Source organism: Rhinatrema bivittatum, chromosome 8 (genome assembly GCF_901001135.1).
Source record: "Rhinatrema bivittatum chromosome 8, aRhiBiv1.1, whole genome shotgun sequence".
In the NCBI taxonomy this organism is placed as follows: domain Eukaryota; kingdom Metazoa; phylum Chordata; class Amphibia; order Gymnophiona; family Rhinatrematidae; genus Rhinatrema; species Rhinatrema bivittatum.
Window position 1 is genome coordinate 240,639,242 of NC_042622.1, and position 70,609 is coordinate 240,709,850.

The 70,609-nt window shown below is 46.0% G+C and overlaps 1 protein-coding gene across 1 annotated transcript; it reads right to left on the reverse strand.

Annotated features, from left to right (window-relative positions):
- Positions 1-2,121: 2,121 nt before the first annotated feature.
- TJP3 (tight junction protein 3) lies at positions 2,122-52,629 on the reverse strand. The gene is given in 23 exon segments (XM_029614318.1): positions 2,122-2,930; positions 4,368-4,417; positions 5,508-5,636; positions 5,638-5,757; positions 13,747-13,782; positions 13,784-13,848; positions 17,482-17,692; positions 18,537-18,607; positions 19,975-20,070; positions 20,927-21,120; positions 21,660-21,879; positions 22,691-22,799; positions 25,431-25,587; positions 27,479-27,563; positions 43,991-44,055; positions 44,652-44,763; positions 45,277-45,442; positions 46,870-46,973; positions 47,388-47,922; positions 48,092-48,194; positions 48,446-48,570; positions 48,930-48,986; positions 52,476-52,629. Coding segments are annotated over 23 exon segments (2,940 nt in total). The 5' UTR covers positions 52,494-52,629; the 3' UTR covers positions 2,122-2,818.
- Between the last annotated feature and the right edge of the window lie 17,980 nt (positions 52,630-70,609).

Genomic DNA, 70,609 nt, shown 5'->3' on the forward strand with positions numbered 1-70,609 from the left:
CACTCCAAATCACATCCAATCTCCACTTATATCTACTGTGCATGTAAGCTGCCCCCCAAACCCTAGGCCACCACCAAAACCTCACCTCGTTACTAGTTGTCCCTTGTACAGTGGTATAAAAATTGACGTGTATCTCTGCAAAGGCTTGCTTGTGCTCTCTCCCCCCTTACCTGAAACTGGATTTGTGATTTTTATTGCAAACCCTATCACACACAATGTTAAATACCCCTCATTTCATAAACTGTCCAAATGCCTCCCTTTATCCTAAATTTTTAAAGTTTGCATATGCATCTTGCACTGTTATTACACACGTTAGGCCCTAATGTGATTTGATGAATGACCCTGTTAGCTAAATAGCGCTGATATTTGGCCTTATCTGGTTAAGCTAGACCTGCTGGTTCGTAGATCTGAAGGTAGCTGAATAAAATTATATGGCTAACTTTTGGATTTCCATGTCTGTTCAGCAGTGTGCCTGCACTGCTGAAAATCTCAGCCAAGTTAGTTGGATGCTTGTCCTGTCTTGCTGAGCTGAATATGGATCTGTTTCTGTTGCCTAGGTCATTCCTAGAACCTACATTTATGTTCCTTGTTTCCTGACTCTACTCTTTACTCTTCACACATCCCCTACTCCCATACCTCTGTTTTATTCTCCATCCCTTCCTTCCCCCTTCATGTCATTCCCTCTTCCATTCATTGCTTTCTCCCTCCACTTTTCCATCCCTCTCTCTCCTTTCCCTCCATGTGCACCTATGCCTATAGCCAGCAGCATATACCAGGGGCTCTCACAGCATTGGTTTTGTGTTGTGTTGCCAGTCCCCATAGCCCCTTCCCCTCCTTTTACATACAAGCTGGAAGGCAAGGGTTGCAGAAGGACAGGCAGCAGTGGACTAACTCTTGAGGGCCCACAGCCTGTACTACTTTGGCTACTCAGGCAGTCCATACTCCCTACTGACAGGGCCGCCATCAGGGCAGTATTCTTGGGCCTGCAGTATGGGGCCCCAGGATCTACTGCCACATATGGGGGCCCGCCGCAGCCGCCAGGTGCGCTTGGGGGATGTATTAGTTCATGGCAAAGAGGCCCACTGAGGCTCTCGCCGACAGTCTGTCGCCAGGGGCCTACTGAACCTGGAGCTGGCCCTGGGTGCGGGCCCCCAGAGAAGGGAGAGAATCAATGCTATGGCGTGTCTTTTAGACACGCATAGCATTGATTTACAGAGCACCGCAGACAGAGACTCGTCCGCGCGCTCTGTCCTGCCAGCGTTCACTGTCTGACGCGGCTGTGACGTCACCGCCGCGTCAGACAGTATGCGCCAGCAAAGCGCGCGGGCCGTCGCTGTCTGCTTGCTGTATGGGGCCTCAAAATTCCTGATGGCGGCCCTGCCTACTGAGCACTAAAACTCCTACTTGGCTGCTGCTGCTTATTGGTCCCATGCTCACTACAGGGTCCTGGGGAAGGTGCAGGAGCTGCTGTCTCTTCCTGCCCATCTGATGGACCCATATGTGCTACTTCAAGCACCCCCTGCTGCCAGCAAGGAGAACAGGTGCTATGGGCAGCACTGAACAGGACCATAACTTTCCTGTGGGTGACAGGTCATTCTTATTAAGCACTGTTCTCGTTAGGGAGAAGAAGAAAAGGGTATAAGTAGGGCTCTGTGTGTATTGGCACCTCTTACTACTGGAGGGCAGCAGTAGCAAAGAGGAGATGTCACAATCCACAGCTAGTCACATGGCCCCAGCTGGCCTCACTGTGCAGTGCTGCCACCCCCCATAGTTGCTGCCCTGTGCTAGTGTACAATTTGCATAGGGGGTTTGACAGGCAGGCTCAGTTTTTCCAATGTCCTCTGGAAAGGGTAGAGTTCAGCTTCTTCCATCCAGGACAGGCACTGCACCAAAAGCTTGCTTATATGACAGTATAGCAGGCAGCAAGAGTCATGGGACAATAGGAGATTATGGCCTGGCAAATACAAATAAGACCCACTACCGCTCTTCACCTGCCTTCTCTACAGCATAGGGTTCTAAAGCAAAGTCCCCTTTCAGTTTGGGGAGCAGGTACCTCAGATTTCCTGTGGTATGCACAAAGACTGCAAACATCAAAAGCAAGAATTAAATTTGAGCAGCAACAACCTGTGAAAATACAATTCATTTATTACAAAGAAAGCACATTTCATTGAGTTTATATACAGTGTCAGCGCCTCATTTCCTAGGAAGGAGGCAAGATCTCCCTGCTGGATGCTGGGGGAAGCAGGCAGCTCTGGGGTTGTGATAAGGCTTCAGCCCAGAGACAGGAACATCCTCGAGGGGGGGGGGGGGGAAATTTCCCTTTCCCCATTGTCTGGATCTTGCCTTCTTGCTGCAAACCAAATTGCTGAGAATAAAATGTTGTGGAGTCTGTTCATGTCTAGACCCCATTCAGTTGCACCCTGGTATATATTATTCTTAAGAGTTATCAAAATATTTAGCATAAAAACAGATATTAAAGCCCACATTCAGCTCCTCAGTCCATATACAAAAGGTTCAGGTTGTGTCTTTGAGGTTAATATGAAATTACAAGATGGGCATGAAGGCACACTGGTACCAAAATTTGGCATAGGCTAGGGGGCAGGGCTGTGGAAACCAGTATTGCAGTCCAAGGAGGTGGGAGCACGGCAAAGTGATCACACTGTCGCCACAATTTCAGCCAAGATCTGGGCCCGAAATCCCACCCATTCTATGTAGGGCCGTAGGCCAGTCAGTCCAAGCAGAGCAGCAGTGCCAGCCTGCCATGTACTCCCAGAGGGGAGGAAGGCTGGGGCCGGGAGGCATCTTCTTGCTGTCACTCTCAGAGATCTGTTGCAGGGCCCCCCCAGTACTGATCCTCCTCCTCCTCCTGCTCGGAGCTGTAACTTCGGGCCCGGGTGAACTTCTTTCTTAAGGCATCAGCTTCGTAAGCCCTGCAGGGAGAAGAGGGGAGGTGAGGGCTGAGTAAGAGAAGGGGGGGGGGGGGGGGGGGGGGAGGTGAAGAGGTCATGGGAGTAGGAACCTTCCACCCCGAAGACCTGAGAAATCCACACAGATCATTCTTGCCACCTCGCCACCCTCACTTAGCACAGAGGCAGTTACGGGGGTTGCTGCAAAGCGTTCAGTGTTTGAGATCTGCAGCACCCTGAAGACTGCACTTTGTGGTGGCCCCCTCCCCCCCCAAAAAGGGGGAGATGTCAGACTAGCACACAGAAACCCCCAGCATTGTAGTTAATTTTTTTTGGGGGGGCGGGGGGGACCAACAATTGGATTTGGCCCTAGAACTCCAGCTCAGCTCATTGGCCCCTGAAGCTGATGGAAAGGATGGAGTTGGAGGAGAAAAGCTTAGGTAAGTACAACTGCCCCCCCCCCCCAGCTTGAGAATTATTCAGAAGCAAGCGAGGCACTGGGAAAAAAAAATGTGAAGACGACTCTTTTGGCTAGGGCTCGGGTAAAAAGCTGTGGCACTCCCAAGCCACCTTGTGGACTCTGGGCAGGTTTTGCGCAGCTGCCCCCACGTTCGAGAAGCAGCACAGAAAAGATGCAGAGGGGCAGGGCAGGGGACAGGAGAGCAGAACGGACTGCCAAAGACTGAAAAAGCTGGCTGAGGCATTTTTTTTTTCTGCCCAGCTGCTGACAGACCACTTGCCTATTAAAATTCCCCCCACTTGGTTTGTAAAAAGCACACCAAACCTGTTGGGATGAGTTTTCCCCTCCCCCGGCTGAAACCCACTGGCAGGTTTCGGCTGAATTTACATGGCTGAGGTAGGACAGCGGTACGACAGCACAGGGGCAGCGAAGCATCAGCTCCTCCGGGGCCAGGCCCAACCCCACAGTGCACCCCTCACTAAATGGCAAGTTAACATGATATTTTTTGGGGGGGGGCCAAGAAAGGAGAGGGCGAGGCCTAGTGATTGCGTAATGGGTTCAAATCCCACTTCTCACCTTGTGAACTTGGGCAAAGTCACTACCTCTTGCCTCAGGTACCCAGCTAGATTATAAGCCCTTTAGGGCAGGGACTTATCTAAATACTTTTTGGGGTTGTTCATCCATTGGGGCTCTAAAAATAAGTTATAGTGAATGTTCCAGTTAAGGGCAGTGTGCTCCCTGCTCCTGTCAGTTCACCTAACTTTGAAGGGTTTTTTACGGATATCCAAAAATGAAACGGAGGGACATTGTAATCCAGTGAATAGTGGTACATAAAGACCTCAGGGTTCACCCCATTTCCCTCTGCCTCCTTGATGTGCTTCGTCTCCCTCCCTTGTTAAAAAAAAAAAAAAAACCAGCCAGCTCAAGCCTTGCGAGCTGCAGGGCTGAGGATAGGATGCTTCTCTCACGCTCTCCCCTGTCGCTCACGGCTGTGTATTTACCTGGTCTCGTGATCCCTCGTCCACTGGCCTTGGGGCTGGCTGTCTTCATCCTGTGGGGGAAGCCATGAGAGGCAGCAACAATTAGAGATCAGAGGGGGGGGGGGGGGGGAAGAGAGAGAGAGTGCAATGACCCAGCTCCAGCATGGACCTGCACACAGCTCCTTCCTATTCATCAAGAGACTCCTCACCAGCTCTGCTTGGGCAGATGTTTATTTTTGTTTCAGTTTTTACCCTGTTCGATGTAAACCGATCTGATATGGTTATTACCATGAAGGTCGATATAGAAAAGTTAAATAATAAATGTTCTGTCTTTGCAAAAAAAAAATGTTCAAAAAGAAAAAGCTTTATAGATTAGGACTTCTGGGGAGCCTTGTACTACTTGAAAGAAAGAAAGAAAGAAACTTACCCTGGCCTGAGAGAATGCTATCTCTCTCTCTATGACTTTCATACATCAATCAGCCCAGTCTGTTTCCCCAATTCTTCCCCCTCTCAGCTATTGCAGCAACAACTTGGCTGCAGAAGATCAAATTGCTTTCTGGTCCTGCTTATACATTTGGAAAAGGCTAGGGATATGCAGTAGTTTAATTAAACCCCCCCCCCCCCCCCCAAAAAACCTCCACCCACCATGAATATCAACAATATTTCCTGGTTTATTTTGTCATCTCTGCATAAAAAAAAAAAAAAAAAAAAGTTTTTTTCTGTATATATCCCTTTAAAAAAAAAGCCTGCCTCATTATTGCATGTTTTTTCATCTTATTAAAAAAAGTGAGAACACATGTAGACAAAAAAAAACTATGTTCTGTGATCAAATTATTTTTTTAAATGCTGAATAGTGACAAGTAAGTTTGCATTTCAGCAGCAGTTGCACAAGAGGTGAAAGTCTGTAGAAAAAGGCGGCTTTCCAGAGAAGTCAAGGGACTGCTTTTATACAGGGCCACTGGGGTTCATCAGCTTTCGCCCTCTGGCAGATCCGCTTTGGGAAATGTTTTATAAGAAAAAACTTCAGTCCTTTGTGAAATGGAGCAGACCGGGTGAGGCCTGTTTCACCGATGTTGGCTATAAGCAGATGCCAATTAATGCAGCATGCAGAGCTCCTTGCATCTACGAACGTGACCGCGCACACGTCCAACTCTTGCTCACCTCTGCCGAGCGGTAGGCTAGCCCTGCCGGCTGGCTCAGGTAGTAAGGCTCCGCCTCCACAGGCTCAGAGGACCTGGCCAGAGCTGGCTGCTCGAAGACCTCTTCCATCTCTGTGTCCGTGTAGGCCCCCGCCCTCCCCATCCGTGTCCTCGTAGTCACTGTTGGCCCGGCTGTCGCAGCTCAGGTAGTCTGTACCGCTGGGACTCTGCTGGTTCAGCATGTCCAGATTCTGCTCAGTCGTGCACTCCGCCTGGGGGTAGGGAGGGAAATAAAGAGGCAGATTTTCAAAATTGGTTCGACTACGCACAGTGCAGACTCCCTACACAGGTTTTCTTTATGGAGAAAACTTCTTAAAATGTAAAGTTATTATGGCCCTGAGTTCCTTTTTTTTTTTTTTTTTTTTTTTTTTTTAAGTTATCTTTGTGCCTCTGCTGCCAAATTCCTATGCAAAGGGCAACAACCCAGTGGCTAAGGCAGAGGTGACCAATTCCAGTCCTCAAGAGCCTCAAACAGGTTTGGTTTTCAGCATTTCCACAAAGAATATTCATTAAAAAAGATTTCCAGGTACTGCCCTCCGTTGTATGCAAATATCTCTCATGCATATCATGGTGGATATCCTGAAAAAAAAATCAGGCCTGTTTGTGGCTGTGGAGGCCCTGAATTGGCCACCCCTGGTCGAAAGGATGGACGACTGCAATCCTGGAGTGGCTTAAACAGGACATCCACCATGAATATGCCTGAGAGATAGCGGCATACAATGGAGGTACTGTAGAATCGCTCATGCATATTCTTAGCGGATGTCCTGAAACCAGACTTGTCTGCAGCTTTTCCAGGACTGGAGTTGCCTCCCTCCTGGCCTCTAACAATTACTAAACAAGCTCATGAAATGGTGCAGAGCTCTTGTAGCTGGAACCGTACACTCAGAGGGAGGAGCCCAGAGCCAAGCAGAACTCTCCAAGCCCGGCCTCCACCTGATGAGTCGGAGGGTGCCAGTGATGTGCCCACACAGTAGCACCTGCAGGGTGACAGAGGTCATCTTGAGGGTTCCTGGGACACCCCCCCCCCCCTTTCAAGTCATAAGCAGCCATTGTTCACCCCTCTTCAATAAGAAGTGGGATAAGAAAAAAAGTACAATATTCTTAATATAAGGCATGGGGATAACCTGCATGGAGCGGCAGTTATTTTATGTATTTAGATGTTTATATTCCGCTTTTTGCACTTTTTTTCAGCGCTTCAAAGGGGATTGCAATCAGGTACTGTAGGTATTTCCCTATCCCCAGAGGGCTTACAATCTAAGTTTGTACCTGAGGCAATGGAGGGTAAAGTGACTTGCCCAAGGTCACGAGGAGAGACAGTGGGACTTGAACCCTGGTCTCCTGGTTCATAGCCCACTGCTCTAACCATTAAGTTACTGCTCTAGGCGAAACTTGGGGGTAACCTGCGCGGAGCAACAGTTTACTGCCATGGGAAGCTTGCTAGGCAGACTAGATGGACCTTTTGGTCTCTGTCAACAATACTATGTTACGGGGAAAAAAAACCCAAACCCAAAACACAAAGTACCGTCTCCCTCTGCCACAGATACAATATAATATCCTCCTGATGGTTGCTTCTTTAGTAAACAATCGCGAGCCACACTGGGGCACTTACAGACCATGGAAAGCACCTCCAAGAGGTTCAGCTACATGAGTCTAGAGTACATCATTGAAACACCCAGGTTCACAGCTGGCCAGGATTTAGGTGTGGGCAACACTGGCACCCTAGGCCACTACCTTCATCTGGAGTCACCAGCAGGCCAGAGTAAAACTTAGTCAACTCTGGTGAACCAATACCAAGGTGTTGCACTAATTTGTGCACTTATTCTTGGGCGGCCCAGCTAGTCTGCAGGCATGGCTCAACAGTGACGTCTCTCGGGTGGCTTTGGAAAAAGAACAAGATAAAATGGTTAACTTGGCAGTGCTTCCCTTTTTGCCTCGTGGCTCTCTGCACGGTCACAGGATAGGCAGGACTAGTCCTATATTAGCGCTTACTCTTCAGATTTGGAGACGGGTCAGAGAGAAGGCGGCTTGATCTCCCACTGCTCTGATCTACAAGCATCCTGTTTTATCTGGCCGTACTTTCTCCCCCACATTTCGGGAATGGTGGGATAAAAGGTCCTGTCTTTATTGCCCAGCTCTGGGAAGAGACTGGGTACTTGGCTTTCTACACGCTCACTCGGGATTACAGTTTAAATCCCGGTTCGTGCGCACACTATTTAAAGCAAGCCTTAGGAAGTCATTTTGGCTCAGCTAAGCCCTTAAGACCCTTACACGGCATGAAGGATTTTTTTTTTTTTTTTAAAGTAATCCTGATGCTTCAGTTAAGAGTATTGACAACTACGAAAATAAAGATCCTGAGACAAAGTAATGAGTGAATCAGCTCATAGAGACCTCATAGGGTCTAGCACAAAATCAGGACATTATCATAAAACCCGCAGACAAGGGTGGTGCCGTGGTTGGTTATGGATCACATCGCATATCAACAGGAAATTCATAGACAACTTGAGGATCATAAATTCTATCGCAAAACTGCCATCAGATCCCACTGGGGATCTCCACAGGCAAATTCAAGAGTTATTACAAATAGCCTCCCAGGCTGGTTTTCTCACTTCAAAGAATTAAGATATTTGAATGTAGAATCTCCCAGAACGCCGGTAATATATGGGGTACCCAAGGTACATAAAACTTGGGTTAACCCACCCTGTCGTCCCATTGTATCTGCCAACGGTTCAATTCTGGAACCCTTAGCTAAATTTTTGGACCACTTTCTCCAACCCGCTGTGTGTACTTCAAAATCTTATATTCAAGACACTTCACATATGTTACGACAACTTAAAGATATACCAATCCTTTCTGAAGAAGAGTTGTTAGTAAGCCTCGACGTGGAATCACTTTACACCAACGTACCACAAGAGGAGGCGTTAATGCTGGGGAAGGATGTCATGAGTAATCGTACACATCCTCAACGGATTCCTACAGAATTTCTAGTGTCCTTATTGGAATTAGTTCTTTTTTAATAATTATTTTTCTTATCAACGAGAATACTATCTCAGATCCACGGTGTGGCGATGGGGTCTCCAGTAGCCCCCGACACCGCAAATTGGTATGTCGCCAAATTTGAAGAAACAACGATATACACTTCCCCTTTCTTTAAATTTATCACTCAGTGGTCTAGATACATAGACGACATATTTTTCATATGGCATGGTTCTGCACAACAACTCTTTGAATTTCATACATGGTTGAATTCATCTAATCCTCACCTTAAATTTTCCATGACATTGGATAAGGAACATTAATCATTTCTAGATATTCTGATTACTAAGAGTTCAGGTACCATTCGAACATCCTTGTTCAGGAAATCTACGGACAGAAATAAATTTTTAAAATTTGAAAGGCACCACCCTCGCAGATTCAAGAAGGTTTACCTGTGGGGGCAGTTCTTCCGTATCCGAAGGATATGCTCGGACCCCCAAGATTTTCTGCAACAAAGCGCAGTTTTGAGTGACAGATTCCATGAGAGAGGTTATCCCATTTCAACTATCAGAGAGCCTTTAAAAGGGCCAAATTTTCTCCACGTGAATCACTTCTACAATATAGGAGCAAGAAACAAGCTTCAGCTCTCACCTGTGTTGTTAGAACACACTAATCTCACTCAACATATTAGGCAATCCATTCAACGTAACTGCACGTTCTCAGCCCCCACCAGGTTTTTGATTCACCACCGATGTTTGCATACAGCAGGGGCACTAAACATCAGCAACAGGTGGTACGTGCCACCCAAGAGTGTGACTCCACCTTGGGACCCCCGGGACAAACATCATGCGGTCATCGCAGCTTCTGTGCTCAAGCCATTACAGGGATCGAGTGGCAAGATCCTAATACCCAGACGCGAATCACAACGCAGACATTCAGTTCATTGTAATTCTGATTTCGTCCATGCCAAAAAGTTTACGTGGGCAGGACCAAACGGAAAATTAGAACACGTCTCATTGAACATCGGAGCCGTATGAAAATCAGGATCTTAAAGCACCTATTGTACAACATTGTGCCACACATCATCATACCTTTGAGCAAACTTCAGTGGCTCATTATAGAACAAGTTACCCCATCATGGAGAGGCGGGGACAGGATTTCTGTTTTAAATTACAAGGAACATCAATGGATCCATCGTCTTAAATCAGTGGAACCCAATGGTCTAAATGAGAAAATTGAGTGGTACACTCTCATTTAGCCTTATGCCCCGCTGAAGCGTTTCTTGTTTATAGCCCTGGGTATGCTATCCTGCAATCCACTGTTCACTTTTCAAGATGGCGACGTCAGTGACGTAGATGTCCTTTTTTGGTGAGTCTGGGGGCAGCCCTTCATAGAAACATAGAAACATAGAAATGACGGCAGAAGAAGACCAAACGGCCCATCCAGTCTGCCCAGCAAGCTTCACACATTTTTCTCTCATACTTATCTGTTTCTTTTAGCTCTTGGTTCTAGTTTCCCTTCCTCCCCCACCATTAATGTAGAGAGCAGTGATGGAGCTGCATCCAGTGAAATATCTAGCTTGATTAGTTAGGGGGTAGTAGGGGTAGTAACCGCCGCAATAAGCAAGCTACACCCATGCTTATTTGTTTTAACCCAGACTATGTTATACAGCCCTTATTGGTTGTTTTTCTTCTCCCCTGCCGTTGAAACAGAGAGCTATGCTGGATATGCATCGAAAGTGAAGTATCAGGCAAATTTGGTTTGGGGTAGTAACCGCCGTAACAAGCCAGCTACTCCCCGCTTTGTGAGTGTGAATCCTTTTTTCTTCTCCCCTGCCGTTGAAGCTATGCTGGGTATGCGTGAAGTATCAGTTTTTCTTTTCCCCTGCCGTTGAAGCAGAGAGCTATGCTGGATATGCGTGAAGTATCAGTTTTCTTCTCCCCTGCCGTTGGAGCAGAGAGCTATGCTGGATGTGCATCGAAAGTGAAGTATCAGGCACATTTGGTTTGGGGTAGTAACCGCCGTAACAAGCCAGCTACTCCCGGCTTTGTGAGTGCAAATCCTTTTTTCCACATTTCCTCTTGCTGTTGAAGCTTAGAGTGATGTTGGAGTCACAGTAACCATGTGTATGTTTATTGAACAAGGGATTGTGTCCAGGCAGTAGCCATCATTCTGGCGAGTCACCCACTCTTCATTGGGCGGCCTCTTGACTTTATGGATCCACAGTGTTTATCCCACGCCCCTTTGAAGTCCTTCACAGTTCTGGTCTTCACCACTTCCTCCGGAGGGCATTCCAGGCATCCACCACCCTCTCCGTGAAGAAATACTTCCTGACATTGGTTCTGAATCTTCCTCCCTGGAGCTTCAAATCGTGACCCCTGGTTCTGCTGATTTTTTTCTTATGGTAAAGGTTTGTCGTTGCCTTTGGATCATTAAAACCTTTCAAGTATCTGAAAGTCTGTATCATATCACCTCTGCTCCTCCTTTCCTCCAGGGTGTACATATTTAGATTCTTCAATCTCTCCTCGTACGTCATGCGATGAAGATCCTCCACCTTCCTGGTCGCCCTTCTCTGTACCGCTTCCATCTTGTCTTTGTCTTTTTGTAGATACGGTCTCCAGAACTGAACACAGTACTCCAGGTGAGGCCTCACCAAGGACCTGTACAAGGGAATAATCACTTCCCTTTTCTTACTCGATATTCCTCTCTCTATGCAGCCCAGCATTCTTCTGGCTTTTGCTATCGCCTTGTCGCATTGTTTCGCAGAACTTCATATCATTAGACACTATCACACCCCAAGGTCCCTCTCCTGCTCCGTGCACATCAGCCTTTCCCCCCCCCATCGAATACAGTTCATTCGGATTTCCACTCCCCATATGCATGACTTTGCACTTCTTGGCATTGAATCTCAGCTGCCATATCTTCGACCACTCTTCCAGTTTCCTTAGATCCCGTCTCATTCTCTCCACTCCTTCCGGCGTGTCCACTCTGTTGCAGATCTTAGTGTCATCCGCAAAAAGACAAACCTTACCTTCTATCCCGTCCGCAATGTCGCTCACAAGATATTGAACAGGACCGGTCCCAACACCGATCCTTGCGGTACACCACCGATCCTTGCGGTACAACAACCGATCCTTGCGGTACACCACTTAAAACCGCTCTCTCTTCAGAGAAGGTTCCATTTACCATCACACATTGTCTTCTGTCCGTCAACCAATTTGCAATCCAGCAGAGAGAGATTCATCATGGGCGTCTGACGACGTCACTCTCCTTTTTGGATACACGTTCTGTCCAAGATGGCGTCCCATATGACGTATATACCCTATATGGACACATACATCGAATTGGTGCCTTTCTACCTCTTTAAAGGTCAGCGTTTCTTTTTCTTGCCGCCGCCGATAGATGTGTCACGGCCGAGCGTATTGTCTCCAGTCCAGCATCGTTCAAGTTAGTACTGTGTGAAATACAGGTACCTACTTACAGCATAAGTCTTTGGCTCACAGCTCCAATTTTACAAACTGTTTTTTGTTGCATTTACAGAGCTAAATTGAAATGCTATTGATGCTGCTGCATGTACAAACATTCCTGTATCAGTAAGTGTTCTCCCATGACTTGGCGCCATTTTTTAAAATAATTGAGTGATTTTTCATGCACATTGGTTCTTGCTTTTATTTCATCCTTAGTATGCTTAAGGTCCTCCGGATATCAACAGAGCCGCTGTCAGTGGTACCCGGCCCCCTGAAGAAGGAGGTCCACTCCGAAACACTCAGTGTGGGGGCAACGTCGGAGTTGACCACTTTTTCAACATCAGGCTCATTGACGGACAAAGGCAAGATAAGTACACCCTCGGATTTAAGCATGTGAGCTATCCGTTTATAAGTACTTCCAGGCTCAATGTGCATAAAAGGGCAGCTTTTTTGATAAAGCGCCCCTTACATCCAGCCCACTGAGACCAATGATTAAAATATAATTGAATGCTATCAAAAGCTTACATTAGCTTAGCCTGTTGGCATCTAAATATGAGGTCTCTATGAGCTGATTCACTCATTACTTTGTCTCAGGATCTTTATTTTCGTAGTTGTCACTAGCTACTTCCTGCACATGTGGATTCTTTATTTGTTGTCAGTTAAGAGTATAGCAGCCATCTAGTGGGGTATACTTGCTGGAAAATATAGGAAACAGATTCTGCAGCCTTTATTCCAAGTGTGAAATGAGGATTTAGGTATTGCTTTAGATGCTAAGGCATGGAAGAGTATTTGGACTTCAGCCCATCATCTTTGCTGTCTGAGCCAGACGGACCGAGTTTATGGTTAAGCTGCTGCATGGGTTATATCGCATCACACCCCTGGTTTAAGCCCAGGCTGCTAGATGGGATGTGGTGAAACCGGTATCTATGTACATGTGTGTGCTATTGCCAGGGTCTTCATCAGGAAAACTGCAGACATACTGGGTATAGCTGTACCTGTTATGTCATCCCTGGGAAGGATCTCTGGTACCAGTTAAGTATAGGAAACCGGTCTGTCAATTCTCACTAGTGGCCTTGTTTACTATGGCAACATTGTGGAAGTTTAATCCAGGTATGGACTCCTGGAGAGCTCAAGTGTTGTGATACAGTGGACATTGAAAACTCAGATATGACTTAAAAGATGAACATTTCAAAGATGACAGACTTTGGGGCTTATATTATCAGTTTTATTGTCTCCCACTACCTGCATCAGTTTGATGGTTGGGCAATGTATCACAAACAGCAGGCCTATTCCCAAACCATGCACCCCTCCCCCTCTCCAGTCTGAGATCTCATTTTGTTTTCTTCCTGTATGCAATGTTTGGTTGCATTTGTGCTGTATGGACGTGTTATATCCTGGAAAACTCATCTAAATTAAAAAAAAAAAAAAAGTTAAAAAATGGACCTGTTTCTCACTTGGGTTAGGATCATGAGCTAGCACTGCATCGAAGGGGTGACACTGCCCCCTATCTCCCCCCACCTCAACCCCACTCTCCAGTCCTGTCTGTCGGTGCCAAAATCTTAATCAAGCCCCAATTCTCAGGCAGGGTTTACCAGCTGACTGATCCAGTCCTACTGCATGCAGGGACCTGCTTAATTGGAGAAAATCTTAACTATCCAAGTACCTGCGTGCCCTGGGGCAGAAGCACAACTGGAAAAAGGTGAAGCCATTTGTACGGGAATCTATTTGAAAAGGGAGGAAGAAACCCAGGTTTCGTCTTACCATGTCTTCTGCTGTCCAGATTGGTCGGGCCTGCTGGGGTTTTGATGATTTCCTTTAGGCTCCGGTACCAGGAATCGCTGGCACCACTCAGGTTGATGGTAGCTGAAGGAAAAAAAAATTACAGAGCACATGCAACTAAGAGGCTTATTTGGCTGTTACTGGGCCTATCGTGGTCATGCAAAAAACTATACTCCACCTGACAGAGAGACTATACAACGCTGACAAAGAATATAAGAATTGCCATACTGGGGCAGACCAAGGGTCCATCAAGCCCAGTATCTTGTTTCCAACAGTGGCCAATCCAGGATACAAGTACCCAAACATTAAATAAATCACAAGCTACTATTGATTATTAATTAATAGCAGTTTATGGATTTTTCCTCTAGGAAATTTCCAAACCTTTTTTAAAACCCAGTTACACTAACTGCTGTAATCACATCCTCTGGCAATGAATTCTAGAGCTTACTATGCACTGAGTGAAAAAGAATTTTCTTAGATTTGTTTTAAATGAGCTACTTGCTAACTTCATGGAGTGCTCCCTGGTCCTTCTATTATCTGAGAGAGTAAAAAACTGATTTATATTACCTGTTCAAGTCCTCCGGTGAAGAAGTTTTGATTTTTGAACTATCATAAGAATAATTTAAGTCTGCAGACGTGGTTAAAAAGGGTTTGCTTTAATTTCTGAGGTACATGTGTGTGGGGGAAAAAAACCCAGACTTTAAAAAGACAATATATTTTAACAGGCTAGTACGGCACTGGTAAATCTCAATGTAACTCAGACATTTGGCATACAACCTCAATAGGAAAAAATGTCTCCAGGCAGAGCTTAATATCTCCCAGTGATTTGCAATCCAGTTACTCAAGTCCAGCCTGGTCACCACCTTAACACCAAGGGGGCTCACCCTAGGAATCAGCTATTCAAAACTGAGGTTGCTAAGCTCAACACAAAATTACTCCTCCCTGGACACAGTGAAGGTGTTTGGTCAATATCGGGGTGGGGGGGGTGCTCATCAGCCCAAGGCTGGTCGAACATCCCATATGCAGAATCTACTTGCAGATCCCATGCTGCTGTGCCTCGGAGAATTCACACAGCACCTCCCAGTTCTTGGACAGGATTAAGATGAGGAGAACTACCAGTCCACTCTGTCCTCCTGTCTCACAGCTAGAAGGATCCATTTTGAGACAAACTCAGCACTGTAAGCTTTCATACAGCACTGGTAGCAAGATCCTGCAAGAACACGCTGTCACGGTAAAGACGACACACTGGACCGCTCCCTGGCCTAGTCTTCCTACACATTCAAAAGAGTTTCCAAGGAAGGGCATGGGGGGAGAGTAATCTGGACCATACCGGCAGTGGCATAGTCACGGGTGGGCAGCTGCCCACCTAATTTGGACCCAGGCCCACCGAACGAACCGGAAGTGGAGCACCGGACCTGCAAGGCCGTTGCGGGATCCCATCTCTGCGTGGCGAAGAGGAGGACCCAGGGCCGGCGCGCCATTCCGTGCATTTGCACGGCACACATGGGGAAGCGATCCTGCAGCCTTATGGCCCACTGATCTTCCTATTTTTTTTGGGGGGGGGGGAGGGAGCAGAAGCGTGACACAGCTTCCGCTTACTCCCCCTCCCCAAGCAGGAAGATTTTGGGCTGTACGGCCCAAAGATAGCAGAAGGCCGGTAGCAGCAGGAGAGGCCAACTGATCTTCCTGCTTGGGAGGGGGAGGAAGCGGAAGCTGTGCATGGGCTTGAATGTGTATGTGTGGGTGTGAATGGGAACTTGAATGTGTGTATGTGTGGGTGAGAATAGAAGCATTGATTTGTGGGTGAGAATGGGTGCCTGGATGTGTCTGTGTGTGCATAAGAATGTAAGCTTGGGGAGGGGTGAGAAAGTGAGAGCTTGTGTATGTGTCTGCAGAGAATGTGAGCTCTTGTGTGTGTGGGGAGGAGAGCATATTAGAGCGAGAGCTTGAGTGTGTGAGGGAGTCTGAGAGAAAGCGTGTGTGTGTGTGTGTGTGTGTGTGTATGTGGAAGGGAAGAAGACAGTAGTAGAAGAAAGACAGACACTGAAAAGGAATTAGGAAATGAGCGACAAGGGAAAAAATAGGAAAAAAAAAAAAAAAAAGAGACCAGTACCAACTGATTAGAAAAATACAAAGATCAGATAAAGATTAAAAAAAATATATATATATTTTGAGATGTTAGCAATTTAAATATACATCGAACATCAAACTGGGGAACCGGCAACAAACATGCCATCTTTGGGAATGTGCATTTCTTATATCTTTGTATTTTGCTCTTTCTTCAGTATTCCACTGTTCAGACATTTTAGTTTCTCAGACTTTCTATTTGGTTTAACATGCATGTTTCTGTTTCTAATTTATAGTCTCTTATTTCTATATTAGGTAAGGGTCGGTCTCAGTTTTGCCCGTGTGTGACTGAAATGCAGTATTTCTGCTAGCATGTAGTTTCTCTGTAGTAGTAGTCCAGCTTGTTCTGTTATTCCCGTAGGTGATGCATTAATGTTCTAGGGCCTGGTGTAGTATTTGCATTGCTGCTTTTTCATAAGGTTGCTGTTATTTGAATCCTGAGAGTCAGTGCTGTGACTATTTAGTATGGCAAGGTTCTAGATGCTTCTTTCTTTGCGGGAGTTTGTGTTACTTCACAAAATAGCAGTGGAGGGTTATTTTTTGCTGAGGTGACACCAGAATTTGAAATTTTTTTTTTAATGTTATTTGTAATGTGAATTGCCCTAGCTCTGTGCTGCACCTGTTCTGATGATTAATTATATTTTATTGTATTTATGAAGATTTCTGGTTTTCTGCAAAGATGGTTCATGAAAGAATACATTAATTTTTGTTTTATTACATGATTGGATCTGATTGTTTTCTATACTTGTGCATTTATAAACTGCAATAAATATAAAATAAATTCTGATTAATAATGAATTTTTAATGCTGGTAAAATGCTTGAAATTGAGGTAAAATGTTTTAAAGTTTCATGCATGATGCATAATGGTTGTTGCAAATTACTTAGAAAGCCATTCTAGGGTGCAGTATATGGCATTATTTATCAATAAGAAAACAACTAATAGGTCTCAGACCTGCATGCCTACAGCCCACCCATGTGAACCTTGTGCCCATCCAAAAAATCAATTCTGGCTACGCCACTGCATACCAGTTCCCTCAGTGGGGCAATCAGGCTGAAGGTGTGCACTCAGATCAGCCAACACGGGGCTGGCCTGATAGCCAGCGGTGCCAGCCACGCAGCAGAAACGGATCTTATTCCAGAGCTTGGTTTCTGTTCTGGGGCCACGTCAGTCACCTTCCCTTTCAAAAAAATAAAAAATCCCTGAAGACCATTAATTCGTGGTGACAGAGAAAGAAAAGAGCACAGGAAGGATATATCTGCAAGATGGTAGAAGTGATGTAGGTGCTGGGTTAACAGAACTAAAAAAAAAGTAAAAAAAAAATATGAGAGAGAGAGTGTGAGTGAGAGAGAGAGAGCGTGCGGTGGGAAGGGGGATCAGGATTAAAGAAACCAGGAAGATCCTTGGTGGTGGGAAAGCACAGCAAAGCCAGAAATTATGGTGGTGCAGCAGGTATGGAAAGCAGAAATTTATGGCAGATAGACAAGAACCATGAGCCTGGTGGGGTTTCTGTTACCGGTGGAGGACAAAAAAAAAAAAAAAAAAAAGAGTGGGGTGAGCGGGCAGGAGAGAAAGACCCGTGATCAGATACCTGTGAAGAGGTGGCTGCAGTATTTCCGCATCTTTAAAGCCTGGGTGTAGAGGCGCCGGGAGCTCTTCTTAGACTCCGGGCAGAGCCACTGGCGCATGGCTTTCACCCCCTGCTTGTTCTCCGGGTTGCAGAAGACCACAATGGGGTAGAACTGCACGTAGTTGAGGTGCTCCACCGCCGTGGGCGTGATGTCCAGCAGAGCGTGTTTGTTCTACAGGGCAGCAAAGACCAAGAAGGGCTAAAGAAAGCCACGATGCCACAGAGCAACACTACCACATGCAGCAGAAGGAAAAGTGGTCATGGAATCCATGATTTGCAAGATTTTCAAGTTCCCCCCCCCCCCCCCCCCTCACACACACAGGGTTTCGTATTGATAGTGATCAAGTGCAAAAACCCTGCTCCCCACCCGTAAAGCTGGCACTCCTGGGGGGAAAAGCGTCCTGGCAACTGGGTTTCAGCAGAGAGTTTGGCCGCTCTGCAGGATGGAGTCCGGACACCCCCCTCCCTCTCTCTCTCTCAACACTAGATCTCAAAATCGGAATCTTTTGGCAGCGTTTTGACCTTGCTACTCTCTCAACAGAACTCAGTTGGGGGAGGGTTCGAGGCAAGGCCCCAGGCACTCTGCCACGCCAAATAAAGCAGCCTTGGCCATGGCTTATTAGCCATTCAGTGTCCCGACAGATTTTACAGCATAAAATTTAAAAGGTTTCCAAAATGGCCAACTGTACAGACAGAATCCACTAAAAGGTGCGTCCCCTACCCGTCTGACACCTCTGTCAGCTGTGTAAACTGGATGGTCTAAAGATTTAGGGGGGAAAAAAAAAAAAAAAAAAAAAAAAAAAAAAAAGTTTGCCAACTTCTTCCTCTAATACCAGGTGCCAGGCTCTCCCCCCCCTCCCTTCCCCACCCTTTTTGGGCTCTAGTGAGAGAAAGCTGACCCCCCCCCCCCACCTCCCCAATTATATGCCCCCCCTCAAGCCACAGGGCAGCTTTCTTCTCAGTTAAGATATTTTGGGCGCACACACGGCTACCGCAGCCACCCCCCCGTTTCTCACCTTCTCTGCAATCTGCCGTACCACCTGCAGTTTAATGACCTTTGAGGAGCCTTCGGCCCTGGGGACGCTCTCTGTGAACAGACAAGTCAGGGTGAACAGTTTCAGGGAGAATTATTTGGGGTTCCAGGGGCAGGCTGTCAGCTTGGGCCGCCCTCCTGCCTAAGAATTTAAAGTGAGGGAGGACGGAGTTGGTTTTACTGGCTCTGGTCTCACTCTTGCCACAGGGCACACAGAATGTCCTGAACATAATCTTATGCTGGGACCTCCAGATCATTTGCCTTAGGAGTTGAAGTGTTCATTTCAGCAGCGTCTCGCAATTACTAGAATGAATGGCTGTAGAGACTTAATACACTCTGCATTGTAATAGATTAGTCAGGTATTTCTGAAGGTGCGGAGTCCCTGAAGAGGCTTCAGACTGGTCCAGTGTCCCAAGGAAAGCTTCCTCATTTTAAGGGGAGAGCTCCCCCATCCTCCTCAATTTCTTATACTTTAGAAAGCAAAAGATTTAAAAAAAAACAAAAAACACCCAGCAGCTCAATTCAGACACTTTCACTTCCCTAACAGGCCGATACAGTACAGTGCGCTCTGGAGCACACTGTTAGCCGGCATTTGGACACGCTAGCTTTACCCCTTATTCAGTAAGGGGTAATAGCTCGTCCAAAAAGCATCCAAAACGCACGTCTAACCCCCCCGAACCTAATAGCGCCCGCAACATGAAAATGCATGTTGATGGCCCTATTATTTATTTATTTCGGATTTTTATATACCGGCATTCGAGACCGCAGTCACATCATGCTGGTTCACATAAAACAGGGGTGCATAGTAAACATAAACTAGAACAATGGTGCGGAAAAGGCAGTTACATATAACAGGGTGATAATAACTTGGCAGAGAAGGAAGAGAAAGGACAGGTTATTAATTCAAACAAGGTAAACGATAATGAAGATGGTTTCATCTTCATTATCGTTTCAGTTATTCCCACACGATTCAGAAAGGAAAATGTGCAGCCAAGCCGCACATTTTACTTTAAGAAATTAGCGCCTGCCCAAAGGTAGGCGTTAATTTCTGCTGGCACAGGGAAAGTGCACAGAAAAGCAGTAAAAACTGCTTTTCTGTGCACCCTCCGACTTAATATCATGGCGATATTAAGTCGGAGGTCCTGAAAGTTAAAAAAAGGAAAAAAAAAAAAATTTTAAATGGGCCCACGGCTCGAAAACCGGACGCTTCCGGTTTCCCAACCCATGGTTGTCAGTGGGCTCGAGAACAGAACGCCGGCAAAATTGAGTGTCGGCTGTCAAAGCCACTGACAGCCGCCGCTCCTGTCAAAAAGGAGGCGCTAGGGACGCGCACAGGAGAGTGGCTGTGCGCGCGCTGGGAGAGCAGGCGCTCGCCCGCTCTCCTGCGATTTTACTGTATCGGCCCGTAAGTGGGGACTCACCTGCAACTTCAAACTGGTCAGGCATCTCCGTGCTTAGCTTCTGCAGAGCAATGTCTGTGATGGGCCCCAGGACCACCACAGGCCGTTTGAAACTTGCTGGGGAGAGGTAAAGAAACAGCCAGTGACTCAACAGGCACCACCAGTCAAGATCCCCTCAACATTAAAATAGCCATTCATTTTTCATTCCCCCTCTAAAATAAAAACTATTTTGATATCATTTCCGTGAAGACCCACTGTTTATGTCCCTCCCCCTACCCTGCCTCTTTTCCACTAAAACCTCTCCTTCCCCATTCTTATGCCTGCCCGGTCTCCCACATTTCCCTGGAATCCTTTTTCAGTAACTTCAGGCCTTTGAAACTCCAGCAAACCCTGCAGAGCAGTCCAAGCCCTGAATTTTAATCCAGCACTTACAACCTGCTTCCACTAGATGGCACAATCTTACAGAAATCCTATTTTCTGCTTCATAGCAAAGCCTGTTTTCTGACCTCACCAGCTGTAGATTTAAGCTATGAGGATATAATTATCCTAAGCAGAGAAAGGAAAATATTGAATTAACTAGAAATAGTATGAACTAAAGAAAGGTGTTTATTTGAAATGTGTGAATTTCAAACTTGTACTGATTTAACCCCTTTTTGTGTATGTTGCCATGTGTCCAATCTATACACACTTTTTCTGAATTTTTGTTCAAAAGGGTTAGATTTGTTAGATGACAGGCCTACTTTTTGTTAGATCCAGGCCTACTTTTCCTCCCCCATCACACACACACAAATGGCAGTACTGCCTTTCTTGAGGTGGTGAGGGAGGTTTATCAGAATTATCAAGCCATGTACGCTCCAAAGAATATCCAGGGTTGGTGAAATCGCAAGGTGTGACGGAGGTGGGATTTTGCTGCCCCTTGCAGCCCATTGGTGTCTGTGAAGCACAGGCCCCAGGAGGAAACAGCGGCACCCACCTTCTCTCAGCACTACCCTCTCGTAGGGTGGGTACTTGGCCTGGCTGGTGAGGGCGGCCAGGTCCTCCCGGCTCTTCCGCAGATTCTTCTTTGCCCCTCGCAGACCCCTCAATTTCCAGAACTCGGCCCGCGGTCCCGAGGAAGAGGAGATGGAAGGCTTCAGCACCGTCTCCAAGCTGGCAATCTGCTCTGCTCTGGAAAGGGGGGGAAAAAAAATACCCCAAAACACCCCATTATGAGTATTGCCCACCAGCTCCCAAAGCCACCTTGGTCATATCCAGCAGGTGGCAGAACCATTCAGGGGTGCACAGACAGCATCATTGGCTGCTTATGATGCAATTCATAAGACAGGCAGGGAACAAGTGACCTCACTAAGGCAGGGATGAAGTGCCTCTTAACGCTGCTCGGGGGGGAGCAGAGGAACAGCATAAAATCACAGGGCTCCAAACGCTGGCGCTTAAGATCCAGCCTAAAAGAGCAGAGGAGTGCGATGCCGTGACTGTGCAGCGCTTCAGCCCAAGAACCACGGATCCCCCATCCTTTGCTCCGTTCCTTCACCTTATAGCCGGGCTTTCAAATGCTCTCAGATGGTCCACTCTCTGCCGCATCCAGGTGAAACAGAACGGCCTGCATGGTGGAGGGGATGCCCACGGTCCGCAAATCAGACTGTACCATCCTGCCACCTTCCACGGTCTGGTCTCCCCTCCCCACACAGGGGGACTCAGCTTTTTACCTGCTTTTGTTGGGAATAATCCCCTTCTTCAGTTCCTGCAGGTCCTGCCCCATGCGGACAGCCAGCCAGCTGCCCAGCTTCCCCCGGTACATGGTGTCCACCACGTGGAAGACCTCCCCCCGCGTGAAGCTCAGTCCCGAGGGCGTCTCGGACTCGTGGTCGAAGTGAGTGCGGATGTGGAAAGAGTCCCCCACGTTGGACTTCACCATCTTTCTGTAGACTAGAGAGAAAAGCAGAGCCACCGGGAGGAAAAGGGTTAATATATGTCAGGGATGGGCACTGCAAGGAGGATAGAGAGTACCAGAGAGTTAGCAGCTGTGCACATTCACATTGCGTGACAGGCAATACAGATATAAAATATGTACAAAAATTCAGATTAGAGTATTATGTGCAGATATAAAATTTAAGCAGCAGACACCGGGGCTCAGCAATGCAGGACTTAAAGCCAAGAGCTGGGCAAACAGGAAGAACCTCAGTGTGATCTCCTCATATCCACCACCTTCAGAGAGTCACTTAAACCCTCCAGCTGAGAGTAAAGAAGCAGTGAAATTACTTGCATGGCCCATGCATCCTGTGTCAAAGATTTAGAAATTTCCTACAACTAAAAATTCCATATAGATAAAAAAAAACAAAACAAAAAAAAAACTTGAACCTAAAGCACCAAATATAGATATAGATATATATAGAGAGAGAGAGAGAGAGAGAGAGAGAGAGAGAGAGAGAGAGAGAGAGAGAGAGAGAGAGAGAGAGAGAGAGAGAGAGATAGAGAGAGAGAGAGAGAGAGAGAGAGATAGATAGAGAGAGAGAGAGAGAGAGAGAGAGAGAGAGAGAGAGAGAGAGAGAGAGAGAGATAGAGAGAGAGATAGAGAGAGAGAGAGAGAGAGAGAGAGAGAGAAAACAGGTTCCTGCTCTTAACTAGATAAAACAAACTGGGAATCAGGCACCTGGCTGAGGGATGGAGACAGACAAACCTGGGCAGATACAGAAAGGGAGAAATCAGCAAAGGGTTTAAAGGCCGGCATCGTACGTACTGTCCTGTTTGCCCTGGGTCAGGAATATGATCTCCTCGTACTGGGGCAGGGTCATGAGGTACTGGACCGCCTCCTCCCGAGTCAGGTTCTGGAAACTTGTTTCATTCACCTGCCGGGACAGGTATGGAAATAGTTAGGCGACGGTTTCCCAACATGAACCCCCAACCCTCAGGGTAGAAGCAACAAATGCCGCAGAGTGACAGATATTAAAAAGCACAGCAAGAATGTGTGCCCTGTCCCTTCACACAGAACAGGAAAAAAAACAACCCACACACAACGTGGGGCAGGCAGACTAACAAAGAGGCCCGAGACAGCAGAGCCGTAGCGTGCCTATGGTCAATATCGCCTCAGCCATAGGCGCCCCTACCAAAAGGCACCACGGCTGATGGGACCGCAGCAATGTCATAAGCACTGCCTTAGTAAGCGGAAGAACAGGGTAGCCCCGCCAGAATCAGCAGCTTTACCAGCGGGGGCCGCCCTGTTTTTCCACTTACTAAGGCAATACTTACGGCACCATCAATTTCGGCGGGGCTGAGCTACTATGGAAAAGGAGCAGCGCACCCTGCCAGAAATAATCCAGTGCCCCGTGGCCGGAAGCCATTCCCTTGGCCATGGGGGCTGAAGAAGGAGACAGGCTACTGCTGCCTGCCAAGTAGGAAGTGAGTGAGAGAGCATGTGTGTATACATGAGGGGGGAACGAGAGAAAACACGAGTGTGTATGAGAGGGAGCATTTGTGTGCACAACTACCCCAGTTACTCTCTGCCTGCTAATCCATGACAATTTCAGGGCATCCGGAAATCAAAAGTTCCAAGGTATGGATAACGGGGAATTTTTAAAAAATCCTTATTTTAATTGTTGGGTGTTATTTGATGTGTGTTTTGAAATATTTTATTGATGTTTGGAAGATTTATGAGTTTTTAATTATTGAATGTTATTCTATTTGTTAATTGTTTTGAATTATTCTTTTTATTGATATGGTTTTACTAATTTTGTTTTATGAGGAATGGTAATGCTTCTGTTTTTCTATTGTTGCAGTCCATACAGAATTTGGCTTGTTGCAGTTTCCGGTTCAGTTTTTGTCTGTTCGTTTCTATTTACACTGTATGGTCTCTTTATTCTGTATTTGAGGATCTGTGTTTTGCATGTGTGACTGAAGTGAGTTATTCTGTTAGTGTGTAGTTACTATAATAGGGATCTATAGCAGCTTGGATTGTTCTATTTTCCTAGATCACAAAACAAAGGACTATTAACCGTACCTACACCACGGAGCACTCATCTAATGCAAATAAGAGACCAAATATTTTCTATAGCAGGATCCAAGTTGTGGAACTCTACCTGAGTCGTTACATCTGATTACAGAAAGAGCTTCGAATGTGAACTGAAAACATGGCTCTTTAAAAATGTGTATGATCTAACAAAATAAAATGTAGAAAAATCACAGATATTGTTTGATGAATGAGCGACTATGATTACGAGACTTAAAGAGTATTAAGTCAACTCACCGACTACCTTGTGAATGTTATTTAAAAGGAGCTAAATAATCATGAATTACTATTTTAACAATCTAGTTAACATGTTTTTATGTTGTGTTGACCTATAATAATGTGAATGTTGCTTTTGTAAACCGTTGTGATCTTTTGGATCGATGGTATATAAAATGCCTAAATAAACAAACAGTAGGCCTAATACCATAAAGGTTGCAAGTACCTCTTGCTTTTTTGCAGGGTTTACTGGTTGGCACCTGAGCAGTGCATGTGAATATCTAACTAGATAAACGACGCTTGACCGACGTGCCGCAAATGCGCAGTAGAGAGCAGCTCTACTGCGCATGTGCGGGAGAGCACGTCGGTCTTAGGCAGCATAAAAAAAAAAAAAACATGGCGGCAGCGGGCGGCAGCAGCGGGCGGCGGTAGCAGCGGCGGCCAGTAGCGAGGGAGGGAGGAGAGAGAGAGGGAGGGACGGAGAGAGAGAGTGGGAGGGAGTGACTGAGTGAGAGGGAGGGAGGGATTGAGTGAGGGGGAGGGACTGGGTGGGACTGAGGGAGAGGAGGGAGGGAGTGGGACTGAGTGAGAGTGAGTGGGACTGAGTGTGAGTGAGAGGGAGGGAGAGAGGGGGGAGGGACTGAGTGAGAGGAGAGGGAGGAGTGGGTGAGTGGGAGGGAGGGAGGTAGGGGGTGGTGAAGAGTGAGGGGAGAGAGAATGAGGGGGAGGTGAGAGACAGAGGGATGTAGCCCGTTTTAACGGGCTTAACGGCTTGTAATATAGATAAGTGATATTTTTACCTCAGAAGACTGTGCTTTGAATGTTCTTTTCCATGTAAGATCTGTGATGGGGTGGGGCATGCAAGGCTGAAACGTTTTCCTAGGGCACCTAATAGGCTTGCACTGGCCATGGGCATTGCTGTACAAACATTGAACAGAGTCTCCCAACTCGTGGTGTCGTGTTAGATAATGGGCGCCAAATTGCCCGGCTACAGCTCTTGCCTCACAGCATCAGCTCTAAAAAACACATTTTGTTCACAATATTCCCTGGTTTAGATACTCCGTCTCTTTGTGGAGGGTCCCTCAAGCAGTTCTAAAGGATGGGAGAAGCTCAACTTGGCATCTCATGAATTCGCCATCCTGGGGCAGTCAGTACCAGTGTTAGACAGACAAGAGCATGGCAAAGGCCGCTCCCCTCCCCAAGAGAGACTATCAGCGGCGCCAGCTGCCAGCTCCAGGAAAGGGTGCCCGGACGTTACCTGTAGGATCTGATCCCCTTCCTTAATCCCTTCCCTAGCAGCTGGGCTCCCGTCCTGCACCGCGGCCACGAAGATGCCCACATCGTTGCCACCGGCTAGCCGCAAACCAATGCTGCCTCCCTTCATAAACTGCACCAGCTTGGGATCAGGGCTGTACCTGTTCCAGCATGGAAAGAGAGAGAGAGAGAGAGATCTCCAGGTCAGAGATGAAAGGGCAGCGGTGGTGGTATCACAGACACGTTGGGGGGGGGGGGGGGGGGGCAGTCTACGGCACGAAAAGTCTCCGGGTGCATTTCCCCCACAGGCTTTGCATCGACGTTGCAAAGGGAACGTGCCCGCAGATCTCTCTTTGAAGTCGTTGTGGACTTCGGCAGCCAGTTTTTGTGTGGACAGAATTTTCATGGAAAAACAAAGATTTGAAAATACACAGATCTAGGTGCATTATTTCCCAATCCAACCCCAAACGCCTCAAGATACAGGCACCGAGAGATACTGCACATGTTCTGAAAGTCACCTTCCATCCATCCATTAAAAAAACAAAACAAAACCAAAACAAAAAAAGACACAGCCAATTCACACTGGTAAGTCGTTATTCATCTGCATTAAAGGCTTTGAAGATTGTCCTCAAAAGCATAACACTAAGATTTATTGGGGCATAGTAATGCAGATTAAATCCCCAAGTCTGTCACTTGGATAGTTTTAACTTCATTGGCTAAACTCCAGTTGTCTTGCAGGACATAACTGTGGATGAAGATCACCAGGTCCCTCTATTCTGCATAGCCTCCCTCCATCTTGCAAGACCACAGAGACTTTACTGAATCTCCAGGCTTTACCCCTGGCTCCACCACAACTGAGAATCCCCTGCACCCATCCCAAGCTTTATCCCCGGCTCTCTCACTGCCTAGAATCTCCTGCACCTATTCCGGGCTCTATCTCCGGCTCCCCCCCTGCTGCCGAGGATCTCTTGCACCCATCCTTGGCTTAACTGCTGGCTCCGCCCACCCCCAAGGATCTCCTGCACCCAATCCCAGCTCCCCCTCTGCACCCATCCCAGGCTTTATCCCCAGCTCCCCCTGCATCCAGCCTTAGCTGTACCCTCGACATCCCCACCATCAAGGATCCCCTGCACATCCCAAGCTTTATTCCCGGGCTCTCCTGAATTCTCTTACCGCTCCAGTAACTGTACCCCACACAAGAGCAGAGTGGATGGAGATCCCTCTTCCCTTGGCTTAAGTCACATTTGCTCCTGCCTTCCTTAGTCCTCCTTTAATCCTATCCTTGGTGGAAGATTTAAGCAGAACTAGCAAATAGATTTAGATCAGTAAAAAATCATTAGAGAGGGCAACTTTCAGATCTGTGCACAGAACTGTAAAGCATGTGGGGGGTGCGGTCTTAAAGTTAATTTCATTCCCACGGAGGTACTGAAGTTAAAGGTTTCTGGCACCTCCTCCTTCCTAGCCACAGCCCCACCACTACAAAGCAGTAAAGGAAGGGGGCTGCTGTGCTGCTCCTCATCAGAAGCTACGCAGACCTCACCGGACACCCACGCATCCCTATTACACTATGAACCCAGGGAAAGATTTAATGGGGGAAAAAAAAAAAGAGAGGGGAGGAGTCTAACCATCAATAAATCATATTCACAAAACAGCAAAAACAAACAAAAAAAAGACAACGAGGAAATACTCCTCAGAAACAGGAAAGCTGCCGCACCTTGATGTCATCCCAACTCCTCTGTAATAGTTCAAGAAGTGGGGTGGGGGAGAGAGGATTGTTTTAATCGCTGAATAAATCAATTAAAAGGAAATGGTTAAGAGTCCCCGCAGGATGCCTTTCACTACAGGAAATGGCCTTTGGGGCGCAGCACTTGCTTAAAGATTAAGAGAAGGTTCCTGTATGGGGGAAAAACTAATGAGGATATTCTTCATTTAAAAGCGCCCAAGTTACTCAGTATCCGCTGCCCCTTCCCCATCTCTGGCACAATCACCAAGCAAGCCCTCAGTGAAACAGGACAAGCGGCAGGGCCAAGGCTGCTAGGACAGTGCCCCTACCCCGACTGTGGCTCCTCGCTCCCTCCGATGCTAGGGACGTTGTATGAAATCCTGTAGCCGGTATCCTGAAGCGCATCCCTTGGAGCTGAAAGGGAATGAGACAGGGGTGAGCTCGGAGTCCTCCATCATCACACCCGGCCCTTCCACTCCTAGATTAGATCAGACAGTAACACCGGCGGCATGCTCTCTGCTCTCCTACCTGCATAAGACAGGCGCATTCAGAGTGCGAATGAGACCAAACAGCACTGAAGCTTGTACATCCTTCCTCATCCATCCAGGCCTGGATTTGTTTCCCAACAGGCACACTTAGGGCAAAGATGGGGGGGGGGGGGGGGGGCAGCTGGTCCTCTGAAGATTTGCTGCCTTCCAGATGATCCGACTCTCATTCAGCAAAGAAAAGCCCTCTGGCTTCATGCTCCAGCCCCACCCCTCCCAAGCAGCGTTCAAGGAACAGGAGGGGAGGGGCCTAAAGCAGAGCCACTCCCATTCCTAATCCACTTCCTCTTCCAAGGACAGGAAGAAAGGATGTGGGCCTGGAAGACTGAGGAAGAGGGAAAGGATCAGGAACGAGGAAGGGAGAAGTTTTGGGATTGAGAAAGGAGTAAAAAGGAGATCAAAGGAAACAGGATCTAGGAAGAAGGAAGGGAGGTTTCAGGATCTGAGGGATAGATGTAATGCTAATTGCAGTGGGGGAAAGAGGGAGGTCTCCCTACCATGCTCCAATCCTTCTCTAACTTCCTATCAAATCTAACACACACACACACACACACACACACACAGTGCCACAACCTTCTCTCTCTCTCTCACACAAACTTACCCCCCCCCCCCCACTCCTATCAGCAGATCTCCTCTCCTCCCCCCACCCTTCAATGAGTCCCCTCTCAGCATCTCCAAACCTGCCCAAACTGATCCCCTTTCCCCTGTAGCTCCTGTTGTCTGATCTTATTGGTAGGAGAGAAACAGCACCAACAGTGCCTAGGGGGTGGCAAAATCCTAAATCTGTCACCAACTCCATCCTCAAACCATGACCCAGGTGCTCCTTGCCTCCCCCTCTCGTATCTAAGGCAATATCTAATGCAGCAGCTCTTCCTCCATTCAACTATGACACAGTTAATGCAAGTCGAGTGTATTGCTGTATGAAATCTTGGACACATGAATCAGCACCATGCATCCCATTTTGCCAGGAGTGGACTCAGGGCTGCCCTGTGTGAACAAGTAGTGCCGCCCCTGTGATTCGTTTGTCTCCCTCCAGTAATGTAAACTTTAAAATCTGACATTCCACCCTACCCAGGTCCACCCCCTCTCCTCTGAAACGCATGGCCGATGCATGAGTATTAGATGTCCTAGCATCCCCACACACAGTTACAAATTATGCATTATAATAGCAGACTATGCATTAAAATAACATTCAGAGTATAGTCTTCTGGAGGTGAAAATATCCTTAGAACAACCTGTATATTATATTTACATGCACTGCTGATGTGCCAACCAGAAAACCCTGCAAAAATATCCATATGTTATTAGGCCTATTGTAATGCATGTTGAATGTGGGAATGACCCTCAGAAAGCCATAAGTAAACAATTACAATATAGCAAACCTCCCATGCCAAAACAGCACTAATTGTCAGCGCTCAACAATAACAATCTTGCCTATGAAAAAGTAGCATTGCAAATATAACACCAGCTCCTAAAATACCAATACACCTTGTATTAGGAAACCGGAACGAGTCAGGCTGCTATACAACCCTACACAGAAGCTATGCACTAGCAGAATACTTCACATCTGTCACACATGCAAAACACTGACAGACCCTCACCAAATACAGAATAAAGAGAGACCATAAAGTAGAAATAGAAGTGTGCAGACAAAAACTGAACATCTCAAAAAGCCAGATTCTGTTTACAGTGCAAAAAATAGAAACCACAATTCCTCATTAAAAAAAACAAATAAAATCAAGAAATATAAGATATCAATCATAATAGTAATACAAAAGAACAGTATGTGATGGGGGGAGGGGCGGAGGGCTGTTGTACACTGAGCAAGAGAGGGACCTTAGGGTGATAGTGTCTAGCGATCTGAAGACAGCGAAGCTGTGTGTCAAGATGATAGCTAAAGCCAGAGGAATGCTGGGCTGCATAGAGAGGAATAACCAGTAAGAAAAAAAATGGAGAAATTACTTACTTGAATTACATTTTCCTTAGTATAGACAGATGGACTCAGGACCAATGGGTTATGCTCTCCTACCAGCAGATGGAGATGGAGTCAGGTTGCAAAGCTGTCATATCAGTACCTATAAGCCCTGCAGTGACCTCAGCTCTCCAGTATTCTCTTCAAAAGCCATTGTGGACATACTAGTGAAAAGACTTGACTAAAAATATGATCAAAACAGATAACCATAACTGTATTCAACCAACCATAAACACTGAACTTCAGTAAGAATATAGGTACCCTAATCTAAGGACTGGATGAATACTTATCAGTGTTCTCTTGGATTCGAGGCCCCCTTCACGGGAGGACCCATGGTGTAGATCTTGGGCAGCCGAGGACAGGATGCTGAATCCATCTGTCTACACTAAGGAAAATGAAATTATCAGGTAAGTAATTTCTCCATTTCCTAGCGTGTAGCCAGATGGACTCAGGACCAGTAGGATGTACCAAAGCTACTCCTGATTGAGGTGGGAGGCTGCCTGTGGTCCAGTCAACACCACTCATGCAAAGGCTGCATCTTCTCGGGCCGGTACATCCAGGCGATAAAACTTGGAGAAGGTGTGCAAGGAGGACCAGGTCACCGCTCAGCAGATATCAACAGGAGACAGCAGTCTAACTTCTGCCAATGAGACTGCCTGAGCCTTAGTGGAATGAGCTCTCATCTGAGAAGGTAATGGCTTTCCAGTCTCCACATAGGATCCCGTAACCACCTCCTTAATCCAGCAAGCTATGGTAGTCCTCGAAGCTGGTTCACCCCACTGCCTTCCACTGTGAAGAACAAACAGGTGATCCATCTTTCGGACCAGTTCCGAGACTTCCAGATAATGCACTAAAAAAGTCTAACATCCAAATGACAGAGGAGACTATATGCCTCGGCATTCTTGAGTTTATCTAGGGATGGCAATGCAATGGACTGATTCAAATGAAATTCCAAGACTACTTTGGGCAAGAAAGATGGGAAAGTATGTAGCTGTAATGCCCCTGGAGTCATCCGGAGTAATGGCTCCCGGCATGACAACACCTGCAGTTCCGACAGTCACTCAGCAGTGCATGGTTTGGAGAAATGTATCCTTGAAGGATACTAATGAAACAGGAGAGTTAGGGCATCCCAACAGAGAGGTTCCATTAAATGCAAACATAGTCCATGTATCTATATGTAAAAAATCACCAAAGCTAATGATTTCCGAATTATCCCTAACAACTGAAAAGCAGGTTGTTAATACAAACAAAAACCACACATTGAAATGTCAGTATGCCAATGCCAGAAGTCTAAGAAGTAAGATGGGAGAGTTAGAGTGTATAGCAGTAAATGATGAGACTGACATAATTGGCATCACAGAAACTTGGTGGAAGGAGGATAACCAATGGGACAGTGCTATATCAGGGTACAAATTATATCGCAATGATAGGGAGGATCAACTTGGTGGGGCTGTGGCACTTTATGTCCAGGAGGGTATAGAGTCCAACAGGATAAAGATCATACAAGAGACTAAATGCTCAGTAGAATCTATATGGGTAGAAATCCCATGTGTGTTGTTGTAAGAGCATAATGATAGGATTATACTATTGTCCACCTGGACAAAATGGTCAGACAGATTATGAAATGCTTAGAGAAATCAGGGAAGCTAACCACTTTGGCAGGGCAATAATAATGGGAGATTTCGATTACCCCAATATTGACTGGGTAACATCAGGACTTGCTAGAGATATAAAGTTCCTGGATGTAATAAATGACTGCTTCATGGAGCAATTGGTTCAGGAACCAACAAGAGAGGGAGCTATTTTAGATTTAATTCTTAGTGGAACGCAGGATTTGGTGAGAGAGGTCATGGTGGGGGGGCCACTTGGCAATATTGATCATAACATGATCAAATTTAAACTAATAACTGGAAGGGGGACAATAAGTAAATCTGCAGCTCTAACACTAAACTTTCAAAAGGGAAACTTTGATAAAATGAGGAAAATAGAAAAAAACTGAAAGGTGCAGCTGCAAAGGTTAAAAGCGTTCAACAGGCATGGACATTGTTTAAAATTACAATCCTAGAGGTGCAGTCCACATGTATTCCACACATTAAGAAAGGTGGAAGGAAGGCAAAACTATTACCGTCATGGTTAAAAGGTGAGGTGAAAGAGGCTATTTTAGCCAAAAAACATCCTTCAAAAATTGGAAGAAGGATCCATCTCAAGAAAATAGAATAAAGCATAAGCATTGTCAAGTTAAGTGTAAAACATTGATAAGACAGGCGAAGAAAGAATTTAAACTGAAGTTGGCCACAGAGGCAAAAACTCATAATAAAAACTTTTTAAAATATATCCAAAGCAAGAAACCTGTGAGGGAGTCTGTTGGATCATTAGATGTCAGAGGGGTTAAAGGGGCTCTTAGAGAAGATAAGGCCATTGCAGAAAGACTAAATGAATTCTTTGCTTCCGTGTTTACTAATGAGGATGTTGGGGAGATACCAGTTCCAGAGATGGTTTTCAGGGGTGATGAGTCAGACGAACTGAACGAAATAACTGTGAACCTGGAAGATGTAGTAGGCCAGATTGACAAACTAAAAAGAGTAGCAAATCACCTGGACTGGATGGTATGCATCTTAGGGTACTGAAGGAACTAAAAAATGAAATTTCTGATCTATTAGTTAAAATTTGTAACCTATCATTAAAATTATCCATTTTACCTGAAGACTGGAGGGTGGCCAATGTAACCCCAATATTTAAAAAAGGCTCCAGGGGCGATCCGGGTAACTATAGACCAGTGAGCCTGACCTCAGTGCCGGGAAAAAAATAGTAGAAACTATTCTCAAGATCAAAATCGTAGAGCATATAGAAAGACATGATTTAATGGAACACAGTCAACATGGATTTACCCAAGGGAAGTATTGCCTAACAAATCTGCTTCACTTTTCTGAAGGGGGTTAATAAACATGTGGATAAAGGTGAACCAGTAGATGTAGTGTATTTGGATTTTCAGAAGGCGTTTGACAAAGTCCCTCATGAGAGGCTTCTAGGAAAAGAAAAAAGTCATGGGATAGGTGGCAATGTCCTTTCGTGGATTACAAACTGCTTAAAAGACAGGAAACAAAGAGTGGGATTAAATGGTCAATTTTCTCAGTGGAAAAGGGTAAACAGTGGAGTGACTCAGGGATCTGTACTTGGACCGGTGCTTTTCAATATATATATAAATGATCTGGAAAGGAATACGACGAGTGAGGTTATCAAATTGCGGATGATACAAAATTCAGAGTAGTTAAATCACAAGCGGATTGTGAATCATTACAGGAGGACCTTGCAAGACTGGAAGATTGGGCATCCAAATGGCAGATGAAATTTAATGTGGACAAGTGCAAGGTGTTGCTTATAGGGAAAAATTAACCCTTGCTGTAGTTACATGATGTTAGGTTCCATATTAGGAGCTACCACCCAGGAAAGAGATTTAGGCATCATAGTGCATAACACATTGAAATCATCAGCTCAGTGTGCTGCAGCAGTCAAAAAAGCAAACAGAATGTTAGGAATTATTAGGAAAGGAATGGTTAATAAGACGGAAAATGTCATAATGCCTCTATCGCTCCATGGTGAGGCCGCACCTGGAATACGGTGTACAATTCTGGTCGCCGCATCTCAAAAGATATAGTTGCGATGAAGGTACATAGAAGGGCAACCAAAATGATAAAGGGGATGGAACAGCTCCCCTATGAGGAAAGGCTGAAGAGGTTAGGGCTGTTCAGCTTAGAGAAGAGACGGCTGAGGGGGGATATGATAGAGGTCTTTAAGATCATGAGAGGTCTTGAACGAGTAGATGTGAATCTGTTATTTACACTTTCGAATAATAGAAGGACTAGGTGGCATTCCATGAAGTTAGCAAGTAGCACATTTAAGACAAATTGTAGAAAGTTCTTTTTCACTCAACGCACACTAAAGCTCTGGAATTTGTTGCCAGAGGATGTGGTTAGTGCAGTTAGTGTAGCTGGGTTCAAAAAAGGTTTGGATAAGTTCTTGGAGGAGAAGTCCATTAACAGCTATTAATCAAATTTACTTAGCAAAAAGCCACTGCTATTAATTGCATCAGTAGCACGGGATCTTCTTAGTGTTTGGGTAATTGCCAGGTTCTTGTGGCCTGGTTTGGCCTCTGTTGGAAACAGGATGCTGGGCTTGATGGACCCTTGGTCTGACCCAGCATGGCAATTTCTTATGTTCTTATGAGATGCAATGTGCTGAGCATTTTGCCACCAGGAACACAGTCTTCAAGGTCAATACGTGCAAGGAAAGACTCCGCAGTGGCTGAAATGAAGGACCTGCCAAGAATTCAGTACTAAATTGAGATTCCAAGGGGACCGGTAACCGAAAGGGAGGTCAAAGGTGCTTCACTCCCTTCAGAAAATGGGCCACATCAGGGTGGGCTGAAAGGGAGAAACCCCCCCCCATTCACCTTACCCTTGAAACAGGAGAGCAAGCCACTACTTGCACCTTCAAGGAGTTAAGGGCCAAACCTTTATTCAAACTGTCCTGCAAAAATTCCAGAATGTGGGAATTTGACTGCCTGAGTGTAACACCGCATTCCTCGCACCAGGCCTTAAATACCCTCCAGACACACACGTACACTAGGGACGTGGAGAACTTGCAAGCGCGGAGTAAGGTGACAATTACTGCCTCAGAATATCCTCGCTTCATCAGGCGAGCCCTCTCAAGGACCAGACCTTAAGACAGAATAGAGTCTGATCCTGGTGAAGGACCGGTCCTTGCTGTAACAGGTCCCTGAGCGGTGGAAGGCGCAGGGGATTCTCTGCATGTCCGCATACCATGGACACCTGGGCAAATCTGAAGTTATCAGTAGGATTATCCCCTTTGGCGTTTGATTCTGCAAATGACCCTGCCCAGCAGGGGCCATGAAAGGGAGGCATATTGCAACTCGTCTTCCGGCCAGATCTGAACGAGAGCGTCGATTCCCAGGGACCACGGATCTCTTCTGCGACTGAAAAGTTGAGGAACCTTCACATTGTGGGATGTGGCCAGCAGGTCGACTGATGGGAGGCCCCAACAATCTACTATCAGTTGAAATGCTTTGGTCAACAATCCCCTCTCCCCTGGATCCAGACTCTCTCTGCTTAGAAAGTCTGCTCTGATGTTATCTTTCCCCGAGATATGGGAGGCTGAGATCATCTGTAGATGTACTTCCGCACACTCCATCAGGAGGTCTATCTCCTGTGACTTGTTGGCTCTTGGTTCCTCCCTGGTGGTTGATGTAGGCTACCATCATTGCGTTGTCAGACATCACACGGACTGCCTGACCCCGTAGTCTGTGGCTGAACTGCAAACATAGCAATTTAACTGCCTGGGTCTCCAGGCGATTGACGTTCCAGAGAACCTCTTCTTTTGTCCACCGTCCGTGGGCTGTCAGCTTATGACAGTGAGCTTTCCAGCCCCAGACACTCGCATCTGTCATGAGAACCAGCCAGTCCAGGGAGGACAGGGATGAACTTCTTGTAACCACCACTGGAGGTGACTGCAGACTCCTATCAGTAGGTGGAGACAAACTCAATAGTTTTGCGACTGTGGGTTCCAACATAATAGCAGAGAGTGTTGAAGAGGAGGCATGTGTGCCCTCACCACGGCACTACTTCCAGGATTGCTACCATCAACCAGAGAACTCAGATGTCAGGCATACCGTGTTCACCAGGTGATGCACCTAGTACAACTTCTGTATTCTTGTGGATGGAGCAAAGACTTTGCCCCGCCTGGTGTCGAATTGGACTCCCAAATACTCTAAGGACTGGGAAGACTTGAGGCTGCTCTTGGTGAGGTTTACTACCCAGCTGAGTTCCTGTAACAGCAGATCACCCTGTTGGTTACCAGCAGGCTCTCTTCCACAGAGTCTTCTCTGCTCCTCTGCTACGAGTGCTTCTCTCTCATCTTCACCCGATTCACAGCATAACCCGCGCTGCGGGCCACTACCGGATCACATCTAAGAAGCATCTCCACTCCAGAGGAGCTGCCCTGGTGTACCCCGCTCTGCAGACCACTACACCAAGAGAACCAGCTTCACACCACTTCACTCCGGACTGAGTCTATGCCCACCTAGTGGGATACCTACATTCCTGACTTAATAAAATCTATTACTGTTGTCTGTCTATTGAGGCTAGAGCCAACTCTCACTACGACCCAGGGGTCCACAACCACACTGAACAATAATAAGATCCAGAGAGGTTAGGGACTCTTCCGGTTGTACGGCCATTATCACAGAGTGTAAGGTTTGCATGTGAAAATGAGTTACTCGCAAGTGACGGTTGATGCTCCTGAAGTCCAGGATGGGGTGAAAGGAACCTTCCTTTTTGGGAATGACAAAATAACTGGAATAACGCCCCGTGTTTTCCTGGGGCATAGGTACTAGGACTCCTGCCTTCATCTTGAGGAGTCTTAGAAGTGCAATTTCCCCTGCCTGCTTCTTGTGCAGGGAGTGGCAAAGAGACATCACAAATACATCTCGAGAAGTGCTGTGGAATTCCAGTGCACATCCTTCTCGAATGACTTCCAGTACCCATTTGTCCAAAGTAATCTCGACCCATTATTGGTAAGAGACAGGCAACCCCCTCCCCTCCATCCTGATGGTGGATTGGTAAAATTTCATTGTGGGTTTCGGGATGAGATTGAACCCGAACCTGCCCATCTCCTGGGCTGTTTGGTACGAAAGGACTGGACTGGGAACTCCCAAGGGGTTGCAATCTCTGAAATGTTGAATTTCTTTAGGGGTGAAAATGCTGAGAATCCCTGGAACAGCCCCTCATAGGTGAGGGGCGCTGTGGCTGCTTCATCTTATCTTCCAGTAACCAGGGAACTGGAGACTCACCCCATTTACTGGCCAGCTTTTCCAACTCACTCCCGAATAGGAGTGATCCCTTAAAGGGCATCTTTGTAAGATTAGCTTTGAAGGTTGCAATAACTGACCAGTTCCACAGCCATAGCTGTTGTCTGGCCGCCACCACTGAGGCCACTCCTCTGGCCAAAAGATGGACTAAATCAGAGCCTGCATTGCTAAAAAGGTAGCAGCAGGTTTCATAACTGCTCTGGAATTCACCCCGGAGTCAATCTCCTGAGAGAGAAGCAGACACGAACGAGCCACCAGAGCGCAACAAGAAGTGATCTGTAAGGTCATTGCTACAGCGTCAAAGGCTTGTTTAAGGATAGACTCAGTCTATCATGCACGTCTTAAGGCTGCTCCTCCTTCCACTGGGATAGTTGTTCACTTAGAGATGGCACAGACCAGTGAATCCATTTTAGGAAAACACAAACGTTCCCTTACTGCTGGGTCCAGAGCATATAGAGTTTCCAGTGCTCGGCCCCCTTTAAAACTTGATTCTGGGGCATCTCATTCCAGATCAACCAACTCCTGGATGGTATCCATCACTGGAAAGTAGCAGGCGGCCTTCTGCAGGGAAACCAGAATGGGATTCTTCTTTGGTTCCATTATAGAATCTGCCCCAGGAAATCCCAGCATCTTCAGGGTCTGGGAGACTAGGGCTGGCAATTCGTCTCTATGAAAAAACCGTGACATGGTCCAATATGGTTCTAACCCAGGGGGAATTCCCCCATTTTCTTTTTTTGTGTGTTTAACTCTTTGAGAGAGTTGATACACAAAACAATTCCAAAACATCAACAGCACCCAACATGTACATATCATAATACTCCAGCCTCTTTTTTTTTTTTTTTTTTTTTATTCCCCTTCCCAAACCCACCCCTCCCCCTTCCTCGTCCTTTTCGTTAGAGTTCAGGAATTTTTTAAACCTCTCTCCTGGGTAGATCATCCCTCATTCGGGCTACAAAACCCTTTAGGATTTGGCATATATTAGTTAATGAAGGGTACTACAATTGCTGTGCTTTCAACCATTTTTCAAAAGGCGTCCAAGTTAACTCTTATTTGGCTATTTGGTCTTGTCTTAATGCTGAGATTTTTTCCATGCCTCTTATACCTATTTAAAAAAAAAAAAATTTAGCTACCAGAGATCCTGGAGGCTCTTCATCTCAAGACCACCACGCTACCACCACTTGGTGTGCGGCATAGCAGCAAAATTAATAAGGTGGTTTGGGGTGTTGAGTTGTTTTCCTGGAAGACCCCCAGCAGCCACACCTCTGGTTGGGCGGGAATCTCGCAATCCAGAATTTCTGTAAGCATTTGTCGAATCCCAAGCCAGTACACTTCTGTGTTATCTCACACGTCCACCACACATGAAAAAAGGTACCTATAGATTGACAATGACGCCAGCATTTATCTGATATTGCAGGGTACCATGTAGCTAACTTGGCAGGATATAAGTACCACCTGTACAATAATTTGTATCTATTTTCTATCATGGAAGTGGCCTCCACATTTTTCTCATTTGGATTTATCCCATTGAGCCTTCAAATCTCCTTCCTTCCTCCTTAATAACAGGTCCCCTATCTGGAACTCTCTTCCAACTTCACTTAGAACTGACCCTTCTATATCATCATTTAGAAAGAACCTTAAAACATGGCTTTTTTTGAAAGCTTTCCCCTCAGAAAATAATTTTTTTTTTTTTTTTTACTATATCACATTACAATTTCCTTCCTCCATTAGAAACATAGCAATTCAAATCACTATATGTTTGTTGTTAATTAAGTTTTTGTAATTTTAATTTGTTATTGATCTTATAATTACTTATATTTGTTAAATTGTTACACGCTGAGGTAGATCTTAAATAAGTACACGCACGTGAACAAAAAGTATGCCGTATTTTATAAGATTTATAAAATCCGGGGTTGGCACGCACAAAGCTGCGCAAAAATCGGCAGCCTGCATGTGCCGAGCCGCACAGCCTGCCTCCGTTCCCTCCGTGTCCCCCCACCTTCCCCTATCTACCCTACCCCCAGCCCTACCTAAATCCCCCCTACCTTTGTTGTGCAATTTACACCTGCTTGAAGCAGGCGTAACGCGCGCTCCGCCTCGGCATCCCCTGGCACAGGCCGCAGTGCCGGGGGACTCAGGACTGCCCTCCCGGCCCACCCCCGAACCCATCCTGGACCGCCCCCGGGCACGCCCCCTCCCGCCCCTTTTACAAAGCCCCGGGACTTACGCGCGTCCCAGGGCTTTAGGCGCGCGCAGGGCTTTTAAAATCTAGCCCTGTATTTTGTCTTCAAAAGATTACCTGGAGACAGTTCTGTTATATGTAAACAGATGTGAAATTCTGAATAGAATGTCGGTATAGAAAAACAAACAAAATAAATAATGTAAGGGTCAGAATAAGGTTCCCCATCTGTTAACGCTTTTCGGATTTTAGAGATCAATTTGGGTGGCTTTTGGGTCATCGTGCAAAATCCCTCAAATAGAGAGGTCCCTTTCGTTAGTTCTTGTTTAGCTTCTTTTGTATTGAAAAAGTGGTGTAACTGTGCATATGCCAGGAAATCCTTATGTGATATCCCAAACCCTGACTGAGGTTCTGCAAAGAAGATCATTGAGCCCGCCATCCACATCTGACCCACCCTTCGTATCCCCTTCTCTTCCCACTTTTTAAAGACCTCATATTCCCTACCGCTTGAAAAGCCTTCCAGATACCTTATCGGGGTTGGAAAAAGCACCCCTTCTTTCCTTACTATTTTTGATCGCCACTTTGCCCAAAGTACAAGTGTGCATCTCCGGGAAGGTGTGATATTTAATTCCCCCATATTTGGCAGTTTTCGTCTCCAGAATAAACTAATTATTGTAGTATATCCTAGTATAGTTTGCGCAATGGTCATCCATTGCTTTTGTTGCTGTTCCATGTGGCATTCCACCACTGTCTGTAATTGGGAAGCTATACAGTTGTGCAGGAGATTAGGAACACCCAAGCCACCTTCCGCTTTTGTTCTGTAAAGAATCTTTCTTGCAACCCTGGGAGGACGCCTTTCCCATATAAAGGAAAAAAAACCTGTTGCTGCAGTGTTTTCAAATAAGCATCTGTTAGAACACATGGCAATGCCTGGAACAAATAGCTTAACCTGGTTAGATAATTCATTTTAATCACCGCAATTCTGCCCATCCAGGAAAACTGAAGTCTCTCCCATTTGCTGAGGTTTGCTTTAAGTGACTGGGTTAGGGGCTCATAATTTACTTTCAAGTAAATCCTTTTGATCTAAAACTAAATTTATCCTTAGATAGCGAACTGGTCCCTTTGTTCATTTAAAGGAATAAGCCTGCTTTAACTTGCTACATTGGGCTAGTGTCAAGCCAATTGGCAAAATCTCTGATTTGTCCATGTTTATTCAAAAGCCGAACACCTTCCCAAATTCCTTCAACTCTCCTGCCACTTCTGAAAAGGGACATATCAGGAGCAGTCAAAGTGAAAATAACGTCATCTGCATATAATGAAAATTTTGTATTGTTGCTTTCCAATATCTACTCCTTGTATTTCCATAGATTTTCTAACCCTTTCCGCTAGAGGTTCCACACTAAGTGCGAATAATAGAGGTGACAGGGGACACCCTTGTCTTGTTCCCCGTTTATGGTGAAGTGCTGGGTGTAAAGGAAAATTGGTTCTTACCTGCTAATTTTCGTTCCTGTAGTACCAAGGATCAGTCCAGACCCTGGGTTATGTCACCAATCCAGCAGAGGGAGGCAGAGTAATAAGAGTAATAAGAAATTGCCATACTAGGTCAGACCAAGGGTCCATCAAGCCCAGTATCCTGTTTACAACAGTGGCTAATCCAGGCCACAAGAACCTGGCAAGTACCCAAACACTAAGAAGATCCCATGCTACTGATGCAATTAATAGCAGTGGCTATTCCCTAAGTCAACTCAATTAATAGCAGTTAATGGATTTCTCCTCCAAGGACTTATCCAAACGTTTTTTGAACCCAGCTACACTAACTGCACTAACCACATCCTCTGGCAACAAATTGCAGAGAAAACATTCTAATGACTGAGTATACCCTGGAGCACCATCTGCAGTCAATCAGTATTACCAGTATCAAAGCAGAAAAAAATAACTACTAAAATACTAACTAGCTATCTAAACAGGATAACAAATTTCCAAATCACAAATCCTAAATGGAAGCAGAACCCCAAGAAAAAAATTCTTAGGAATAAACCAGAAAATATCAAGAAAAATAGACAGCATGAAAGGCGGTTAAATCACCCAAACAGTGAACGAGCGGACTCTCCGAAAAGACAAATATAATACACAGACATAAAGGGTGGGGCATCTGGACTGATCCATGGTACTACAGGAACGAAAATTAGCAGGTAAGAACCAATTTTCCTTTCCCTGTACATACCTGGATCAGTCCAGACCCTGGGATGTACCAGAGCTGATTCAATTAGGATGGGACCCAGAGAGTCCCGCTCGGAGAACACTCTCACTGAAGGCTGCAGAACTTGGAGCGTGAACATCCAAGCGGTAATGACGAGCAAAAGTATGCAACGACTTCCAAGTCGCTGCCTTACAAATCTCCTGAGGAGAAACTGACATTCTGCCCAAGAGGTAGCCTGTGACCTAGTAGAATGAGCTCTCAACCCATCAGGAAGGTCACGACGAGCTAGAAGATAAGCTGAGCGAATTGTCTCTTAACCAATGAGCAATCGTTGCCTTCGAAACCTTATGACCTTTGCGAGGGCCACTCCACAAAACAAACAAATGATCAGACAATCGAAAATTGTAACTTCAAGATAACACAACAGAGCTCGTCGTACATCCAATTTTTTAAGATCCCTAGAGGAAGGATCCAAACAATCTAAAGACTGAAAAGCCGGAAGCTCTATGGACTGATTTAAATGGAAAGAAGATACTACCTTAGGTAAAAAAGATGGTACAGTCTGTAATAAAATTCCTGAATCAGAAATTCTAAGAAAAGGCTCTCTGCAAGACAAGGCCTGCAACTCCTGAAATTCTACGAGCTGAAGAAATGGCCACAAGAAACACCACCTTCAAAGTCGCATGATTGAGGGGTTCAAAGGGAGCCGAACACAGAGCCCTAAGAACCAAATTCAAACTCCAAGCAGGACAAGGATTCCTAAATGGAGGATGTAGATGTTGCGCACCTTTGAGAAAACACGCTACATCCGGATGCGCAGCCAAGGATAATCCCTGAACCTTACCACGAAAACATCCAAGCGCTGCTACTTGTACCCGTAAGGATCTACAGGACAAACCCTTGACTAAACTGTCTTGTAAAAAAGATAAAATATCGGATACCGAAGAGTGAACTGGATCTACTTGATGCTCATTACACCAAGATTCAAAAACCTTCCACACCCTTGCATAAGCCAAAAGATGTAGAAGGTTTTCTAGAACACAATAAAGTAGTCATTACAGCATCTGAATAACCTTTATTCTTTAACCGACGCCTCTCAAAAGCCATGCCGCTAGAGAGAAGCGTTCGACCTCTTCCAAACAAACAGGACCCTGAGACAGAAGGCAGGGAAGATCTCGAAATCAAAGGGGACCATCCAGTGCTAGTCTGACCAGGTTCGTGAACCACGGACGGCATGGCCACTCCGAAGCCACTAAGACAATGTTGACTTGTTTCCCACCGCAGAACCTTGCCGATTAGAGGCCAGGTTCTGCGGTGGGAAATGCCCGGAATTCCCTTTCAGAAGAGGTGGTGAAGACAAAAACAGTGAAATAATTCAAAGTGGCATGGGATAAACATGGATCCCCAAAGGCTAGAAGATGGAAATGAAGAAAAGAGTGCATGGGGATAACTTGCTGGTATGGCGTTACTACCCTTAACCAATAAGCCTTCATTCTGTTAATGCAACTCCATCAATGCTTCAACGGCAGGGAGAAGAGAGGAAAAGGGGGGAAAGTAGATTCAGACAGCAACCGACAAGGACATTGAATTTTACGGTCTGGGAAAACAAGGGGGGGGGGGGGGGGGGGGTAACTTGCTGATGTGGCTGTTACTACCCTTAACCAATAAGCCTGATACTTTTGATGTAACTTCAACATTGATCACTACTTCTTGCTGCTGAAGTAACGGGGAATTGGACAAACAGCAAACAAACAAGGGCCCTTAACATTGACGGTCTGGGAAACTGATAAGCAAGGGGGTGACTTGTATAGCATGGCAGATACTACCATAAGCTTGCTGGACAGACTGGTTTGGTCCTTTTCTGCCATCGTTTCTATGTAAAACCATATTAATACCAAAAATATATTTCAAGACAGTGGAAGAATAAAAAGCCAATATTTAAAAACTCATTTGAATTGTCTTTTTTTTAAATTTCCCAAACACCAGTAAAATATTTCAAAATAGCAGACACAAACACCCAATAATTAAAACTAATGAGGATTAAAAAAAAAAAAAATTAATTCCCACTCTCCATACCTGGGGATTAAATGGTTGAGGGAGGATAAGAAACACTCTCTCATATATGCACACACACTCTCTCTCTCATACACACTCATGCTCCCTGTCACACACACACATGGGCTTCATCTTTTTTTGAATTGCTCCCCTGGGTGCTCTGGGCCCATCTCTTGACTTTGGACACTAGCGGGTCGGGCTCATAAGGTGGCCTCCACGCCACTTGAGCTGCTGGTGGGATGCAGTCCACCAGCAGCCTGCTCTTTGCTTTACTTCTCATCTCCTTACCTCACAACTTCAGCTCTTCCTCCCCTTTCCCCTACTTTCCCCCCCCCCCCATTCTCTCCCTCCAGAGGCTCTTCCCTCATTTCTGTCCCTCTGGAGAGATTCTTCTTCTCACCCCTTACTATCTGATGATTCCCCTCTCTAACCTTATTTCCTCATTACCTCAGCTTTCTCCCCCACCCCCATCCCTTGCTTTTATCACTTTCTTCCTCCCCCCATCTTCTTACCCAGTCATTCCCAGACTCTTCCTTCTCTCACTCCAAGGGCAGGGACTCCCTAGCACCGTTTTAGTGTCAGGCTTCTACCTCACCCTGCACAAGCCGGCAGCAGGAGCAGTATTTGAGTAACACCTCTAACTGTTACAGAACCAGTAATGCGGTAGGAGCTGTGAAATCTTGATGCTCCTCTCGCAAGACTGATCCCGCAGCAGCAGGAGAGGAGGTCACTCAAATACTGCCACTGCTCCTGCTGCTGGCTCGTGCAGAGGATGTGCTTTCTTCCCTCCTACATCAGGCCAGGCAGGGGTTTGACAAGCATCCTATGCGTCCTGAGGCTTTTATTTTTTTTTGTTTCAGCTGCCTGCCGGGTGGAGTTCTCTGGGTGGTCCCGCAGCCTCTGCTCAGTTTGGCCACTGATGGACCCAGGCCGCCACCTCCTTGAAGCTGCCACCCTGTGCAAGTGCACGGCTTGCACAGTGCGTGGTGCTGGCCCCAGAGTGGACTCACCATAGACTGGTGTGCTGTTCAGCTCCACGGCGGTCAGCGGCTCCCCATTAATCCTTCTCTCCTCCCTGGAAAGCACAAGTGGGAGAAGGTGAGTTGGCAGCAGGTTAGCTCCTAGAAAAGTGAAACATTAGGGACACCCTCTCTGCTTCTTTGCTAAAGGTTAGCCAGGCAAACAGCAGAAAGGTTTCACTAACTTTGATACCATTTTATCAACCTCTGGCGATAATAGCAAGATCCATACTGTCCACCAAGGGATTGTTTTTAAGAATGCACCTGGATACAAAATCTCATTGGGAAAAGCATGAGCCCAAGGTGCTTAGAGAAGAGAGGAATGAGAAGATGGGGAGAAGGGATCAGTGGAAGTGTAGAGAAAGGAGACTTGGAAGGGCACAAACAGAAAGGAAGCTGGAGGATTGTTTCGGTTGTATGTGGATTAAACCCACAGTGGGTGATGTACTGAGTTACGGTTTTATGATTGTTATTCTAGTATGATTATGTAATATGTACAGTGTTTGAGTTATTTGTATTGTTAATGAAACTGTTGTAAATTGTTCTTAATTGCATCTTTTTCCTCACCGAATACAACTGTGATGAAGGAGGCACAACATTTTACATAAATGGCAGGGACCAATGAACAGAAGGAAGCTGACAAGAGGCTTACTTTGGTGCTTCCATCCGTGCGAGAGTTGGAGATCGTGGAGCGTTATGATCCAGGGGCGGAAGGGCTGGCAGTGATGGTGGAGGGGAGTGATAAGAACCCAAGTCGGAAATATCTGAAAGGACAAAGTGAACAAAACAAAAAAAAAACAAAAAACACACATCATACATTAATGGAAGAGCCTCTTAGCCACGAAAGCTTAATGTCCAAGACCCATCCCAGGAGACAGGAGGATCTCCTGAAGTACAAACACACACAAGAGAGAGGCACCAAGGACAGCAGCTTACAACACCAAGGGGACATTTCAATCTTGAGCAACAATGGATTAAATCAAGTTTCAGGTCTCCAGCCTCACCAATGGCATCTCTGGTCTTGTTGGCTTATTGGTTCACCATAATTGTATGGACTACACTGAAATGGAAGGTCTGAGGCCACTGCCGACATAGGCAAAGGGAGCAGCTGCAGCTTCCACCCATCATATCACCCAATACAACCTCAAAATCCCATGCCAATACCCCCCCCCTTTGCTCTCAGATTTTAAGTCACCATTTATTCCTTTTTTCTGCGATCTCCATCCTCGCCTTTCCTTCCATCCACAACAAGTCCCGTTTTCACCCTTCCTCCTTACCCTCAATCCGTGAGCTGCGTTCACTGTCGCTATCCGTCACCTGGGGAATGTTGACCAGGAACTGGCGGTTGTCCCTCAGCACGGTCAAGGTCAGTTTGCCCTCCGACCTCTCAATCAGTCTCTTGGTATCAGCCAGTGACATGTTCTCACTGGCGACGCCATTAATCTGAAATAGTTCAGGGGACAGAGTGAGGGCCATGGGTCACAGAAGGGTCCAGATACCAGGGCTATTGTAAGGCCATCACCCAGATACTTATTACAATAGGAGGCCTATGGTAGGACAGAGTCCCTTCCATGGAAGAGATGATTAAGGAGGCAGCCAAAAAAAAAAAAAAAAAAAAGAGTACTAGTAGCCTAGTGGTTAGAGCAGTGCGCTGAGAACCAGGGACATCAGGATTCAAATCCTGCTTCTCCCACCAACGCTCCTAGTGACCTTTAGCAAGTCACTTCATCCTCCTTTGCCTCAGGAACAATTTATAATCTAGGTGGCTCTTGGGCAGAGAAATAACTGTAATACCTGAATTGTAATGTACTTTCAACTCAGATTTGGAAAAGGCAAGTCATGAAATATTAAATCCTAATCAAATAAAAAAAAACAAAAAAAAACAAAGTATGAATTCTGTATAATAGAATATTAACACTCACAGACAGTTCTGGACGTGCACATTGCCAATAAGGGAGTGATCGCAGCCTCACGGCTGGTGACAGAGCATTTGGTTTTGACGTTGGAGATAAATATTAACCAAATCAGTTCCAGTATATTTAATCCCACTACATTTAAGGGGTTAAAATTTAGAGAAGGTGCAGGATTGGTTGACTTACTGGGAAGTTTATTGTGGGAGATAGAGGGGGAGCGGGGATAGCAGCGTTTGAGGACTTCTCAGGGTGTCAAAAGAAAATGCATACAGCCAAGAACCAGGAGAAAAATGACTCTGCTCATTCAAGTCAAGCAAATCAAATTTAAAAAATAAATAAAAAATTATTTACCTGGGTAAAAATTACCAACACAGCTGCTACAGCATGCCTACTTTTAACTGGGGGGGGGGAATGAAGAGAAATTAATGATTTTCAAATTCCCCCACCCCACCCAAAATAGCAAGTGTGAAGCATGCAGCAGCTTTTAAACGCAGTGACTTTGCATGTCTTTTTTTTTTTTTTTTAAATTAAAAGAGCCACAACTATGGCAATGATTTGAACAATTATCCTCACCCCCCGCCGCCAAGAAACCTGGCAGGAAACGATGGCAATAGATTAAGGCAGGAGGAGGACCAGCGGCAGCATCGAGAAGTAAGGAAAAGGAATCAGCCCCGTCACCTGAAAACAGAGGTCCTAACCCGACTTAGGAACGAATCCCTTCGCCAGTATCAGGCAGCCTCAACCAATCAAACAAACCTCGCCGCACCTCTCACTGGCTGGGTCGTACTGTACGGACCAGGCTCGGTAATGCGAATACACACCAGGCTGTGTAAGGATAATTCGGTCAAGGATGGTGCTGCCCCCTCTAGAGCTAGGACTGTTCTTCTGCGTCATACCCTCCATATATCCGAGAAGGACCCTGGCCCCGCAGCGCCATCGCCTCGACACAGTCCTTACCTTCAGGATGAGGTCTCCCTCTTGCAGCGAGCTGTCCTGGGCAGCCAGACCAGTGTCTGTGATGTGTTTGATGAATATTTGGCTTCCTAGCTTCAAACCATATTCTACGGCAGAGAATGGAAGATCAGCATGGAGCAAGAGAGGAGGATGGGAAGGTGCTTTCCCGGGGAACCCAGCCCAAGTGTTCCTGCATCCCCCTCCCCCCTTCATCAGTCTACGAAGTACAGTTTCTATATGGGGTTTTATTACACACCAGTTACATCACCTACCCATTCACTGCCCACCACATGATCCATCCCTTATTCATATCCCCTGCCGGTTCACCCATTCACCATCTACCACATCCAGCTTGCACTTTCACCATACATTCATTTTCTACTTCACCTACTCAATCCATTCGTCAACCTACTCTAATGATCTTAGCCATACTTACACCCATTTATCTGCCCACGGTTCCAGAAATGTTCCCTTTCCCCCTCCCCCCCCCCATCTCCCCATCTTAGTAGCATGACCCTTACCTTCACTCTCATTGTGTTTCACCAGAACAGATTTTATTGGTTTCATTGGTACATCCTGACTTGGCAACCTCTTGAACCCAGACACCAAAGCCAATCCATTGGTGCCATCATCCTGGTCATAGCCATACCCGTTGGCAGAATATCTCCCATTTTGGCCATACCCAGAGCCACTGTCCTGGCTATGCCTCCTGTAAGGTCTTTCATGGCTTCCGTCTTGGCTCGGCCGCCTCTCTCTGGAGGACTGCCTTGGGTGATAATTATTTTGACTGCGATAGTGTTCAGAGCTCCTCTCGCTGGAGGAGTCACCATCGTACCCTCTGTTGTGATCCCCATCATCAGGATAGCTGCCGTATCTATGCTCCCTCCCTGAGCTCCACGTGGGCGATGCTGCCTGCTCACTGTGGCCATAGTCCCCATCGTTAGACCCATAGTGGCCTACGCTGGCAGAGTGCTGGGGGCTGCCCGACACAGGTGGGTTACTTGACTGGCTCAGCTTGGTGATGGGGATCTGAATTTTCCTTGGTCGCTTCACAGTCTATAGAGATGGCATGAGAGAGAGAGAAAGAGAGGGTAAGAGAAGGATCGTTAATATGAATACAAGCTCCAACCTAGTACACTTCCTCAGATTCCTGTGCACAAATTGGATAGTTGGTTGAGTGCAAAAGAATCTGCTGGCACCGAAGATCTCTGTGCCTGGGGCTTACCACATTGGCTGTCTTAGCGCAGGACTTCAATGTCTGGATGGCAAAAGCTGAAGCCACATTCTCCATGGACACACCATTGACCATGACAATCCGATCTCGTGTCCTGAGTACATATACAAAAAGGGATCAACATTTTCTCCAACACAAATAATCCGTAGAACCCCAAAAGGTTACTAAGCTTTTGGAGTGCTGTTTCCACTCCCCCCCCTCCCCCGCCCTATTCTTACAGCTGTCGAAATGTGACCCAGATCTTATAAAGCTACCCAAAGGTGACAGACTCATAAACCTTGTGCCAGCCCCCCCTCCCCCCAAACGTTTAGACACTTGAGGTGTACATCCTTCACACACACTTACTGTAGCCTTCCGTCTGCTGGTCCCCCACGAACCACATCTGATACGATAACAGAGTTATCTCCATCGTGACCAATAGGGCGGTCTTTCCCACCTGAGATGGCGATTCCAAAGCCTCTCCGAGGGTCCTGTCAATAAACCAATTAGACATCTTCCAGGGTCAAACTGAATGATGCAGTGGACGGGGTCATGAACAGCTAGGGCAGGGGTAAGGTGAAGGTTATTCACGCCCCTGTACAGTGCTCAGCTGAGCTCTACAAGAGCTGGGCAAGGCGTGGGCACGTAGAATAAATTAGCATTGCCCACTGTTGTGAGGGAAGCTCAGGTCACCCAGAAAATATTTCAAAGCATTTGATCCATCTGACCCTTCATGCTCCGGGCTGAAATTCAAGAAAGTTCTCCCAATATCCTTCAGTTAAGTCCATGGAGGAAATCCAATCAATCTCTGGCTGTTAATGCAGAGGGAAAAAAAAAAATTTGCTCTTACCCTATTCAGTGTTACGGTGTACTGTTCCCATATGGTCATCTCCTCCATGTCCGAGACCTGCAAGTTACAAGGGACAGTGGCAGGGATTTCATCCACAGACACACACGGACTCATAGCCCAAAGAAACCAGAGGCCTTTGAAAACGTGCTGGACAGGGGGTATTTTATACCTCCTTGTCAAAATCTCACCTTTCAGGAGACACCCACCCTGTTCATCTACAGTGGGGAGTGGTCCAGGAAGGGTATTCCTAAGATCACAGCCACTTCACTCATGCATGAATTTGTGCACATCAGGGGGTTCAGCGCAAGCTATTTCCCCCTTCTCATATACAAAAGCAATTCATGCAACTGCTGTCTTCACTGTGAGCTGGCAGAAAGGGGACATTGAAGGCTCCAGTCCCGTTATAGGATTGCGGCTCTCATCGAGCTGTAGGGTGTCTTTGTTCTGAGCGAACATTTAAAGCGCAAAAGGAGAATCATCATATCTGCATTCAGGTTTATAGTGCACCCCCGACCCACTTCGCATCACTGGCATCACCTACTGGTGACCCTGTCTTCCAGGAACTGCAAGGCAGCGGATGCACACACACACACCCCTTGGGGCTCAGATTACAGTCAGCTTTCTATTCTTAAATAAACCAAGGTTTGATCTTTCCCTCCCTTCACACATTGTCACCTCCCTTGCCACCAATGCATATCTAGGATTTTTGTGTGGATCTGGAGGGTGTGTGCACAGCTGGAGCCACACCCTGCCCCAGGATGCAACATGCACAGAGCACAGCTGGGAGCCTGCTCTCATTGTTTGCCGCTGTGAAACTGCAGGAGAAGGGGGTGGGGGAAGCCTGGGTTCACTTCTTACTTACAAGGGCGTAAACAAGGCGTTCGAATAGCAAATCAATTGTCTCTTTAGCATTTAATGAACACTGGGATCCCTCAGGTTTCTGCCCTCTCAGCCATCTTAACACATATTTGGTCCCTTTGTGTAGACTATTGGCAGGCCTAGGAGTGAATTATAGAGTTTCTGCAGAGGACATCCAATTTTTCATCCCTACCGATGTGGCCTTGTCTGTTAGATAAATCACAGCTTTCTTAAATGTATCTGCAGTTAAAAGATGTAGGGGAAAACAGGTTATTGTGCTCAGTTGATTCCATCGGGATGATATTGCTTCTCCCTTTCAATTTGAGGGACAGATTACCTCAATTTGTAATCCTTGATAGATTCGGATTTAGGTGAAGGTGACTTTAGGAATATTAAGGCAGGATATTTAAGATTACAAATGCTCTGCAGATTAAATCCCATATTCTAACCAATGCATTTCTATAGTGTTCTTCTGTAAATGGTCATTTACTATTGTAATTATTTAAATATCTGTCTACCAGCAGATATGGCAGGAATACTGAGCGGAAATATCCACACCAGCTCACATTACTCCCACTTTATCTCCACTGGTTCCCACTAAAAGGAGAGTTAAATACAAAGTTAGAATGGTAATATACAAATTGCTAAATTCTGTGTCATCGCCCTGGATTAGATCAACCCTGCCATTTTACAAACCATCACCTATGTTGTGGTCAGCTCAGAAGGGCTCGCTTGAAACTCCAATATCAAAGGAAACTAGAGAGGGAGCTTAGCAAGCTCTATACTGTGGGGATATAGGGCCTGCTAAGCTGCGGAAAAAAATCCTACTGCTCACTAACAGAGACGTTTAGGAAAGCCTTAAAAACTTGGCTGTTCAAGCTGAGCTCGATGAATAAAACTATTTTAAATAAACCCTTACCATTTCCTACTACAAGTGAAAATCTAAGAAGAGCACCCAGCTCGCTTCTACCGAACAGCGTTTTTACCACCTGCAGAGGTGGCACCCAGAGAGTCCAATTTGAAAGGTAAGAGGGAGCAATAGGCCGAATGCTTCCTACCGGGTGCTGCAAGCACAGACTTTTATAGTTATCATCAGGCCTACATTTTGCTGCAAGACTATTACTGGGTCAGACCAAGGGTCCATCAAGCCCAGCATCCTGTTTCCAACAGTGGCTAATCCAGGCCATAAGAACCTGGCAAGTACCCAAAAACTAAGTCTATTCCATGTTACCGTTGCTAGTAATTGCAGTGGATATTTTCTAAGTCAACTTAATTAATAGCAGGTAATGGACTTCTCCTCCAAGAACTTATCCAATCCTTTTTTAAACACAGCTATACTAACTGCACTAACCACATCCTCTGGCAACAAATTCCAGAGTTTAATTGTGCATTGAGTGAAAAAGAATTTTCTCTGATTAGTTTTAAATGTGCCCCATGCTAACTTCATGGAGTGCCCCCTAGTCTTTCTACTATCCAAGAGAGTAAATAACTGATTCACATCTACCCATTCTAGACCTCTCATGATTTTAAACATCTCTATCATATCCCCCCTCAGCCGTTTCTTCTCCAAGCTGAAAAGTCCTAACCTCTTTAGTCTTTCCTCATAGGGGAGTTGTTCCATTCCCTTTATTTTGGTTGCCCTTCTCTGTACCTTCTCCATCGCTATATATATATTTATTTTTTTTTAGATACAGCGACCAGAATTGTACACAATATTCAAGGTGGGATCTCACCATGGAGCGATACAGAGGCATTATGACATTTTCCGTTTTATTCACCATTCCCTTCCTAATAATTCCCAACATTCTGTTTGCTTTTTTGACTGCCGCAGCACACTGAACCGATGATGTCAATGTGTTATCCACTATGACGCCTAGATCTCTTTCTTGGGTTGTAGCTCCTAATAACCTATAGGTTATTTTTCCCTATATGCATCACCTTGCACTTGCCCACATTAAATTTCATCTGCCATTTGGATGCCCAATCTTCCAGTCTCACAAGGTCTTCCTGCAATTTATCACAATCTGCTTGTGATTTAACTACTCTGAACACTTTCGTCTCATCTGCAAACCTGATTACCTCACTCGTTTCTTTCCAGTCCTGCCGGTCGCCCGCTGGGTGCAATCGGGCAGGGGGAGGGGCGCCGGCTGAGTGCTTCCTAAACGGGGCAGGTAATCCTACAACAGCACAGGTGCAAGGTGACCCAGCTTCGGTGCTCCGGGGAGGAATGGGACTCCCCCAGCGCCGGCAGCCATGGTTATGCGAGTCCCAGAGCGAGCGGGAGAGCCGCCGCTTGCAGGCACATCGAGTCTTCCAAGCCGACCCAAGGCTTTTGTCCGTGTAATTATTACTGTGCGGCCCCGCCCCAACCTGACCTATGCCTTTTATTTATTTATTTTGGGGGGGGAGGGGTCTGAGGCCCCAGTAGAGAATAATTGTTAGTGCTTACATTTTCCAGAGGGCTGCAGGTCACCTCCCCTTTTGTACTTAGATACCACATTCCTGCTGCATAGGGCGATTCTCCCAGCTCCGGGACAGCAGTCTAATTCCTACTTTCCCAAAGTTTTGCAGCAGTTCAAGAAAACCTTGCCCAATCAGGCGAATGGAGGCCAGGTGTCGTGTCCCCCCCCCCGGCGCTACAAAGCCCTAGGCCAGCGGCGCGGCCCCCGACCGGAGGAAGGGACTTGCCTGAAAGCGCACAGCCATGTCCTCGCGGGCAGGGCTCGGGGGCCTCTCATCCGAGAGCCCGCGGGCGAGGCGAGGTGGGGCCGCCTTGCTTTGGCTCCTCTGGCAGGTAGCCGGGCTGAGGCCGTGGCGAGTCCCACCTGTCCCTTCCCTTCCCCCGCTCCCAGGGCCCCGCCCACTGCTGACGCGGCTCTGCTAGGAAAGGGCGGGGGCGGGGACGGGAGGTGCTCTCCTCTCCCCCCCCTTCCCCCCCTGCAGTCCCAGTCGGGAACGGGGCAATCTCCTCCCAGCCCGCCGGAAAGGACCGGGCCTTGTCAAGGCGCGTTACATACAATCGGCTGTAAAAAGGCACCGTCGTTTTCAGGTTTTATTTCACTTTATCAGCATTTATTACATCGAACAGAACCGTTCCACTTTGGCTCGCTATAATAGACGCTGATAAATTCTCAGGGAAAGTAAAATAAAACCTGAAAACGAAGGTCCCCAGGTACAGCAGATATGCAGAACCCGATTAATGTGTTTCCGTAATTATCACCACCACTTTGGCGTTTATACAGCCCCCCCCAATGGAGCCTGGCGACATATTGCCACCCAGCATTTACTAACACGACAGGTTTTTTTTGCCAGTACCAAAGGGTAAAAGGCCAAGAGGTAGGTGCTGGGAAATGCATCCTCAGATCTTGGAGCAGACATCTTGGCAAGGACAGTTACATCCTTAACACCCTCCCCGATGGGGAACCAATTTTTCAAAACAATTTGTGGTGCTAAAGTCAACATAAAACGACCTCTCCCTGGATACAGTGAAGGAGTTTGGTCCCATACAGGGGTTGGTCAAGCATCCATTGCACCCACAGGGCTGGCACCTATGCCCCCTCCCTACCCAAACTTTATATAAAATACAAATGGCTTTCATTGGTCCAAAAAAATGTCACAAGTAAGTCTTTTACTACCACAACCACCAATGTCTACTCTTTCCCCCCCCCCCCCCCAATACATTTTTAGCCAGACTTATCTGTTAAGAATTCACAATAAAAATAAGCCCCTGGCTACATTTCTGCATTATATTGAACGTGCACTTTTATACAGCTTGGCTGGGCAGTCAGTGTTAAATTCTCATCCCATTGAAGACTCAGTCACTGGCAAGACTGGTACCTAGAGCTCAAGCTCTCTGCAGAGCCACTGGAAGTGATCGAGAGATCTGTCACTGGTGGCACTTCCCTCACCTGTTTGTGTAGCTGGGAGGGAACCTCTGGGCCTGGGGTTTACTTAGGCGATAACTCCTTTTGTGTTTCCATGTGCTAGAAAAAAAAAAGATGAAGGGGAAAACACCTGCACAAGGTAGATGATAGGGCACAGGCTTCTAGGGTGGGAGCCACAGAGAAGAGGAAGGGGAGGCTCTCTCATGCATTAGATAGCAATGAGGAGGAGGAAGACAGACAACCCCCCTCCCCCGCCTTATAAACGCAAGAAGGGAGAATTACCATGTGCTAGGAATGACAGGGTAGGGTGGGGTGGGGTGGGAGGAACATCTCCACTGATTATACAGTAGTGGGTAATTATTACCATGTACTAGGAATGATGATGAAAGCAGTATATAAAAAAAGACAAAACTAAACTAAACCCATGGGTGACCATTACTGTGTGCTGGGAATGATAGATTTGGGGGTGGGGGTGGAAGGGAACCCCCCCCCCCCCCCATGCATTATACACTAATGGGTGAGCATTTCCATGAGCATATTGTAGTGGAACTGGGAGAACATCTCATTTAAACTGCAGGATTCACAGATCCTGGGAGACTTCACATTGGTGGTGTCTGCCACCCAACCTGAGGGTGGATGCAATATCAAGCATGCAAAAAACGTATGTCCAACCTGGATGCACGTTATTTGAACATGTGCACATCCCCTCTCTTGGGTACTCTGTGTAATACTCAAATGAGCTGGCATGCTAAAAGGGATGCATAATAGATAAATTGCACGTCCCTAGCGTGTCCATGGCATCGAGCGCCCACAATGGACACTCAATTTTCTGAGCGGCTGTTTTCCTAACCCGTGCACAGCCATTGTCAAGATTTTTTTTTTCATATTGCAGCTTTCTGTGGTTCCTCCTGCTTAGTATTACAATGATATTAAGTAGGAGGAACCACAGAAAAGCTGTATTTTTTATTTTTCTGAGCATGGCTTCGGGTGCCTCAATACTCAATACCAGCTCTGGGCTGGCGTTAATGTTTGAGGATTAAAATATGCGTGTCAGGCGCATATTTTTTTTTTTTTTGACATTGGAAATACTAGCTAATAGCCTCATCAAATCATCAGTTCAGTGTGCTGCGGCAGTCAAAAAAGCAAACAGAATGTTAGGAATTATTAGGAAGGGAATGGTGAATAAAACGGAAAGTGTCATAATGCCTCTGTATCGCTCCATGCTGAGACTGCATCTTGAATACTGTGTACAGTTCTGGTCACAGCATCTCAAAAAAGATATAGTTGCGATGGAGAAGGTACAGAGATGGGCGACTAAAATGATAAAGGGGATGGAACAGCTCCCCTATGAGGAAAGGCTGAAGAGGTTAGGACTGTTCAGCTTGGAGAAGAGACGGCTGATGGGGGATATGATAGAGGTGTTTAAAATCATGAGAGGTCTAGAATGGGTAAATGTGAATCAGTTATTTATTCTTTTGGATAATAGAAGGAGTAGGGGCACTCCATGAAGTTAGCATGTAGCAGATTTAAAACTAAATCAGAAAAAGTTCTTTCACTCATCGCACAATTAAGCTCTGGAATTTGTTGCCAGAGGATGTGGTTAATGCAGTTAATGTAGCTGTGTTTAAAAAAGGATTGGATAAGTTCTTGGAGGAGAAGTCCATTACCTGCTATTAAGTTGACTTAGAAAATAGCCACTGCTATTACTAGCAACAGTAGCATGGAATAGACTTAGTGTTTGGGTAATTGCCAGGTTCTTATGGCCTGGATTGACCTCTGTTGGAAACAGGATGCTGGGCTTGATGGACCCTTGGTCTGACCCAGTATGGCATGTTCTTATATGATGAGTGCTATTACTATGCACCTGTATGGACGCACGTTTTGGATGCGCTAATCCTGTTATTCCATTGGGCAAATGACTGCATGTCCAAAACATGCATCCAACTGTGCGTTTAGTGGTGTGCTGAGCTCAGCTCAGCTCCCGAACCTGCATTAGTCCTTTGATGAACAAAACCCACATGCCCCATGGGATCACAAGATGGTTTGAGCTGAAGGCCTCCGCTCCCCCCTGGATACCTCACATACGGGCCGATACAGTACAGTGCGCTCCGACTGAGAGCACTGTTAACCCGCCATTGGACGCGCGTTTTCTCTTACCCCTTATTCAATAAGGGGCGGAAAACGCGCGTCCAACCCGCCGAACCTAATAGGGCCCGCCGAACCTAATAGGGCCCGCGATTCAGTAAAAACTGCTTTTCTGCTGTGATTCAGTAAAAACTGCTTTTCTGTGCACCCTCCGACTTAATATCATGGCGATATTAAGTCAGAGGTCCCGAACGGTAAAAAAAAATAAATTTTGAAGTCAGCCGGTGGCTGTCAGGTCAAAAACTGGACACTATTTTGCCGGTGTCCGGTTTCTGAGCCCTTGGCTGTCAGCGGGCTCGAGAAAGACGCCGGAAAAATTGAGCGTCAGCTGTCAAACCCGCTGACAGCCGCCGCTCCGGGCCAAAAGGAGGCACTAGCGACGTGCTAGTGTCCCTAGTGCCTCCTTTTGCCCGTTTCTACCGCCGGGCCTAATTTAAATACTGAATCGCGTGCACAAGCAAGTGGCCTGCGTACGCGCTGGGAGAATCTCCCGCAGACTTTACTGAATCGGCCCGACAGAGCTTGCAGAGATCTGCTGGACCAGAGGGCCCTAAGAAGCTAGGTCTGCTCTTCTGCTACAAATGGATTCTTAAGTGTGCAAACACCAGAGTCTTCCTCCAAGAGGCAGAATACTATGAGTGACCAGATAAGGCACAGGGTGACCCTTACCAAGTTCTGGAGGTCCGGTGGCTGGGTCAGATCATGATCCATTGAGCCCAGAATCCTGTCATTGGCAGTGACCAGTTGGGGAGGGGAAAGAATAGCCTGGAAATACCCAGCAATCCCAATATGAAAGTCTGTTTCATTATCGCTCTCCCCAAGAATTCAGTTCTTCACGTCTTAATTCTATCTGGCTAATACTTATTTATGGACCTGTCCCCTTCAGAATCATGTGCAAACTTTTTAAAGTCAGTTTTACTGCCAGCCTTATCCACACATCTTTTTACATTGGAGCCAATATTCTATAAACGTCTATCATATCCCCTCTCAACCAGCCGTCAACTTCTCAAGCCAAAAAGCCCTAGTTGTTCAGTCATTTTCATAATGGAGCCATTCCCTCCTCTAATCATTTTGTTGTCCTTCTTTGTACCGTTTCTAGTTCCATTATATCTTTTTTGGGATGAGACGACCAGGACTGAGCGCAATATTCACTATGCGATTATATTATAGATCTATACCAAGGAACAATGATGATATTTTCTCTTTTGTTCTCCATTCCTTTCTGAATTCCAAACATTGTTGTTTTTTGTTTATCACTGCTGCACACAATGCTGAGGAGTTCAACTATTATCCACAATGACACAAATATCCTTTTCCAGAGTAGTGACTCCTATTACAGAGCCCAGTATTGTGCATCTGTAGTTTAAATTTTGCCTGCAGGTTAGATGCCCGGCTCCCCAGCCTCACAATACCCTCCTGCCTATTTTCACAGTTGGCTCACATTTTAAACGTAATAATTTTAGGTCATCTGCAAAAAATGTGATCACTCTGCTCAGTGCTCCTTTTACTAGTCATTTATGAAGGTTAAACACTGGTCTCCGTGCAGGTTCCTGGGGCCCTCCACTATTCACCTCTCTTCACTGCAGAAATAGGAAATGGAGAGTGGGACTTACATGGTCTATCTTTTAACCAGTTACCAACCCACAATAAGCCATGGTGTCCTATCCCATCACTTTGCAATTTCCTGAGGAATCTCTCATGTAGGACTTCAAACGCCTTTGAAAAATTCAAGCGCACTATATTGACTAGCTCACTCTGGGAACGCCATTATTCTGTCTTGCAGGTTGCTGGGCCAACACCTGAAATCTCCAGGTGCCCAGAATAAATAAATAGTGGCTGGAGCAGCGCAGGCCACGCAGAGAAGAAGGACATGGAGGAGTGTCATCCCCCACAAGGAAGAGAAGCAGCACAGAACCCCCCTCCCTCTCTACAGGGAGTAGATACAGTAATAGCAGTAGTGTTGGATCTGTGCAGGGAAAATAAAACAGGGGCAGCAGGGGTTCATGCTGCTGAAGGAGGAAGAAGAGGAATGTTGGTCCCACCAGCCTGGGGAAAGAGGAGGTTACTGTGGAATTGAGATGAGGAGAGAGAATGACAGTGTGTGCAAGTGTGAAAGAGGAAGAAGAGAAAGCGAGTGTGCATGTGTGCTACGTTCAAACATGTATGTGTGAGAGTGCATATATGTGGATGAATGAGGAATAAGAGTGTGTTAGTATGTGTAAGACAAAGTTTGTGCACATGCTGCTGCTGGTCTGGTCCCCTTCCCCCCTGCTACAATCGCAGGATGATTGGAAATTGAAAGTTCCCAGGTGTGTTAGTTCGCTCTTATCCATGTTTATTTGCACCTTTAAAGCAATCTAATAGAGGGGGAAAAGCCAACATGGTTTAGCAAAGAGAAGTCATGCTTTACCAAATAAAGCCAAAAATATCCATATGCCCAGCAATTCTGTTCTTGACTACAGTTTCTACCATTTTACCCAACATCAACATCGGTCTGTGGTTTCCCAGATCATCCCTGGAGCTTTTTTTTTTTTTTTTTTTAATTGGTATTACATTGGCTATGCTCCAGTCTTCAGGTACAGTGGTGGATTTTAATATGTTACAGATCAACAGAAGCAGATCTACAATTTCATCAGGTTCTGGCAATTTTTTGCCATTTTGCTTTAATACATCCTCCAGTTTAGCAATGATTTACTTTGGTTCCTCTGGCTTATCACTTTCAAAGAACATTTCTGGTATGGGTATTTCCCCAACAATTAAGACTAAATCAAATTTATTTAGCTTTTCTGCAATGGCTTTGTCTTCTCTAAGCACCCCTTTTACCTCCTGGTCATCTAGCAATCCAAATGACTTCCTTACAAAAGTTTTACCATTATGTTTTTCCACTGTGGCTTCTTCTCAAAATCTTTTTATAGCCTTACTTATTAATATGTTTTACATCTACCTTGCAAAGTGTTTTATACTCTTTCCTATTTTCCTCATTTGGACTTGCTTTCCATTTTTTAAAAGATGCTTTTTTGGCTTCAATAGCCTCTTTCATGGAACCATTTAACCATTCTGGTAATCATTTGGTCTTTCTTTGACCTTTTTTTAATGCATGGAATACATTTTATCTGGGCTTCCAAGATGGTATTTTCAAAGTGTGTCCATAACTCATGCAGTCTTTTAACCCTTGCAATTGCCTCCTTTTAGTTTCTTCCTAATTTTCTCATCTTATCAAAGTCTCCCTTTGTGGAGTTGAATGTTACTACAGTAGTTTTACTGAATCTCTCCATAAAGGAGAAGATTAGTATGAGCAGATGTCTGCAAGAAAAGGGCTTAGGTGACATTGAATAATATGAAGTGAGGCGACACAAGAAGAAAAAAAAATATATATATAAGCACAAAGACACTACCAGAATAAGATACTGTGACGTTTTCCCCAAGAATTCTTAAAATAGTACTTCACACAAGATAGCAGAGATAATACACCCACATACGTATGCTGAAAGAATGTGTTCCCGCTTTATCTCTGTGGAATAGAAACAGCAGCCAATTAAAAATAAGCTATAGGCCAGGCAACCAATCAGAAAGCAGAGCCCAGCCATGCTCACTTCCATTGTTTGTCATTTCCTATACAAATTTCCCTTCTCTCTCCTTGCTCAGTTCTCCGGACAGGATTTCATCATCTTTTGGCAAATATCTTGGAGCCTGCAGCTCCAGCAGAGCCTCCACTAGCATTGGGAAAAAGGCTGCTAGTCAGCATGGTGTCTTGATCTAAGTGTGGGAAGATTTAGAACTGTCCCTGAACAGGAAGCTAGGGGTTGGGATGGGGAAAACCCATCTTTGTTCCTCCATCAGTGTTGGCTGTCTTGCCACAGGTAGTTTTATGGCTGCTGATTCCATTTCATCTGTGAGCATTGGCCAGTCTCAGCTTTACCTCACTGCATCTATGGAGGTGTTCTAGTTCCTACTTCTCTTAGGAGGGGGAAAATAAAAAAAATTTAAAAAAACACGCAAACTGCAAGCCCAAAGCTGTAATGGGACAAAACCAGGACTGAATCAGCCTGTTTAGGTGCATAGTGTCGGCCAATGAAACCAGCTGCAGGGAGAAACCAATTAGGGCCTACGTGGGGAAAAAAAAAAAAAAAAAGTGTTGACCTCAACTGGTCAGCACCATACCTAGGCTGTTATGGAGGGAAGAGCAGGCCAAAATCCCAAAAATGAAATGAAAAAATACAGAGAAAAAAAAATGGTGGCATGGTAACCAACTAGAGAGATAATCACAAATCTGCTCAGCATAAAAATTTACTTTAAATCAAAAGCACAAGGGGTCATGGCACTTAAAACAGATTAATTAGAAACAAAGAGCCAGTAAGTTACCTACAGTAATCAATCCAAAAATAATAAAGGGAACCAAAATTAAAATGTAAACAGAAATGGGTCAACAAGGCAAAATATAAAATGTGAAATTTTCAAAGTGAAGGTGTCGGCAAGCCTGACGGCGTTGTTCATATCCAGAGAAGCACCTGGACATGTCAGTCATCCACCGTATACAGAGCTGGGTTTTCTGTGCACCATCGTGATATATAATCTTTAGTCTATAACCCTTAATGATTAAGGAGGACACCTTCACTTTGAAATTTCATATTTTATATTTTGCCTTGTTGATCCATTTTTACTTAAACAGATTAGCCAGTTCTAAATATTTCAATCATAATCTGAGGTTTTTTTGGTTTTTTTTTATTTTGTAGTGATAATGAATAATGAATGTATGTCTCAAGACATCAAACTCCATAACACAGAAAAAGTCAGATGAAAAACCCCCAACATCAACAATGCTTCGGCAGAGTCACCTTTGTCAGGGGAAAAACAAGTAATTAAATATGACAAAAACTCATCTGGCGGCAATTGTTGAATGCAGCCACAGGAGGTCACCATTCCAGGAGTGTATCTACTCCTCTTAAAATGGGATCATGGGTGACGCCAGATAACATCTTAAACCATCAACAGTGCAAAAGAACGTGGAAAAATCACAACCTGATGATCAGCCTTGGGTTGATGCTTGGGTCCAAGAATTAGAGCTTTAAAAGTGGTGTTTTCAGATCCCGATCTGCTCAGAAAGTCACTTGCAGTGGTTGTGCAGGGAGCTCTGTGCCCTGAGGCCTCAGCAATTCAATTGCAACTGCTCAGCAGGGCAAGGCTGGGCCAGGCAGCTGCAGCCACCCTCAGAGGAACAACTCCCATCACTGCAAGGAACGCAGCCTTTCCTCCTCCCCTCCTGGCTTCCACACTGGACTTTGCCCCAGGCTTTCTGCACCACACCAAGCTACAGCTGAGGAGGAGGAGAGGCAGGAGAAAACCTGGATCACAGGAGGGGGTGGTCTGGGTCAGACCCTAGGGTGTATGGGAATAAGGGAGTACCTCACTAATCAGGACGCAACTGCACTGGAAGGACTGGGAGGCTGCCCAGGGCTAGAAAAATATGGGACACTGCAGGGCAGAAGAGCTCTGCTTGGGAAGCTCCCTTAAACCTGCTACAAATCTTAACACCCTCTCACTTCCATTGATGCTGAGAATCTTACCAAACTCTATCAAAAGAAAAAACAAACAAACATATCTACATCTTTGTCTGGATGCTTCTTTTGAATGCCTAAAGTTTCTAGAGTTGTACGGATTTAATTTTAAGTTCTTATGACCGCTCTCAACAGAAGTCAAGCATTTCAGGTACAGAGTGGGTGAGAATTAAAAATCAAGAAAGAGAGGGGGCCAGAAATGGGGGAACAAGTTGCCTAGGTCTTCAAGTTTAAGGAGCTGAGGGTTTCAGCGGAAAGAAATGAGGGGGGGTCTTGGGTAGTAGTTTGTTGCACGGCAGGGGGTAAGAGGAGGGCAAGGAGTAGAAAAGGGGTCTGTTTGGTGCAGAAGTGCAAAGGAAAGTCAGCAAAGAGGAAAGTGGATTTAACAGTGATGGCTGCCAATGAGGAGTTAGACTGTGACCAGATGTAGTAAGCCTTCTCCACATGAGAAACGCACAAGCATGCCTTTGCAAGTAAAGGCCAGGAGTTTAAGAAGGAAGCCAGTGGAAAGGCAAAGGAGTAAAGTATAGAGACCAGCAATGAAGCAGGTAAGTGGAGGAGTTTTATAGAGCTGTAGGAGTTCCAAGTGTCAAATCCGGGAGACTAGCACGGAGGAAGTCATCTCATGGCAGTCAAGTGCAAGAGGGGAAAAGTATGTGACAGGCTCCACATAATAAAGGAAAAGTGGATTCTATGGCCACGCTGGAGACAATCACCGGGAGAGGAGTAGGTTGCAGCAACATAAGAGAAGACAATAGGCTTTAGACAAGGTAAGAGAAAGCACAAGGGATGGTGTTAAAAAAAGGAAAACCTGAGGGAGGACAAGATACCAGGAGGAACTTGGATGTAGAGAGCTTCCATCTTAGATGGACTAAGTAATAGAAACCAGAGAGTGGCTATGACGATACGCAGAAAAGAGAGATAGTCATACAGTAGGTGACAGCAGAAAAAGGCTAATGGACCCATCCAGTCTGCTTAGTTTATCTGGTCCAGAGGATCACTGATCTAGTACTACAGGAAAGGGGGAATAAAGATCTGTAAGTCATTTTAGAGGTGTGTGCTTATTGCAGCCAGAGGAGGATATCAGAGGACCCAAAGAGTGTAAACAGGAAAGAACACAGGTCCAAGCACAGAGGCTCGGGGAAAGCACCATAGCAAGGATTGCCAAGAATAAATTGTTGACAGGAATCCCGACAGAACCCAGCATAAACCAAACTACAAGAACCCAAGGAAGGCATAGCTACAACAGGATGGCCAACAGTGTCAAAGATAGCCAAGAAGGAAAGAGGCTAGTCCAATGGCTGAGTAGCAGTGCACTAGGACTTGAACTTGACTTCCATTTTTTTAGTTGGCCAGAGACGCTATGGAGGCAGCATTCACAATCCCTGGGTGGGTGAAAGAGAGAGACCCCATCATTACACAATGGTGACACCTAGTGGCTAGATTGTAGCGTTCCAGAAGGGGACACTAAGGGGCGGATTTTAAAAGGGCCGCGCACCTATTTTGCATAGGCCGCCGACGCGCGTAAAGCTCCGGGACGCGCGTAAGTCCCGGGGCTTTTGAAAAGGGGCGGGAGGGGGCGTGCCCCGCCCCCGTAACTTTGCCGACAAAGGTAAGGGGGGGGTGGGTTAGGGAGGGGAAGGTGGGGGGAGGGCGAAAGAAAGTTCCCTCCGAGGCTGCTCCGAAATCGGAGTGGCCTCGGAGGGAACAGGCAGCGCGCGCTGGGGTTGGCGCGCGCAGGTTGCACAAATGTGCACCCCCTTGTGCGCGCTGACCCCGGATTTTTAAGATACGCGCGGCTACGCGCGTATCTTATAAAATCCAGCGTACTTTTGTTCACGCCTGCTGCGCGAACAAAAGTACGCGCTCACGCAAGGTTTTAAAATCTGCCCCTGTGTGTAGCCCCTGGCCAAGGACTCTTGCTGCATTGATTGGGCTGGGATACAAAACATGGAAAAGTCCTTGGATAGTTGTGAATGAAGGCTTATGGTGCCAATCCCAACAGAGGCTGCTTCCAATTGAGCTGTGAGTGCAAAGGAGCCGGAAGAAACTGCTGGGCTACCCTTAACAGAACACATGGGGGTGACCTGCATGGAGTGGCAGTTACTACCATAAGCAAATTGCTGGACAGAGCGGATGGACTATTTGGTCCATTTCTGCTGTCATTACTATGAAAGTAGAGATAAAGCCATTTTAAGATGAGCAACCAGGTGGAGAGAAGGAAACTCTGTGGAAAGGGGCAGCCTGGAATCAGATTAAGAAAGGTCAATACTAGAATTAGAGGAGAGAAGAAACTCCTAAGTATGAGGATAGAGTGCACACACAAGAGGATCTTAGAGAGGGGGAAGAAAAGGGTGAAAGTCGGAGTCAGTGCTGGGGTTCAGAGACAAAGCTCTTTAGGAAGGAGACAGACCACTGCTGACTGGAGAGACTCTTGTGCTAGAGAAAAGTGAGGAGCAACAGCATAAAAAAGGAAAAAAAAGGACACCAGATTACGAAACAAGAAAATGGAGGCAAGTAAGTGAACATGGGAAGGTAGGAGGCACATGGGTAGGGTCGAAGCCAGGAGATCAGAAGCATCTCAGAGAGAGAGAAAGAAAGAGAGAGAGAGGGGGTGCACAATGTTCACACAGTCTTAAGCCACGTGACAGACCACAGCAGGTCAGGACTCTGAGGAAGACAAGAAAAGCTTGTCCAACAAGTTCCATGAGAACAGGCAGCTGCTGGGGCACATTCCTAAACCGCCACTAGCCAGCTCTACATTAACAAGGAGAGGTGGGCACTGGCTTCAGCCAAGCCCAAAAGGGCCAGTACTGAGATGGACTCAATTCCTGAATCCACACCCCCCTCCCCCGATTTGATTTGTCTGGGGACCCCCATAAGAATGGAAACATTTGCAGGGTTTCATCATCACAGAGATGCAGATTCCTGTTCTACAAATGATTGGACATTTCCCCTGTGCTCTTGCAAGCGGACAGGGAGGGATTGCATTCACAGCCAAAGCAAAACTTGCACAGATCCGTTGCAGTAAGTTTTCCCCAGGCTTGGGTGCCTCTTACACAGGTAAAAATAAGAGAGTTAACCCATCTAAAATGAGCCAAATCCAACAAGATGGATTTTTAGCCATCAAAAAGCATGTGTGAACTTTTGGCTGCTTAGAAAAAAGGGCATTTTTCCAAGAGACAGTTTTTTTGGCTATGGTTGGATAATATGCATGCTTCAATATGCAACAGTGAGCATGCCACATACCTTTAGTGTTATAGCAACCTGATATTCAGATGGACAATCTACACAGCTCCCTAGTATTTGAAACTCAGCTTGTTTTATGTGGGCTGAAGACTCCGTACACATGATGCCTGTTAGGTGCTCTGTTGAACATTTACCCCATGGTGTATCACAAGGTGACTACAGACCTGGATCAGGTAAGAGCATTCGATGTAATTTACTTGGATTTTAGTAAAGCTTTTGATACTGTCCCACACAGAAGACTCAACAAAATGAGAAGCTTGGGAGTCAGCTCCAAGGTGTTGGTGTGGATAACAGACTGGTTGACGGATAGAAGACAACGGGGGATGGTAAATGGCACCTACTCTGAAGAGAGAATGGTGTTAAGTGGGAGTGCCACAGGGATCGGTGTTGGGACCGATTCTGTTCAATATCTTCGTGAGCGACATTGCAGAAGGGTTAGAAGGTAAAGTTTGTCTATTTGCGGATGATACGAAGATCTACAACAGAGTGGACACGCCGGAAGGAGTACAGAGAATGAGACGAGATTTAAAGAAACTGGAAGAGTGGTCGAACATATTGCAGCTGGGATTCAATGCCAAGAAATGCAGAGTCGTGCATCTGGGGCGTGGTAATCCAAAAGAACTATATGCCTTGGGGGGTGAAGGGCTGATGTGCATGGAGCAGGAGAGAGACCTTGGGGTGATAGTGTCTAACAACCTGAAGTTGACAAAGCAGTGTGACACCTCGATAGCCAAAGCCAGAAGAATGCTTTGCTGCATAGAGAGAGGAATATCTAGTAAGAAAAGGGAAGTGATAATCCCCTTGTACAGGTTCTTGGTGAGGCCTCACCTGGAGTACTGTGTTCAGTTCTGGAGACCGTATCTCAAAGGAGACAGAGACAGGATGGAGGTGGTTCAGAGAAGGGAGACTAAAATGGTGGATGTTCTCCATTGAATGACTTATGAGGAGAGGTTGAAGAACCTGAATATGTATACCCTGGAGGAGAGGAGGTGCAGGGGTGATATGATACAGACCTTCAGATACTTGAAAGGTTTTAATGATCCATGGTTGTCAACAAACCTTTTCCATTGGAAACAATTTCGTAGAACTAGGGGTCATGATTTGAAACTCCAGGGGGGAAGACTTAGAACCAATGTCAGGAAATATTTCTTCACTGAGAGGGTGGTGGATGCCTGGAATGCCCTTCCGGAGGAAGTGGTGAAGACTTAAACTGTGAAGGATTTCAAAGGGGCATGGGATAAACACTGTGGATCCATGAAAGGCTAGAGGATGGGAATAAATAAAAAAAAAAAGCTAAACCGACACAGAGCGGGGGTTACTACCCTTAAGAGAAACATGGGGGAAACCTGCACGGAGTGGGAGTTACTACCTTGGGAAGCTTGCTGGGCAGACTAGATGGGACCATTTTGGTCTTTTTCTGCCATCATTACTGTGTCATTTTGTAAGAACCAATTTCACATTGAACCCCCAAGCCATTGGTTGTGGAACCAGGGTCATTCCTAGTAACTTGGCCCCAAAGAGCCTTTGGACATCGCCACTTAAGTGCTGCTACACATTTACAGCTTTTATTCTAGGTGGAGATAAACATGGTACATGAAACATCCACAGCCTTTGAAAACATTTTCCACCTTAGCCAGTCAGCCATGTGGCCGATGCCCAAATCCGGGCCTGGGTACTCACTTCCTTATTAAGATTTCCCAACACAGCACACTTTCTCTCTAGTAGCTTTCTATGCCAAGGGTAAAAGTGAACCAAGCATCTGGGTAAAAAACCCAGTGAAGAGACAAAAGACTGTACAAAGGAACTAGTAAATCCCCTTAAGTCATTCCTGATCTCTACTGGGGCCATGCAAAATGAGAATTTGCACATGAAGGAACAGTCATGGTCTGAAGCTGGAGAGGGGAAGGTTCAGAGGAAACATGAGAAAATTCATCTTCAGTGAGAGAGTGTCAGATACCTGGAATAACCTCCCAGCAGAGGTAATGGAAACCAGCACTGTCAGAATTGAAGCACACATGGGACAGTACTAGAGAAAGGGTTGGAAGGCTGCAGTGTTGCAAACAAGCCACTCTTTACTAGAGCAGAGGCGATAAGAGGAAACATAACCCAATGATGCTGCAGGCCACAGGGTAGACTAAGACTCCCCAAGAACCAACCAGATCAGTACTGGCAGTGACTGTCCAAAGCCATGGAAACACAGGATACCGGGCTGAACATCAGTGGCCAATCCAGGTTGCAAGTACCCGGCAGATCCCGTACAGTAGCTCCAATTCCCGTTACTATGCCAAAATAGCCAGAGCTTTCTTTAGTCTACCTGGCTAATAATGTATTATGGACTTTTCCTCTAGAACTTGTCCAAACCTCTTTTAAGCCCTGCTATACTTGGTGCCTTGACCATGTTTTCTGGCAACAGATTCTACAGTTTAGTTGTGTGCTGGGTGAAAAAACACTTTCTATGATTTGTTTTAAATCTGCTGCTTGCTAGTTTCATGAAGTGGTTTTTTGTTTTTTATTTGAAACGGTAAATTACCATCTTTTATTTACCCATTCCACCCCACTAAAGATTTTATAAACGTTATGTCTCCTCAGCCATCTCTTTCCCAAGCTGAAGAGTCCTAGCCTGTGCAGCCTCTCATCATAGGAGAGAGGTACTATCCCTTTATTTTGCTTGTCCTCCTCTGCACATCTTCAGGTTCGGCTGTGTCTTTTTTTTGGGGGGGAAATGGGAAGACCAGAGTTGCACACATTACTCAAGGGGTGGCTGCACCATTCAGAGGCAATATGATATTTTACGTTTTATTCTCCATTCCTTTTCGGATCATGCCAGTCTATTTGCTTTTTCGACCACCGCGGTGCACTGAGCTGAAGATTTCAAATGTATTATCCTCAACTCCAAAGTCTTTTTTCCTGGATGGTGACTCCAAATACAGAGCCCAGCATTGTGAACCTGCAGTGGAGGTTATTTTTCCCTATGTGCATCACTTTGCAATTTTCCATATTAAATTTAAATTCACCATTCAGTTGCCCACGAGATCCCTCCAAAATTCCTCACAATCCACTGCTGTTTTAACAACTTGTAATAATTTTGTGTCAACTGTAAATTTGATCACCTCACTCATCATGCCCTTTTCCAGATCACTTATGAAGATGTTAACAGCACAGATCCCTGTGGCACTCCACTAATGACCCTTCTCCATTTGGAAAGCTATTTAGCCCTTCCCTCTGTTTCCTGTCTTTTAACCAGTTACCAATCCACAATAGGACACTGCCTCATATCCCAGGGCTTTTAAAGTGTCCTGTCTCACAGGGGAATGTGTCAAATGCCTTCTGCAAATCTAAAAACACTATATCGCCTGGTTCATTTTTATCTGCACGTTTATTTACACCTTCCAAAAAAAAAAAAAAAGTCTGAAAGTCTGGCAAGGCAAGACTTCCCTTTCTTAAAACCCATGTTGTCGCCCATTAAGCCATGTCTCTCTATATAGGCAGTGATTTTGTTTTTAGGAATGGCTTCTATCATTTTGCCCAGCACTTGCATCCGCCTCACTGGTCTGTAGTTTCCCAAATCACCCCTGGAGCCCAACCAACCAGCCAAAACCAGCAGTAAGGTGTGTGCCTAACCCCATACCACAGTAGTAGCTTGACACCCCTAAGCTAACGCCCTTTTTTTTTTTTTTTTTTTTTTAAAGAATGTTTTAAACATACACATCAGGACAAAAGAACATTTTGAGCAGGCAGAGACAGGAGGATACCATATCCACCTGCATCATGGTTATCATTCAGGAGCGAATCAGAAGGAAAACAAGAACTCTGCTCCCTTCCCCTAACCCCAAGAAAGGGGCCTGAGCAGCCCTTCGCCCCCAAAAAGGCACAGCTTCACCGTAACTGCTTTTAACACCTCCATCCCCACTTCTATCGTCAGTGAGCTGGCATGCTCGAGAGGTAGGAGGCAACCACTGCACAATTACAATGCAAGTCGATTTGGAGGAAGAGCTTTAGGGAATAGCACCGTGCTCTTTGGCTGCCGGAGCTGCAACATTCAGAAACGTGAACCAAAATAAATCAGTACAATCAGTCCCGAGCAGAGCCAGCCGCCCTCAGTAAGCCGTGGCCAAACATTTAGGAGAACTTAAAAAAAAACAAAACAAAGCGAGAAGGCAGCCTTCCCCCACACATGGCTTCCAGTGTAAACACAGGAGAGAACAGGTCAATTGTGATAAATCAGACGCCGCACCCTGGGTGAGGTACAGCTCCTTACCTGAGGAAGGGAGCAAACTGCAAACCCCCGGCTCAGCTTCCAGCAAGGGGAGGGCTGGGAGGCAGGATCACCAGGACATGGGCTCTCGAACCGTCCAGGCTGGCTCCGTCTACCGAAGGGAAGGGAAAATAGAGGCTCCCTCCCTTCCAAGGCTTTCCCCGTCTCAAGCAAAATAATAACAATTAAAACCAACGCCCTGGCGCTAGGAGCGCTTCCCTTAGCAATGGGGCCAGGGAGGCAGCTCCCAGCCTTGCAATGGAGAGGAGCAGCACCCGGGGCTGGGCTCGGTGTCTCCTGAGGGAGCGGGGACTGCCCTGCACTGCCTGCAGGCTGAACTGTGCGGCTTTCGCTCCAGCCACCCTCTCTTAACCCTTCTGTGGGGCTGTGGCAACCACACCCGGAAGAAGGAACGCAGCAAGTCTCCAGCGCACGGCTCGCCTGTTCCCCTACCTGGTCACCAGGTGAGGAGCTTAGGTCCCGGAACAAGCGTGTGTTACCTGTAGCACTAGGAGCACCGGGGGTGGGGACAAGGGCAGCCAAAATAAACTTTATTTCTGGCAGGCGTTTCCAAATATACCAGTCTACAGCATTTTACAGGTATATAGCAACTACAGATGCAAAAAAGCATGCTTTAATGCAGGAAAAGCACAAGTCAGCATATGGGCAACTGTGCCATAGGGGTGGCCAACTCCAGGCCTCAAGAGCCACAAACAGGCCCGGCTTTCAGCATATTCATAATGAATATGCATCAGATACATTTTCCTGCCCCCCCCCCCACCATTATATGCAAATCTATCTCATGCATATTCATTGTGGCTATCCTGAAAACCGGAGTTGGCCATCCCTGAGTAAAGGGTCCAGCTCAACTTGTGGTTAGAATAGATTTTTTTTCTGATCTTGTGATCTGGGTTCCTCTTTTATTTGTGGGCTGACAGGACATTTGATTATAATGTTTGATTATGATGTTTCATGTATTGTTCATTTCTAGATGTCATTCTAAACAAGTGTTATTGCCTGGATAAAATGCAATAAATAAAACGTTTAAAAAAATCTTTTGTTCACAGACTTCTTAGTGTCAGAGTATAAATCCCCCCTACCTGGGCTCTACCCCAGACAATCTGTCTGTCCATTAAAAATTCCCCTAATCAATCCCAAATCCCTTCCCCACACTGGTGTTGGTCCTTGTGCCTGACAGAGCTATTCCTGCAGAAATATTAATGTTTTAAAATGTGTAGGAGTGGTGGGGGAATTTTAAATTATTTTCTCTATCTGTGCTTCCTTGGTTTTAATTCCAATTCTGCCACTGACTTTTGAGTGACTTTGGGAAAACCACTTTATTTTCCCTGTCCTTCAGTTTACCCAACCGCAATGGGCACTAATAATATCTAATTCTTGCACTGAAAAGCCACTCATGACATTTACCCCAGGACTACTACTGGTATGTGTGCTGAGCACCCGGGGCTCCTATTCAAATAAAATGCTTTGTATAAATCCTAATTTACAACTGACTAGATTAAAGATTTCAGTGATGAGGAATGGAAAAAAATCATTTTTAACTCTTAGGTATTCTACACAATTATCTATTCCTCAAGTAAACTCTGATACCAGTCTAGCAGGCCGATTCAGTAAAGTCCGCGGGAGAGCGGGCGATACAGTATTTAAATTAGGCCCGGCGGTAGAAACGGGCAAAAGGAGGCGCTAGGGACACTAGCTGTCCTTTTTGACAGGAAC